This window comes from Eulemur rufifrons, chromosome 7 (assembly GCF_041146395.1).
Source record: "Eulemur rufifrons isolate Redbay chromosome 7, OSU_ERuf_1, whole genome shotgun sequence".
Classification (NCBI taxonomy): domain Eukaryota; kingdom Metazoa; phylum Chordata; class Mammalia; order Primates; family Lemuridae; genus Eulemur; species Eulemur rufifrons.
Window position 1 is genome coordinate 175,961,449 of NC_090989.1, and position 72,089 is coordinate 176,033,537.

Here is a 72,089-nt window from a genome sequence, read left to right on the forward strand (position 1 = left end):
TGAGATCTCAAATCAATGAACTCAGCTTCCACGTTAAGAAACTGCAGAACAAAAGCAAATTGGAGTCAAATTAAGCAGAAGAAAGGAAATAATCAACATCAGAGCAGAAACCAATGAAACAGAACGCAGGAAAATGATAGAGAACATCAATGAAACTGAAATATGGTTCTTTGAGATTAAAAAAATTGATAAGCTTCTAGCTAAACTGTTCAGGGAAAAACTGAAAAGACACAAATTACCAATAAGAGAAATGAGATAAGTGACATCAATACAGATTCTATAGCCATGTAGAAAATGACAAGGGGATGTTATTATAAATTTATACCAATGAATTGATAATATAGATGAGATGGGGAAATTTCTTGAAAAACACAACCTATGAAAGTTTACTGAAGAAGAAACAGCTAACTTGAATAGCCATGTACCTATAAAAGAAATGGAATAGATAGTTAAAAACTTTCCCCTAAAGAAAACTCCAGGCTCAAATTGTACCACACATTTAAGGAAAAAATAATAACAATTTTACATGAACTCTTAAAAAAACATTGAAAAGGAGAGAATACTTTCCAAGTGATTCTGTTAGATCAATCTCATCCTGAAACAAAAACAAGACAAAGCAAGTACAAGAAAAAAAAAATCGGAGATCAATAACCCTCATGAATAAAGATGCAAAAATTCAAAACAAAATTTTAGCAAGGAGAATATAAGAAAATACAAAAAGGATAATACTTCATGACCAAGTGGGATTTATCTCAGGAATGCAAGGTTGGCTTACTGTGTTGTTAGGTAGGGGTAAGGAGGGAGAGGAGCAGATGGACTAGGAGATGCTTTGTCTACAATGGGAGGAACAAATTGACCAGAGGGGGCTTCCAAGAAGAAATAGGTGACATAGAGGGGTCCCCAAAAACTGACCAGATGTTTGGTCTACGATAGGGGTCCCCAACCACTGACCAACCAGAAAGAGGTAAAAAATCCACAAAGTAGAGATATGTACAAGGCCACAAAAGAGGGTCTCTGGAACATGTTGTATAAGTCAGGTGACAGTATCCTCATGTGACCTATCCTCCTTAACATAGTAAAAATCACACCCACCAGTGCCATGATGTTTACAAATACCATGACAACCCCTGGAAATTGCCTTACAAGGTTAAAATGAGGAGGATTTCCAGTTCTGGGAATTTTCCATCCTTTTCCAAGAAAAACCATGAATATTCCAGCCCCCGTTTAACATAAGATTAACGAATCAGCATAAAAAGGAAAATCTTGTTAAACTCAGGGTCTCCTCCATTCACAGGGATTGACCCATTCCTTCTCTGGAATGTGCTATGCTCTAATAAACTTTGGCACTTTGCTTGCTTGCATCTGCTTGATCTGCTGATTTGCTCCATCAACTCAGTACCGGTAACCATTCTTCAGTACTGGGAACTAACAACCAGGAAATACAGACCTGACATCTGGTCCCCACACCTGACAATGTGAAAGTCAATCAGTATAATTCACCATTTAACAAAATACAAAAGTAAATCCATGTGATTTCCTCAATAAATGAAGAGAAAGCATTTGTCAAAAATCCAACATTCATTTATGATTTTAAAAAAAAAAACTCTCAGCAAAGTAGGAATAGAAGGAAACTTCCTCATCTACATGCATCTATAAAAAACTAACAGTTAACATCATACTTAATGGTAAAAGACTGAATGCCTTCCTTTTAATATGAGAAAAAAGATCAGTGAAGTCTGTTCTTACCACTTCTATTTAACATGGTACTGGAGGTTCTACCCATTGCAATAAGGCAAGACAAAGAAATAAAAAAGCATACAAATTGGAGAAGAAGTAAAACTGTCTTTATTCACAGACAACATGGTCATCTATGTAGAAAACTTGATGGAATTTAATCAAAAAAGCTGCTAGAATAAGGGAGTTTAGGAAAATTTCAAAATACAAAGTCAATATGCAAAAATCAAGTATATTTTTATATAGTAGTAATGAACAATTGGAAATTGAAAATTTTTAAAGTATCGTTTATAATAGTATCAAAATAAGAAATGTTTATAAATAAAACTGACAAAAGATGTATAAAAACTGTACATTGATATAAAAGATTGCTGAGAGAAATGAAAGACCTATGGAGAGATATATCTTGTTCATGTATAGGAAGATGCAGTAAAGATGTCAATTCTGCTCAAATTGATCTATATACAACTGCAATTCAAATCCAAGCAAGCTTTTTTGTAGAATTTGATTCTAAAACATTTTGTAGAACATGATTCTAAAACATATACGTAAATGCTAATGACTCAGAACAGCCAAAACAATTCAAAAAAGAAAAACAAGTTTAGAGGAATAATGCTCCCTGATTTTAAGGCTTATTAGAAAATCATAATAATCAATGCAGTGTGGCATCAAGACAGACAAATAGATAAATTCAATAGAATTGACATCCAAAAATACATCCACACTTACATGGACAATTGGTTTTTGACAAATGTGCAAAGACAATTGAGTAAACAATAAGTTTTTCAACAAAGGATCTGGAAAAATTGGATATCCATATTCAAAAAATACATGAATCTCAATTCATACCTCACATCATTTATAAGAATGAACTAAATATGGAAGTAAAACCTAAAACAATAAAACTTCTAGAAGAAAACAGGAAAGAACCTTTGTGACCATGGTTTAGGCAAGAATTTCTTAGATATGACAATGAAAGCATGATTTATAAAATAATCCAAATGGATAAAATTAAAATATTCTGCACTTCAAAAGACACTATTAAAAGAACAAAAAGACAAGCCACAAAACAGGATTTAAAAATCTTGTATCCAAAAAACAACTATTTCCATGATATATAAAGAACTGTCAAAGAGTCAATAATAAAAAAAAAATGACCGAATAAAAATATGGCCAAAAATTTGAATGAATTCATCAACAAAGAAGATACACGGATGGCAAAAAAGCACATGGAAAAAATGCTCAACATCACTGGTCATTATTTCCAACCTAATAGAATTCTATTCCCAGCCAAACTATCAATCAAATTTGAAGGTAAAATAAGGGCATTTTCAGATACATAAAATCTTAAAATGTTTTCTCCCAAAACAACTTTCTCAAGAAGCTACTGATGTATGCACACTACCTGAAAATGAAATGAAATAATTAAATAAGAAAAAGAAAAATGAGGGTGCCAGGAAATGGGAGCTCTGACAGAGGGAGTGAAGAGTGTGCTTTGCAAGGAAGCCTCAGGGCAAGGGCTGTGCAGGGAGCTGTCCAGACCAGACTGAAGTAGGAGAATGAAGGAGGTTTCCGTGGCAGCAGGGGGTTTTCTGAGAAATGTAGCTGTTCAACCAAAATGTCTGTGACATGGTAATCAGACCTCTGCAAGATCACATGGAAGTCTAAGGAGAAATGAGCCCAAGTCATATCTTTTATGTGACTTGTTTTAACCTAAATATCTCTCTGCCTTATCTCTAAGGTAAGACTGCATTTTAAAATTTTTACAGATGTTCTCTTCAACAGCTGCCATAATTCTGGCCAATAATAGAGTCTCTACTTCATCTAAATCAAAACCCAATGCAAATCTTGGTGGTAGGGGGATAGGAAGAATTTACACGTGTGGGGAAGGTATATATATAAGATTTGAGTATTTAAAAGAGCCAAACTTCCTTCTTTTATTACACAAAAGTCATTGCATAATCGGCAAACTAGAAAATCAAGAAATAGTAAATACATCCTTAAAGACATGTCTCCTTTCTATAGCTTAGAATATCTTATAAGGATGTACCCCCCAAATCTCTACCCTAGAAAGTATATTCTCTGTAATTCTCTAGAATAGAATGTAACAGTAGTCAATTACTTGATTTTTGATCAAATAAGAAAGAAAGGAGACAAAGGGGAGGATTACGGCAATAGCAGCTTTGCTATACAATATCCATACCATCATTCCATGCACATGAAGACAATGGTTAAGGAACTGGTTTGATCCTGTAATCTTCTGCACTCGACGGTAGCAACACTTGTCCTCGTGGCCCCATTGAATCTTGGAAAGGTAAAATTTAGGTTTTCAACATGACTTAACCACTAGAGGGAGTTTAAACAGCCATTGAATATAACAGAAAAGAAAGGGGGCACATAAAAGAGGGCTTTTTTTCTCACTTGGAGCCATGGCTATAACTTGTCAACAAAATTATCATAGAAACATCAACAATGGCATTTTATATTTTTTTTAATTTTTTTTTTTCTTTTTTTTGAGACAGTCTCACTCTGTTGCCCTGGCTAGAGTGCTGTGGCGTCAGCCTAGCTCACAGCAATCTCAAACTCCTGGGTTTAAGCGATCCTCCTGCCTCAGCCTCCCGAGTAGCTGGGCCTACAGGCATGCGCCACCATGCCCGGCTAATTTTTTCTATACATTTTTAGTTGTTCAGCTAATCTTTTCCTATTTTTCAGTAGAGACAGGGTCTCACTCTTGCTCAGGCTGGTCTTGAACTCCTGAGCTCAAATGATCCACCTGCCTCGACCTCCCAGAGTGCTAGGATTATAGGCGTGAGCCACCGTGCCCAGCCTAACAATGGCATTTTAAATGGTGATAACATGTTAGTGTAGATTCTCTGTTTGTTTCTTTTTAATACTGGAAGTGTTCATTTTAGGGTGATTAAAATACTGCCTGTGGCATAATGGTGTACTAGCAGATCCAACCCAAATTTAATATTTATATCATACTAATTAGCTTTCACCTCAATTATGTATTAGTTGACACAGCCCTCTGTATGTATTTATCAAGAATTCAGGTTTTCAATCCAGACAGACTGGATTTTACCTAGCACTGCCACTTTGTGTTGTGTAACAGTAGACTACATAATTAACTGCTTTAAGACTCGAGGCTCCTCATCTGTACAATGGAGATACAGGGTTTTGTAGGAGTAAATTAGATAATGCATTCAAAACACTTCAGTGAGGCCAGTCATGATGGCTCACGCCTGTAATCCCAGCACTTTGGGAAGCTGAGGCGGGAGGATTGCTTGAGGTCAGGAGTTTGGAGCTGCAGTGAGCTATGATCTCATCTCTGCACTCCAGCCTGGATGAGACCCCATATGTAATTAATTAATTAATTAAAGTCGAACAATACCTCAGTGTATTGCTACATCTAAATATATGATAGCTTCTAGTGGAAACACTGAAATATAAAACTATTGACTATAAAAAAAAAAAAATTAAAATTCAAAAACATCTCAGTGCATTTCTGAATATAAAATATGGTAACTATTGACTGCATAAGAATTTCTTAATCCCTCTTCCCAAGTTCACCTCAGCATCAAAGCCCTAAAGAATGCACATGCTAAAGACCACCACAGGTGCAACCCTTGTGCGCATGGCCCTAGGGCAAGGTGTGACTTACTTTTGTGGCCAGCCCCAGGGCAGGGCACAAGAAGCCACACCTTAGGGATCTACATTCACTCCGAAATCGATAACCATGAGTCCAGGTCACCTTCCAGGCCCCTAGCCACCTTTTAATAAGGCCACAGAGGTGACCTCACTTTCATACGAATTTTTTTTAACAATTCTGAATTTCCTAGGACATCTACAGAGTTGTGCAACTATCAGCACTACCTAATTTTAGAACATTTTAATCACTGCACCCCCCAAAAAACCATACCCATTAGCAGTCACTCTCTAATCCCTCTCCCATCCCCCAGCAACTACTGTATATACTTACTGTCATTACAGATTTGCCTATTCTGGGCATTTCATACAAATTTATTTGTATAATATGTGGTATTTTGTGTTTGGCTTCTTTGATTTAGGATAGTGTTTTCAAGGTTCATCCATGTTGGAGCATCACGTATCAGTGCTCATTTATCAGACTGAATAATATTCCATTGTATGGATATGACATTTTACTTATCCATTCATTCATTAATGAACCTTTTTGTTGTTTTCTCCTTTTGGTTACTATGAATAATGCTGCTATGAACGTTTACATACAGGTTTTGGTGTGGACATGTTCTCGTTTCTCTTGGGTATGTATCTAGAAGTGGAACTTTTGTGTCATAGGGTAAACTCTATGCTTAACTTTTTGAGGAGCTTCCAAACTATTTTCCAAAGCAGCTGTGTCATTTTACATTCTCATCAGCATCCTATGAGGGTTCTAATTCCTCCATATCATCACCAACGCTTGTTACTGTCTATCTTTTTGATAATAGCCACCCTAGTAGATGTGAAATGCTATCTCAGAAGGGTTTGATTTGCATTGTCCTACTGACTAACGATGTAAAGCATCTTTCCATGTGCTTATTTGCCATGTGCATATCTTTTTGGAGAATGCCCATTTAAACCCTTTGCCCATCTAAAAAATTAGGTTGTCTTTTTAATATTGGTTTGTAAGAGTTCTTTATGTATTCTGGATACAGGTCCCTCATCAGAAGTACAATCTGAAAACATTTCCTCCCATTCTGTAGGGGGTCTTTTCATTTTCTTGATGCTGTTTATTAAAGTACAAACTTTTAAAATTTTAATGAAATCTAATTTATGTATTTCTTGTTTTGTCACCTGTGCTTTTGGCCTCATATCTAAGAAACCATTGCCTAATCTACAGTCATGAAGATTTACTCTTATGTTTTCTTCTAAGAGTTGTTAAAGTTTTAGCCCTTACTTTTAGGTCTGTGGTCCATTTTGAATTATTTTTATTTTTATATATGGTGTGAGGAAGGGGTCCAACTTTATTCTCTTGCATGTGGAGAAAAACACAGGTTAAAGATATGTTAAATAGTTTTCACTAAACCATATCTTGCTTAAATGGAGTGTGACAACACGCCATGCATACCCACATAAAGTTATTCAGTCATTCATTCAACAAATATGGGCAGCAAGAATAACGTTTTGAGATATGAAGTGATGATTTTACTTCCTCTATTTTTCCTTTTCCTTCCCAACATTCAAACAGGTAGCAGATTCTGGGCTTCCTTGCTTAGGAGAGGTTTATAGCCAAGTGGCTTCCTGGCTTTTGTTTTCCCAAACACCCAAATGGGACCACAGACTGTCAGGGCAATTGACTAGTTATATTGTCCTGAAGAACAAGGAAAAACTGGGTTTTCACCCTCTTCCAGACTAGATCAGGAGCCCTAGCAGATGAAAGGAGAAGGAGAAGGGGAGAAGAGGGTACTGAGAGAGAGGGACCTGTACACGGTTTCCCAGACATACTGCTGAGAGGAATGGCTGTGGATGCATCTAATATCACACACATCCTCAGCCCAGATTCTCACACACCAAGTCTGGCACAAGGCAATAAAGAGTCACCAAACCACAATGGCTTATAACAGGAACAATATGGCAACAACTGAGCAAACATCCAGTGGGATTTCTGTCCCCACCCCACGCATGCCCTATCCTCAATGACCATGCACTGTGCAACCTGGGCACTTGCCTGGAATCACAGTACATACTGAAGAAGCAAGGAGCCACGAGACAACCCAAGCAGCACTAAGGTTACATTTTCTTACCACCAGCAGGTTTCTAGAAAACAATTGTATTTCTTGCACCCTTGATTTTATGGACTGACATTCATACCTGCCACACAAATACTGAGAACCTACTAGGAACAGGCATCCTGCTAGGCTAAGTTGGGGGTGGGGGAAAACAGAAAAATCAATCAACTCATGGTTAGCCAAGGCATTTATAGTCTGGTAAGAGCAAATATGCATAATTGTAGTTACCATTTGCTACATGCCACCTGTGTGCATACCTCGTGCTACTCTTTGTAAATGGCTCTCATTTAATCGAGACAATCCCCTCCCCTTCTCGATACCCTCTTCCTTACAATGGGCTTTTGAAGTTCAGAGTAGGCAAGAGACTTCAACTGTTCGGATTTAGATATGAGCCAGAGTACACCTAGCTCCAAAGCCCATTTTCATTGTCAAAGTTATGACTCCCACACATGGAGTGATCAATGTGAGTGTTGTCCTTTGATAATACAATATCCCTTGGGCTTAGACTTTGGCTCATTCTTTCCAAGAGTTGGGATGGAGTTAAATGAAACCAACCTTCTCTAATTTGGTGCTTAATGTACCTATTGGTAGATGACTTGCCAGAAGCCTGAAGATGAACAGGAGACATTGGCCAAACAGGTTCCCATGATTTTGGGACCTATGGCCTTGTCTGTATCTGTCAAGGTGTGCCAACCAGTTCCTCTAAATTGTCAGAATTTCCAGTACCATTCAAACTGTCTCTATGTGCATCAAATACATGACATAACTGACGGAGGGGTGGGGGGTGGGAGCAGGCAGGAAATGCCAACTCTTCTATCTATATGCAAAAGAAAGAATTTGGTTATAAGTAAAATGGAAAAATTTTTATAGGGAAAAATCTCATAGAGCTGTTTTACTTTGAGATGCAGTCATGCAATTTAGTACCTAAAAAGTATTTAAAATTCTTGCCCGAAGCTTCTTAGAAAGAGTAAAAGGAAAATAAGTTGATTCTGGCCAATGAAATGTTAATGTTTTTTCCTTAAGTATTAATCTACTGAACAAATGTTGAGAATGAAAGAAGTATGCATATAAATGCTGTGAAACAGCCAAGATTTATATATTTTCTACTGCTGCTTCTGATATTTGAGCCTCGGCAAATGACTTAACCAAATTTCAAGTCCCAAAGAGAATCATATTGAAGCATAGGTAGAAATAGAAAACACATAGATATTTAAATTACAAGAGACGATATCCCTTATTCCTTGTCCTTTTCTGAAGAATAAATCTCTCCCCATTTGGGGTATATAGCCATTTAACATCCATTTTCTCATATACAAACTTAATTTCAGAGCCCAGGACTCTCAGAAATCATTTGGCCCAATGTCCCATTTTGTAAATGGGAACATTTGAGATTTCAAGAGGTTAAAGTGACTTGCCGAATGTCATGTGCTCATTAGGACAAATAATATTAAGATTTCCATTAAGTGGGAAGGTACTGACCTAGGAGTGGGAGAACCTGGATTCTACCTCCTACTTACCCGTTAATGAGCCCTTCTGCTTGTGGTTGGATTGTTTTTAAAAATCCTTCCCTCTCTGAAGGGGCTAAAATTCTGTGCATGTGAGCATCAGCAGTTTGTCAGCTTAATGTTTTTATAAACTCAATAGCTTTCTTTGCAGTTATGATGAAGAGGCAGTGTTTGTGGTAGTTACGAGTATGGGCTCTAAAGTCAGACTTCCATCTCTTAGGGTCACTTGTGGTGAAAGCAAGAACAAATTAACCACTCTGTGCCACATCTGCAAGGTGGGGATTATAACAATACATACTACATGTGGCCATTACAATGATTACATTAAATAACACACACTGAGTGTTTAGCACAGCGCTTGGCACATAGCAAGTGCTCAGTAAACAAAGGCTGCCATCGGTATTGCCATAAAGCAACCAGAGTTGGAGTCTTCAAGTAGGTTACAAGGCATTCCCCGCTCTGGGCAGATGCAGCCCAAGTGCTAAGGCCCACATCAAGACAGGATTAAATTCTTCTCTATGGCTATGGGTCTGACTTTAAACAAAGAAATAAAGAAACCATTTCCTACCCACCCTTGCTGACAGTGATAGCTAATGATATGTTGAAGTCTTCGTCATAATATAGGGCTTCTAGAAAGCTCTTCAAGGAGGGGCCTACTTAGATGGGATGGCAAGAATATTTTTGCTGTTTCCCTCTTTTCTTTCTTTCTGCCTGGAATGCAAAAGCAATGGCTGGGGTGTCAGCAGCTTACTGTGATCATGAGGGAAGGGGTAAAAGACTTTCAGATACTCATCCTTCAGCCACTATATCAATGGCCTCCAGACTTCTTGTTTCATAAGGAAAATAAACTCATGCACATTATTTCTAAAATGCAGTTCCTAACCCATACACCCTTCAAAGTCAATTGCACTTTTCTATCAACATACATTTGTAGATCTTCTTGGTCAGCCACTTGCCCCTGGCCACTTAGGGGTCCTCAGTTAGGTGCTTATTAGCAGTCACTTAGATTTTTTTTGCCTCAAGGGCCTTGCTACTCAAAGTGTGGTCAGTGGACCACAGGTAGGCATTAATATCACCTAGGAGCTTGTTAGAAATGCAGAATCTCCAGCCCCATTCCAGACCTACTGAATCAGAATCTGTGTTTTACCAGGATTCCCAGTACTTTCTGTACATATTAAAGTTTGAGGTTCTGGACTAGAATTCCAGGATCTGCTCTGCCATCCCTCTTAAACACTGCTGTCAGAATAATCTTACTGAAGCACAGCTAATCATATCACTCTCCTTCTCAAAAACATTCAAGGGCTCCTGACTGCCTGCAGACTGAAGTTTAGACTTCTTCGCCTGACAATCAAGGCCTTCTATGATCTTGTGTTGTCCTGGATATGCCCATCAAGGTGTCAGCCTTGCAAGTAATAGGTAGGCAATAAATAATTTTTTGCACATCCACACACAAAATGAGTTTACCTGAGAAACAACACATTCCTCCATTCTAGCTTTATCACAGTAGGCATTGGGAATACACTGATACCAAAAAACAGGCATAGTCTCTTGCCTTCGGAGATCTTAGAGACTAGTTAGAACAGTATTTTAAAAGAAATAAAAATATATGATGACAAAGTATAAGTGCTAAGAAGGAAATGAGCAGAGGGCAGGGATACAGGGTAAGACAGGTCTTACTCTGGAAGGATGCTCTAAGCATAGGGAACCTGCTGTGGAGTTGGTCCAGGCAGAGGGAAGAGCACGTGCAAGGAAAGCCCGCGGGTGTGTTTGAGGATCAGAACAGGAGCTGCTTTTTCAGGCTCGCCCAGAAAATAAATATCCTGGGAGGAAGGTGGCACCTTCCAAGTACACCTTCCAAGTCACTTAAGAGGAAATGCTGAATTTCTTTCCCTGATACATGTCTTCCCTGGGATCACGGTTGAGTTAGAGAGCAGGGTGTGCCACAGAGCCGCTGTGAGTCCAGCCCTGGAAATCAGACCAAGCAAAATTCGAACCCAGCTCCACCACTTCCCGGCTCTCAACTCCCTTGATCTCCAAGCCTGTGCTTCCTCGGGTCTAAAGTAGGGTTGGGAATAGCATCAACTTTGACCTTATTGTTGAGGGAGAGGATGCTTGTAAAGCTCCCCAGCACACTGCCAACACATCAGTGCTCACCTGAGTATTAGCGGTTTTATGATTACGATGATGATGATTACTACCGTTAATTATTATTGGCTTTCGGGCAGAAGGCTCATCCCTGATATTCCTGCCCCCTTGAGGCCTCCCGACCCTGCCATCCCAGGCAACCACCCCCGCGCACAGCCACCGTGACCCCAGCGCGGGCGCCGCCGCCGGACCCCCGTTACCTGGGGCCAAACGCGACTTGTCGCCACCTTGCGTCCTGGGCCCAGCCTCCCTCCCGGTCGCCTCCCGACCCCGCAGCTGGCGCGGCTGCGCCCCCAGCCCAGCCGGCCCGGGCGGTGCGGGATGCCTCGGCGGGGCTGGCGGCGGCGGCGGCCGCGCTGCGCGCTCCGGAGGAGGGGAGGGGGCTCAGCGGCAGCGGCGGCGGCGGCGGCGGCGGCAGCGGCGGCGGCGACGGGCCCGGCGGGGGGCAGAGCCAAGAGGCGCGGCGGCGGCAGCGGAGGAGGAGGAGGAGAAGGAGGAGGATGTGGGGGGCTGCGGGCGGCGGCGCGGCCCTGTCCGCAGTGAAGCCCGCGGCGCCCAGGGCGCAGGGAGTGGCCGTCGCCTCCTGCGCGCACCATTCCTGAGATGGCGGCGGCGGTGGCGCGGCGGCGGCTCGGGGAGCCGAAAAGGAGCCGGCTGGGCGCGGGCTGAGTCCCGCCACCCCGAAACTCGCCCAGGGCCCGCGCGGCGGCGGAGCGCGGGCCGGCGGCCTGCGGGAGCGGCGAGGCCGGGGGCGGCCCCGGGGCGGAGCGCACGGCCTGGGGAGGCCGCGATGGCGAACGCGAGCGAGCCGGGCGGCGGCAGCAGCGGCGAGGCTGCCGCCCTGGGCCTCAAGCTGGCCACGCTCAGCCTGCTGCTGTGCGTGAGCCTGGCGGGCAACGTGCTGTTCGCGCTGCTCATCGTGCGGGAGCGCAGCCTGCACCGCGCCCCGTACTACCTGCTGCTTGACCTGTGCCTGGCCGACGGGCTGCGCGCGCTCGCCTGCCTGCCGGCCGTCATGCTGGCCGCGCGGCGTGCCGCGGCTGCCGCGGGGGCGCCGCCGGGCGCGCTCGGCTGCAAGCTGCTCGCCTTCCTGGCCGCGCTCTTCTGCTTCCACGCCGCCTTCCTGCTGCTCGGCGTGGGCGTCACCCGCTACCTGGCCATCGCGCACCACCGCTTCTATGCCGAGCGCCTGGCCGGCTGGCCGTGCGCCGCCATGCTGGTGTGCGCCGCCTGGGCGCTGGCGCTGGCCGCGGCCTTCCCGCCCGTGCTGGACGGCGGCGGCGGCGACGACGAGGACGCCCCGTGTGCCCTGGAGCAGCGGCCCGACGGCGCCCCGGGAGCGCTCGGCTTCCTGCTGCTGCTGGCCGTGGTGGTGGGCACCACGCACCTTGTCTACCTCCGCCTGCTCTTCTTCATCCACGACCGCCGCAAGATGCGGCCCGCGCGCCTCGTGCCCGCCGTCAGCCACGACTGGACCTTCCACGGCCCGGGCGCCACCGGCCAGGCGGCCGCCAACTGGACGGCGGGCTTCGGCCGCGGGCCCACGCCGCCGGCGCTCGTGGGCATCCGGCCCGCAGGGCCGGGCCGCGGTGCGCGCCGCCTCCTCGTGCTCGAAGAATTCAAGACGGAGAAGAGGCTGTGCAAGATGTTCTATGCCGTCACGCTGCTCTTCCTGCTCCTCTGGGGGCCCTATGTCGTGGCCAGTTACCTGCGGGTCTTGGTGCGGCCCGGCGCCGTCCCCCAGGCCTACCTGACGGCCTCTGTGTGGCTGACCTTTGCGCAGGCCGGCATCAACCCCGTCGTGTGCTTCCTCTTCAACAGGGAGCTGAGGGACTGCTTCAGGGCCCAGTTCCCCTGCTGCCAGACCCCTCGGACCACCCAGGCGACCCATCCCTGCGACTTGAAAGGCATTGGCTTATGAGGGAGTCCCCCGCCTCACACCGCCCCCCCCCCACCGCCAACCCAGCCTTTCCCTTTGGCTTGGACAGTGACGTCGTTTCTTTCCCTTCTGTCCCCTTTTTAGTTTTCTAAGCTGCCTTCAAAATGACTCTCAACGTGGACAAACACTGGGATTGTACAGACTCCTTTGTGGGTAGGGGTGGGGAGGAGCAGGATCGTGCAGCCCACTCCTGCTCCGTACGTTCGTCCTCCTAAATATACTTTCTTCTTCCTGACAATAAGCCCTGCAGTCTTTTTGTACTGGTACTGACGTCTTTTATTCCATGTGTGATTACTTTTTTCTTTTTCTATAAAGGTTAAACTAATTTTCTTCATGCAGCGTTTCCTAAAGACCATGGCCAGTTTTCTACAGAAGCTATTTTTGACAACCTCAAGTGGCATTACATTTTGCAGTGAAGTAGAGGAACCTAGGGGGACCTCACAAGTTAGATTTCTTGAGGATCTTCTGTTGGAAGCAGGAGAAAGGGGGTTGGGGGTGGGAGTTGTCTTAAATTCCCTCTGAATTGCCAGCTGCAAGGTCAGCTGTGCGGCGCTGGTTCTTTGGAAGTGTTGAGAACTTTGTGCAGTATTGATATTGAACTTAAGGAGCAGAAATGGAAATCAGTAGCAAGGCAGTCATTTTTTAAGCAGGAACAAGTAAGAGTGTGTTCCTGGTTTATAGTACTAAAAAAATACACAGTGACAACTGCTCTCTGTATTATACCAGTCTTGAATGGAAACATTTCTGTAAAGTTGTAACTTTTAAAAAAGTGTTTTGGTTAGTAATGGTGTGGAGAAAAATACAGTATTGCATGTGTTTGTATGTACTGATTGTGGTTTGAGGATTGGGAGGGCTCTGAGAAGCAGAGTACTAAGTCAAAATTGTTTAGGTATTTTTTGCCAATTAAAAAATTAAAATAATTTTATGGAAACGGCTTGTGCTTTGAGAAGCCCAGTTTTATTCTGTCTTATGAAACTAATTTCCACTTTGAAAATTGTTCTGTTGTTCATGGTATAAATGAATGGAATATAATAATACCTTATTTCTAGGAGACAAAGCATTTCCTTAAAATGTTTGCTAGGATAAGCTGTGCTGTTCTACTGATGGTTGTTTTAAATTAATTATGAGAACTATAATTTAAATAATATTTCTTTGTTAGACATTGTAATCTTAAACTGAAAGACTAAATTCTGCAAGTACTATATAATATTTTTTGCTTATAATGCTACATTTTTATTAATGTACCTTCCGTTTTGAGGATTTATATCTGTATTTCTCTTTGCATTATACAAATATACCAGTATTTTCATTCTGGACGGGTATGCTGTTGTTTGAGGCTGTGACTGATACTAATGTATGTCTGAGTACGCTACTCACGTTCTTTTCACCTTTTAGTGCATGTTATTTAGTTTCAGGTTTCCTAGTTTGACCATCAGTGTACCCAAGACATTTGGAAGTTTTTTTGTTTTTTTTTTTTAGCTTAAAATGCAAGACAAAAATCTTCAAATCTTCTCTTTAAAGGGAAGCAGTAGACATATATACCACTTTAAAATTGTTTTTTATTTGTATGACAGAATTTTAGTTACTATACATTAAATGACATAAAAAACTTTTTAAAACATAAAACATGAGTATAAGGAAAGTAACTATTTTGATAAAAATTAGTAAAAAGTGGGTTCAGTAGCTATACTGAATTTATTCTCGTTAAGTGTAATATAAACTAGTAAATGTTCAGTCCAAAAGGGATAAGTAATAATTAGAGGGTGTGGCCAATTTACCTCTGGTAAGTGGGAAGCGTTATTTTATTTTGTTTATGAAAGTTAGTCTGTGAAGTCAGTCTCATGTTTGGAAAGAATGAATAACAATAACTCCATTGCTTCCCATGTCATAAGTCCGAGTAGACCTCAATATTCTACTGGCTACTCATCAGAAACCTCAGCCAACCCAAAGACACAGAAGCCCAGGAAGTAAATCTCTCCTCATCTAACCCTCCAAGGGATCCAAGTTCAAAAAATAGAGGTCAGCAAGGCTGTGTGCTATGCAGAATATTTCACACCTGGCATGGCACAGGAACCCAGCCCATCATGGCCAACTCCTGAGCCACTCCAGCCTAAAGCAGCAGCTTGGCTGCAACAGAGATGACCTGTTGGCCCTACATAGCCTTGAATTCAGGGGATATTTTTTCACAGGAGAATCGATAAGCCAGAGGTTCTTCAATTCCAACATTTATACAAATTACCTTAAGTGCTTGTGTGGTCCAAAGAGTCTTACTAGGATGTATTGAATGAGACCTGGGAAAAAGCATTTTTAACAAGCTCCTCAGATGACAGGAGACATACCTCCAGGCCTTTCTTTGGGCATGAATTTAATTTAGATGCAATATGTACAAACTTGGTTACCTGAGTTTCTTGTATTTATGTTTTTAAATTCTGATTAGGTGGGAGAAGGCAAAATTTCTAGTGAGAGTTCAGGTGAGAGTGGTGAGAAATAACAGCCAACCGCAAAGGAAAAAGAATGAACCAAGAGAGAGAGACAAGCTGTCTAGGAGAAAGTAGTGTGTAGGAGCAAAAAGCCTCTCCAAGTGCAACAGATCAATGAATCTATTAACATGTACTTTGTTAATTAATCAAAAATCATCAAGAAAAGGTTAGTTGTGTCCAGATTGCTCATTGTACCAGGACAGGTACTGTGTATTTGGGAAAGAGTCCATTAAAATAGCTCATTTTGTTTATTTGGGAAATTAATTTAGCACAACTAAATGAATTGTATATTTGAAGCACTAGAAAATGGATTTCTGGCACATACATCTTTGCATGTTATGCCATCAAATTATTGGATCAAACCAAGCATTTTTAGGCCTTTTGATATGTCAAAAAGCTTTGCAGAGAGATTATACATATATTACTTATATATATGTAAAATATATATAAATTTACACCTGACATATTCATTATTTTAAAATGTATTTCAAGTGAAGTGAGGAAGCATATAACAAATCAATAACTATGATAAATCATCTGTTTCCACCGTTCAACCCTCCCAAATCTGGTCAGTTTTGCTGTACTGGTTTCTACTTTTCCTTTTTTCTTGTCCATTTCCTTTTCCTTTCTATTTTTCCTTCCTTCTTTTCTTCCTCCCTCCCTTTCTTTCTCCCTCCCTCTCCTTCCTTTCTTCCTTCCTCCCTTTCTTTTTCCATTCCTCCCCCATTTCCCTCCCTCCTTTTCTTCTTCTTCTCTCTCTCTCTCTCTCTTTAAAGAAATAAAACATGACACAATTATTTCTGCCAAGTCTCTGATCTCACCATCAGCCCTCTCCATTCTCAAATGCCCTGCACCCTAAGAGGCGACAAAGTCCCAGGTCCTAGGACTGACTCACGTTTAATTTTGCAGGGGGGTCATTGGATTGGCAAGGTTGGGTCCACCCTGTTTTCCCAAGGCCTACGGGTTGGAGGGGAAACCTCTGTGTCTGCCACAGAAGGCCTTTCACTGTCTGGCCTCTCCAACACCCTGCTCATCCACCCTTTGTATTCTCATCTTTCCCTTCTCTGATTACTTTTATACAGCTCTCCACTTTTCCTGGATAGCCCAATCCCCTATTTCTGCCTGGGAATTCCTCACCAACCCCTCTAGAGCAGGGAAAATAGTCACAATAATTAACTACTGGTATGGCGTGGGCGTAACTTACCTGTACAGCCACATGCTAGAGTTCTGGCTGAACATCAGGTCTTTGCTGGACCCAGGTCCAAGACTTTTGGAAGCTCTTCTTGGTCCAGTCATACCTCCTCTGGGCTCCCAGAGTACATTGTTTACCTTGATGAAGTCTGCACTCTGGCACCTGGCATGCACTGTTGACTTCCTGGCTTCCTCTGCGGTCTCATCTCCCACTCTCTTCTCAGGCCCTGTACTTCAGTCACTCCAAGTCGCTGGCAGTGCCCCAAACAGACCATACTGTGTCATATTCTCACGGCTTTGCATGTGTTATTCCTTATGTCCAACGTCCTTGCTCCCACTTTCCTACACTTCCCAAAGTACCTGCACCTGCTAAGCTTCCAGACATAAAGAGGGAACTAGACATAGAGGGTAAATTCCTAGCCTCTACAGACAGGGGGAGATTGTCCCAGTGCAGACCCTGCAAGGTTTTCAAGGCTCCAAACTTAATCATTAGATCCAAGTGCCATGGCTGGCTAAGTAGCAGACTTATTGTCCTACCAGCATTTTAAGTTGTCTGTGCACACTGAGGTGGCTGGGCTTATAAATGCAGCAGAGCCAAAATATTGTTCTCTATTCACTCGACAGATGTGTCACTCTGTGTGGGCTGCCAAGACTACTGAACTTCAGGACCCTCTCCCCCAGGGAAAAGGGAGGCAATGGGAAGCCATCGCCACCCACCCACATCCTACTCCCATATCAATATCCTTTGCACAGCTTCTTAGCTGCTTGAGGAGTAAATATAATAGAAGTAAAAGCACACTTGATCTGACTTCAAGGGGTTCTCTATGTTCTTCCTCCCACGTGGAAAAGACTTTTGAAGTCTAACTCCGCCTACGAAGGGAACTCTCTTTCCCTCCATCTTCATTCCTTTTGGGATATTATTGGGTAAGGATGTGATGCTTGGAGCCACAACAGCCATTTTGCAACCACGAGGAGAGACACTGTCAACACAGTAAAGATAGCAGGACAGAAAGATAAAAAAGTAAAGGCACCTGTTTTACCATTCTTACACCACTTAACCAGGGAAGCAACCTCATACCTTTAGACTTCTTTTTTGAAATAAAAACTACTGTTGTTTCAGTCATTAATATTCAGGAAGCCTGTTACTTGAAGCAACAGGTAACTGCAACAATATCTAAAATCACTCCATTCCCTCCACCCCTTGAATAGGTATGCTTGATATTGGGCCTGTCTCCACAAATTTGTAAAAATCAGACTTATTTAATTCCTTTTTCCCAACTATCATATTGTTCTGCCTGTTGCTAACTGTGAAATTAACCTGACTCCAGAAAAATAATGAGATAGATCTGACATAATTTCTTAGGTTGAAATAAGTCCAGACAATTAAAAAAATACCTCTTACTAGGCCAGTTCTGTTTAATTGCACTTTATAATATCTTTCTGATCAGTGTACATTTAAACTTTTTAGATATCATAAACCTAATTAGAGGAATCTAGAAAACCACTTGAAGTATCCATCCAATGAGTAGATATTGAAAACTAATGAGAAGACGGTTTCGGTGTTGGGCAGTGCAGACAGACACAGGGATAAGGAAGGCACCGTTCCCTTGCTAACGGGTTAGCAAGCTAGTTGGGGAAACTTGGCAAATGCACCCAAAACCATAAAGCAAAGCAGAACATCATAGATGCCAAAAGACGGATCTATGTAAAGAGCTCGGGGATACTGAGGAGGCCAGACATCATAATAGATTGTCTAGGAAGGGTCCTGGGCATTAGATCTCTGATTACCCAGTTGAGGAAAGAAGGAAACACAAGAAGACTGGAACAAAAATTGTCCAGGTTCCATCTTCCCCCTCCTGCCAGGTTCTTATATTTCTTTCTAACTCCTTCTGCACTCTCCTCACTCTGGAATCCATCTTTCAAATACATTTCTCTAAGTGAAATAAAACCACATAATTGTCTCTTCAAAGTTTTCAGTTCCAATTCTATCCAAGTGCTCAAGAGCCGGTAAGAATGTGGTCATTTTAATGGAGGAAGTTTTTTACACAAAATCTTGCTGAGATTTTGTGTGGATAGCACACATCTTGTGGGGAGAGCCAGCAAAGATGCTGTTGATTAGTGATGTCAGAACTAGACAGAAATCACAACAGGTAGCCCTCGAAAGGACCACCCCACCCATGCAAAGCGGGGGCGGGAGTGGAATAGCAGGTTTACACTACAGAAAAGGGTATTTTGTGCTTTTGTTTAAGAGAAAAGGGGGTGGGTGGTGGGAAGGCTTAACTCGTATCCAGCGAACCCTGTATGCTAGTCTTGGGCATTTAAGATAAATAAACAGCTTACTATTTGTATCCGAAAGCCTGAAGTTTTGAAGTAAATTCAAATTACACAGAGAAATCATACAAAAAACGTTTTAAGTTGCAATGTCAAGGCATAAATGCAACATTCCTATTCACAGTAACATTAAGGAGACAGGTAATTTAAAGCTACTATTATACTACTTTGCTTCCAGGAGGAATAATTTAGTCATTTATAAATTAAGCTTTGAGTGGCCAGCCTATTCTAGGTGGAGAATATGTTAACTGTTGGAAAAGTGTGCATTTAAACATCTCCCTGATACATTTATATTATCTGAATTATGCCAGTCTGTGTAGCTTTCTAGGATGGAAATCTCATTTTCATCCACGAAATGATACCTGAGAAGTACCCATTGTTTTTTGGTTGGAACCGGAAGAGGACAATAAATGGTTTCATTTTCTTGAGAATACATATGTGCTGTAATTTCAGAGGGCTCTGAAAAATTATTTATGTTTCAATGCCAATCTAATCCATGCCTTATTAAAAAGTTCTACAGGAATTGCTAAACTTAAAATGCACCAGGAAATGAAAGTTTTCTTCATTGTCTTTTTCATTTTTCCCCTTTTATTCCCTATAAATTCCCCATACATTTTCTATATGTTAATCAATGTGCCGGGCAGAAAAGACAGAGAAGAGATAGGACAGAACTCATGCAGGTATTCATTCTGCAAAGTGATGTAAAGAGTAACAGTACAGCATGTGATTCTTTTAACCCACAGTCACGATCAGTTTAATTTGCATATCTGTCTTGAGGAATTATGGGATACCCAGAGCTATTTCTAGAATTTGATTTGCATAATTGTGCTAATCCTTTATGAGTATGGTGACATGTGGTCTGACAAAGGATTTTTTAAAAATTCATAAGTTACCTTATAAGTTTTATAAAGATATTAATATTAAATAGCTTTCTATATATTTAATAATTGGTCTCTATTGAAAGGAACACAATTATACAAAGACATGATTAGTCTTTTGCTAATGGTATATTGCTTTTCTTCTGCTAGATAGCTTTGCTCACTGAGAATTTGTCATTTAAAGTTTGTTCCTTTTTCTTTTCTTTCTTTCTTTTTTTTTTGCGAGCACCTTTTGACAACATTAAAATTCATTTAAATATTGTAAGAAAATTTTCAGTTGTAATGGGCCTCAGTGACTTTCTCTGTCTCTAAAATTTCTTAATCCATAGGTAGGTGACATCTTTTAGAGTTTGGAACATTGGCTGCAAGAAGATGGATTTACATATTTTCTTAGGGTTTGGAATACGAATGCTCTTGCGACCAAAATATGTAAGTAAGTTCAACCATTTCTGATTTGAAGATTCTTCCTCCACTTGGTTAGCAGGCTCTATTTACGATATCATATCACGACTGTAATAAAGAGGAAAACCCCTTTTTGACGCTGGAACACTGACAGCTCTTAAGCCCCATTTCTCTCTCTCTTTCTCTCTCTCTCTTTTCTGCCCTACGCTTGGGCTACCCAACCCTAGCATGAACCTTACAATACAAACTAAAATCAACCTCACTTACTTGCCACCCGAGCCAACGTGTGCTTGCCCTGCTTTCACCAGAAAATTCCATTATGTGAATAATAAATCTGGTCACATCCTCCTGTCATCAGTCCCAACATCCAAGCCAATTTTGGCAGGGTGGGTGTGCAGCTGACCCCGCCTTCTGCAGGGCAACCGCTAAACAAGAATGCAAAAAAAAATTTTTTGAAGATAAAAAAATGAAGTATAAATTATAACAAAATGATGCATTTTGAAAAGAATGATTCCACTTATTGGTTAGGGTAGAGTTGGGGGTGCTTTAACAAGAGATGAAATAAGAGTGGCTTAATTGTTTCTCCCTGGCTTCAGGAGGTCGTCCACTAACCCAGGCTGATGGGTCAGCTCTATCATCTTCTCCAAATGCCTTCAGTCTCTGGGTCCAAAGGAGACAATAAATTGTTGCATCTCCCCATCAGAGAACCAATGAAGGGCAATTTTAAGTGGGGCAGATCACTTCTCTTCACATTCCACCCCTAAGAATTTAAGTCACATGGCCACACCTGGGCAGCTGGTAAATGCAGTCTCTGGATGTCTAGGTGCGTGGCCATGTGCCCAGCTAAAACTACTGAGAGAGAGAGAGAGAGAGAGAGAGAGAGAAAATGGGAGAAGTAATGAATAAATATGAAAATGAATGAACTGTGGAAGACAACTAGTGTCTACCAGTTTTATCTTCCATTCAGGGATTTTCCCCTTCCTAACCAAATCCAAACGACATTAATATTATTTTGTTACAATTGCCTGGAAAAGAAAAAAAAAGAAAGACAAAAACTATTAATAGAACATATTAACATTTGCTGTCCAAAGGACTAATAATTTCAGACAAAATTCAATTCCCTGTAAACCAATCACAGCACCATAGTTAGCAATATTCTTCCGTAAGTCTCTCATACTTTGAGCAGCAAAATATTATCTTTTAAAATTTTATACAAGAGTAAATATTCATTCATATGATCTGGGCCTGAAATATTTTGCTCCTCCATTTCACACTCCAACTTGAAATTTCAAAAATATATCTCCAGAGTAAATATTGAGGAGCACAGGCTAATCAGTGAAAGGACTTGGGCCACATCTGGGGACTTAAGCACAGAGCCACCATTAAAAGAGAAAGGACTGACCCTCCATGAAAAGAGAAAGGACTAACGTTTTCCATAACACACAAGAATGTGATTGTCTTTCCTGTATAGAATAGTGACTAGTGAGCCCTGTTGAGAAGGGACCAAATTGGTTTGCTTTCAGATAATATAGAAGGGGTGGAGGCAGGTGGGGGAGGTTGACATTAAGATGATAAATATTGATATGATACTGGATGATGGATATATGAGACTTCCTTACAGTTTTCTTTTTTTACTTTTATGTTTAAAAATTTCCACAATAAGAAGTTTTTCTGATTTGTTTGTTTTTAAGAATGAATCAAATATGCCCATGCCAGCTTCAGTCTTGTCTATGGAGAAACTCAACTTGTGAAACTTCTCAACAGTTATTCAACTGTTTAACCTAATAAAGCACAATTTTCCCCGATTTTGCTTGTAAAGCTTTTGAGTTTCTGCAAGAAAAAACATTTTTCATAAACTACATCACATTTTAATCAAGATAATGAAAATTTGGATTTAAACAATGTGGAAATTTGCTTACAAGTGCACTCCAAAGATGTGAAATCATTCATCTATGGTTGAATTTGTTTTATTATATCTGAGCCTTAAGCTTTATTTTAAAGTGACTAAAAATTTCTCCTTGAAACACAGTAAACTACAGAGTTAAGAGATAACTGACATTTCTTTGATTGAATATATAAACTGTATCAAATGTTTACCCCTCCACCACTTTGGATGCAAATATATTTTGTTTGTTTTTTAGGATATTGATTTTGCAAAGTCCCATTTGGAGGTTTAGTTTTTTGAATATCATCGTTTCAACTTTTGGTACTGAAATAAAAATTTTTCATGAAATAACGTTCCACAACACAAAAAAGCTTTAGACTAAACAATTTATCCTCACCTGCAACCCCCAAAGGATGTTTGACAATGTCTAAAGATATTTCTGGTGGTCACAACCGGAGAGTGTTACTGGTACCTAGGGAGTAACAGCCAGGGATGCTGTTAAATATCCTACAATGCACAGGAGAGGCCTCCACAACAAAAAATTATATGGCCCAGAAAGTCACTAGTGTCAGGTTGAGAAACCCTGGACTGATGTGGGAGAGTGCCTGCAGCTATGTCCTATGGTTGTCACTCTGTGGGGCAGGCTGTCGTTTTGCCTGGCTGGCACAACTGCGTGCATGTGTGGGTGTTCCAGGCTTCACGGTGAGGGAATCCCCATGTGGGCACAAGGATACATCCTCGATATGCACATGACATAGATCACCTTGTGCATTTTATTGCCAGCAATCACGTTATCATGTTGCCCACACTACAATTTTCCACTTTCTTGCTTTTAATCTTTTGTTACCTATGTATACATTTTATTGAAATGTTTATTAGTCTTATTTATTCAGCTACAATGTTGTGCCAACTTGGACTTTCTAAAGCATTTTGATGATTTATGGATCCAGTAAAAAAAAGAATGAAACCCTGAGACGTATTGGGAAAGGGCTGGGAGAAGGGAGTGCTTGCTGGGGAGTTCAGAAGCTGGGTTACCTGGGTGCACTAGAGGATGTGAGAGCTCCTGAAACCAAGGGAGATGTGGGGCCAGCCAGGCTGGACCGGGCCTGCTTCCCTACCTAATTCTAGGAAACTTTGCATGAATTCTTCAAATGGGCTATGTAACAGCCACTGAAATTCTCCAGTGGGACCCTTCTGTGAGTTTCCCTCTGGAATGAAAGGAAATGGACTCATTTATGCTGAGGACGATGGGAATTTTTTAGGGTGGCAAGACAAGACAAAGACGCTTAGCTACTCTCCTCACTTCTAATTCCACTAGAAAGGTGCTCATCAAATAGTGTCACAGTGTAGCAGTAACTTTTCCATAGAAGTATAGTCCTTGATTCGGTCTCAGTGGCTCTCAACCACAGGGCACCTTACAATTAGACAGGGAGCTTTAAAAAAGATCCCAACACCTGGGCCTCATCCCAGACAAATCAAATCAGCATCTCTGAGGGTGGTGGGTGATAGAAAAAATGGGAATGGTACTTCAAGAACAGCGTATTAATTGCACCTCTAATTATGGGAAATGTGTACTCTGAAACATATATATATATATATAATATATATAAAATATATATCTTTATTACCCCCCACAAAAACTTTATTACTTATGTATATAGGTGGGGGTAATGAAGTTTATTTAAAGATGTTGTTAAAGATGTTCATCTTTAGAATACATTAAAAAATTCTGGAGATTGTTATACCACATGGTGGCTATAGTTAATATTATACACTTGAAAATCACTAAGAGAGTTTTAAGTGTTCTCAATACAAAAAGTTATAAGTATGTGAGGTAATAGGTATGCCAATCAGCTCAACTTAGCCATTCCACAATGTATACATATTTCAAAACATCATGTTGTACGCTATAAATATATACAATTTTTATTTTGGCAGTTAAAATTTTTGAATGTACTGAAAGAAATACAGTTTCCTTTAATGCAAAAGGAAGTATTGAGCATTAACAAATTAGTGGGGGACATCAGAGAATGCAAGGAAAGTTAATTCTGAGGATAATAGCTGAAGTACATGGCAATGTGAAGACAAAGATCCTAAAAGGTTTCCAGTGAATTTTACAGTGACTGTCACTGAATACCAAAAATGTCCTGTTTTTAAAATTAAAATGGCCCCCAACTTTAATTTTCTAAAAAATGAAGCTAGAAAAGAGTGGGGTGAGATTTCTGATATTAAAAGCAATGAAGAGGAAAATTGATGTATGTGTTTGATCTACCACCGGGCTGTGTAAGGCTCTAACAAAAGAACCACATTGAGATTCTGGGAAGGATGAAGATCCTCAGTGAGAGAGGAGGGTCTGTAAGGAAGTAGTTTTGGCATAAACTTTTGTATGGTAAAAAAAAAAAAAAAAAAAAAAAAAAGTTTTTGATAAAAGGATAAACAAAGTCAGAAATGACAGTTTTCATGGAAGTCAATGTTTGCAAGGAAATCCAAAGGTCCACTTGAGTTTGGTCTTGAGGTTTGGTCAAAATAAGATCTATTTCCACCTTAGAATGGATGGAATTCATTCACAATGTTGTCACCAGCAGTAAGCTGTTGACTTAGCTTTTCTTGTGTAAATTCTCACCTTGCTTTTACCTTGCAGAAATTCTAGTCTATGAAGTCCCAACATCTGTGTGAGACCATCCTGGAAGCTGGAAGAAACGGCATCATAGCCTTCACAGGACAAGACCTGGTATGCTTTGCATAAAATTGTGTTAAAGAATCTCCAAGGAGCATGATTACAAGTTTTTTTAAAACAATTACGTGAAAGGTGTTAATTTTCGTAACAAGTTAAAAATAATTACAAAATAGAACTATACACTAAAAATAATAACCAAAGGGAAAGGTAGCAAATGACTAAGTTCTACTTGTTTGGGTGGTAGTGAGTCAGTGGGCACAGTTCTTAATTTTCTACACAAACTTCACATTCCCTTTCTTGACTGTGTACAGGTAGTCCACCCCTTTAGGTATAGCCATACGTACACGTTTAGGCATAGCAATTTTTAAAAAACTGGATTGGCACATGTAAAAGCAAAATTGCCTAAGAATTGGTTATGTTTTCTAACTTAGGTCAAAATGGATGATTGACCTAATTAAGTTTTCACCACTTATGAAAAAGGATGTCTCAAATATTATACAAAAACAAATTTAGCAAAATTGCCGAAGTGCCTGTTTCTTTACCCATAATTCCACTGGTTGAAGTCTAATTTTTTTTCAACAAACTCACTGAGGAATGTTTCAACTAAACTGAACCGAAAATAACTTCTCTGACCAAGTATGGTAATTAGTACAGCAAAATCCCATACATATATGGGACAGGTTAGCCCCAGGGAAAAGTTATATACAATGTGCAATTGTAAGCCCTGTGAGTAAATAAGTACAAAAAGAACGACTTTTTTTTTTTTTTTTTTTTAATGGTTGGTGGGTTGGCATGGGTAAGTTTAGTCAGTTAGACACATTTCATAAGTTGTTTATTTGTGATGTTGAATCCATTTACAATACTCGGTGGGTTTTCCAGGGCCAGTCTACACTGGCATCACTATCACTGCAGGGCTAGGACCCGACAGGCCAGCAGCCTGCCTGACCATCCGCGAGACACACTCCATCGCTGCTTGCTGAATCAATACAGTGAATCTCCACAAGTCCATCCCTCATTACAACCAGATTTACATGTCATCATTTTCCTTCGTGCTCCAAAACCTCACACTGTTTATTTTTTGCACAACCTTAAAATCCATACAAAACACAACTTTCCTGTATGTAAAATGAAAACGCATATATTGTTAGGGCTGTTTTACCAACGTTGGAGTCTTTACCCATGTTAGGATGTGGCCTATATAGAAATCTGCTTGTAATAAAAACTGACAACGATAGTGACAAAAATAAGGATATAATATTAAAATAAATCAAATGATATACAGTACTGTCATTATTCTGATACAGAATTTTTACACAGCAATATTGATACAGGTACAAATGGCAGGATGTCAGACAATCCATTATAATCGACCTTTCGGTTACAAATAAAGTTTAAATTACAATTTAATACCAATTTAAAAATGGTAACTAGTGGTATGCCAGAGTAAAATCAACACTTCCCCTTCAAGTGACACTTCCTAGAACATCTCTAACTCAGAGATTTTTTTTTAAATAAACTTTATAAAAAGAAAAAGGAATAAATGTAATATTGTATTGGAAAAGAAGTCTTTTATTTAGGAAAAAAAACCCCAAATCTAGAAATCTGGACTAAATTAATTTGGTTTTCCATTTCTTGTGTCCTCACACCAAAGAGCAGAGCTGAGGTCCACTAGATAGACAGGTTTAGAGAAGTTCCAGAAGCACTCCCAGCCTCCACTCCAGGAGAGGGGGGTGGCGCGTCTAGTTCAACTGCATGCTCTTTCCACTGTTTAAGTATCAGGCTAAAAGCTTGATTCTCGACAGTGATTTTGCCAGGCACAGGACACAGACCCTCTACTGTAACATGCTAGAGAGGTGAGAAGGGAAATGGAGAAGAATAAAGTGAGAGCCTTAACATTCTTCGAGGAGTAAGAGGGAAGAGACCAAAGGGTGTGTGTGTGTACACGTCGTGGGGCACAGATGGGGAGGTGAGAAAAAAAAATGTTTCTGTAACAAAATACTAAATTCTTATGTTCCTCATTTTTGTGAAAATGGGTAAGTTATTGACATTAAAAAAGCCAAACCAAACCAAAACACAAACAGGGAAATGAGAACCAATTCCATAATGGCTTATACTTTATATTTCTATCCAAAATTAAAATTCCCTTTCAGTAAAAAAAAAAACAAACAAAAAAACCCCCCAAAAACCCATCATCTAAAAATCAAAGATAAAAATGTTACTTAGAAAGTTGAGGAAGCGAGAGCATTTTTTTCTGGCATATTATCTGTTTGGCACAATCACAAGTAAGACTTTACAGACATCATGTGGTTATTCACATTTAAAGTTTCTACTCTAAAGTGATTACTTTCGGGCTAAACAAATAAATCGGTTAAATGAAGTCCGTAAACAGGCCAAGCCTGGCAGACATGGACAAGTGTGATGCATTCTCCGCCCAAAAAATGGAACCTAAACAAAAAAGAAGACTGAGTCAGAGCAGGAAATGTTTCAAAACAGAACTAAATTATTCCTGAGATACATCTTTGAATAACAATAACTAATGTTTATTGAGAGTTAACTACCTGTTAGGAAATATGCTCAGCACTTTTTATATATCATCCTTTCCCAACCTTACAATCACGTTGGAAAGATGGCAAACACTTAAATTATACCCATTTTACAGATGAGGGAATGAGGTACGAAGAGTAGCAAATTGTCCAAGATCATGTATCTAAAACTTGAAGCTTGGTTCACAGTTGGACCAAAGAGGCCAAGTTTTTAGTCATCAAGCTATGCTACCTTTCACTTTTTCTCATTTTATTTCTTTTTATAGTGTTCTGCTATTGGAGCTGCTTAAGAACATGATATCATAGGCATGACCACATCTATGTAATGAGCAAATATAAACTCACAATCAATAAGCAATGTATACAATTCATACATGTACACACAGATGCCCAGAGTCAAAAGGCTGGGAAAAAATTTAAAAAAGAACAGAGGAAAATCAGAGAAGGAGGCAAGCTCAATTTGCATAAGTGGCCTAGGCAGACCCAGCAGTGAAAGGTCTGCTTCATTCCTAGAGTCACACTAAGAGCCCAGCCCATGTCACCAGTGAGGCTGGGTTGAGGAGGGTTGACCAACAGCTGGCGTGGGGGTTCTCTGTGCCAGTGGCCAGTGGAGTACACTCAAAACATGGATGTTTCTCAGCAGGAAAGAGAGCAAAAATTACTTTCTATCCCCTAGGAATGGTACCTTCTTGAGAATCTGCCTGTCTTGCAAGTTACGTGGAGAAAGTCTAACCCCAGGCCTGCAGACGTGCTATAGCCAGTGAAATGGGACGGCAAATGACTGTTTCAGGCTGATGTGTGAGGGGCAAGCTGTTACAGACTCATGCCTCAGGGATTCTTACATGGTTTAAACATGGCAGAGAATGTGTTCTTCCTGCTTCCAAACTCAAATGCTTTATTCGACATCATTCCAGTGCATTTGTTATTCTACTCTGCCAAAAGAGGCTGCCCCACACCAATGATCTATCCTTATGAGAAAATCTGAGGTTCATCTTCCAGATGCCTTCAAATAGATTTCTATATGTATATATTTTTACAAAGCCCCTCTGTAGACAGTGGCAGAACCATTCTAACATTATTTTGGGGTTGAACTGGACCCAACTCTATGGTAGTCCAACAATGTAAAGGCTAATTACTCCAGGTGTATCTTTCGGTGGTATCATGCTCACATTCTTCTTACCTCCTCCTTTTTCCTTTTTCTTCTCTTCCTCTCTCTTCTTTCCTGCCTTCCCTTTCCAAAATGGTTCTGGAAAGGCCAGGGAGATGACTGAGATCAATAAATACGAAGGGAAGAAAGAGAAGCAACAGGAGGGCAGGGTGTGTGTGTGGTGAACAGGCAGCGCAAGATACAACCAAGCCACCCCAGTTCCTCTGTCTCTTTGATACGTCGTTACCTCCCAGATTCTAACGACAGTGTCTACAAACAGGCATGTTGGCCATCGGCTTCACGTAGACTTGTGCTCAGAATGGTTCTGTCACTGTGTGAGTCAGAGGGAACACTGAGGGCTGGCTCCTTTGCTGCCACCAAGAATACATCAGAGGAGGTGGGTGTAGCTGGTTGGGCTCAGACACTTAGAAGCGGATAGTGTCAGAAGTGACAATCAGTGACCTTTATAATCCATGCTGACCCTGAGACTTGGAGAGGTTCCTTTTCACCATGCCTAACACTACTGCATGGACCAGTGGTTCTCACCTAGGGTGACTCTGCCCCCAGGGAGCATCTGGCAGTATCTGGAGACATTTTCTGTTTGTCAAACTGGGGTGGGAGGTGTTTACAGGCCTCTAGTGGGTCAAGGCCAGGGATGCTGCTAAACACCCTACAATGCAGAGGACAGCCCCTTACAAAAAAGAATTACCTAGCCCAAAATGTCAATAGTGCCAAGGTTGAGACAAACTATCGAAGGCACCAATATCCAAGGAAAATGAGCCCGACAAACATGTCAAACTATTATAAATGGAAGCCACCAAGTATGTTTCTTCTATTCACTCATTCGACAGATATTTATTGAGTGCCACCTACACATCAGGCCCTACTTTAGGTGCCGAGGACACAGCGATGAACAAAACAGGAAAGGCCCTTCATCATCATGGAGCTCACGTTTTCATGATGAAAGACAGGTAACCAGTAAGATAGTGTCAGCTATGCGTAAGTGCCCTCACGGTGCCCGAGGTTGTGTGCTTTCTGCATCATGACACTGGGATCACTCTTTGGCCTGTCACATGGGGCTGTCGGCACCTTGAAAGCAGCAGAAAAGAAAAAGAACCCAGACTGCTGCCATGGGTCAGGCTCAGAAGGCATCATGTATGAATGTCACCCCAAACCTGTGTGCCAGATTTTCCACCCTGTTTTGAGCCAAGCTAAGTGGCTTCCTCTTGAGGAGAAGTAACGCATCCCACTGAGGTCACCCAGCTAGAAGGAAAAAGTGCTGGTAGTCAAACCTGGCCCTGTTTTCTTCTGGATTTTGTTCTCTTCTCAAATACCACCATGCCCAGACTCCAGGCTCTTTCAAGAGGGGACTGCATCCATTTTATTTATGAGCATGTAGCACATAGCCTGGTACACAGGAGACGCTCAAGAAAATATTTGCTAAATGCCTATCACCCACCCCTGCCCCTCGCCCTGCATGGACTACCAACTCCCTGAGGGCCAGTGGATGACCAGACGACCATCTCAGGTCCTGAGGCTTCCCCTCGCCCTGCACATGCCTGGCACTGAGGAGGCCCAGTGTGATTCATGTCACCAAACTCAGAGATGGAATGAATACAGATGGATTTGCCGTGAAGCCCAAGGGGCTTCACTTGCTCCTCACTTACTCAGGCCACTCTGGGATCTAGGAGGGGCCCCGGCAATGTGTTCACAAGGTCATAAGCTTTTGTGAAACTTCTCAAAGTTCTCCTTGTGTTCCTTTTCTTATCAAGGGCACCAGGACTATATAAACATCAATGTGGATCTGCCTCGACCACCTTAAGATAGTGGTTAGACTGCACTGCAGGGCCCTTACTGCCTGGATGCCCTTTTCTCATTCAAACCCAGTTCATTTTTTCATGATCCAGTCTGTGTTTCTCCTTCCTTCCCTGCAGACTCTAACCACACCAGCCTATGGCAATGTTCCCCCCGCCCCCCGCCCCCCGCCACGCCTGTGAGCGCCCAATGACAAAAACCGAGATTTCTGATATGACACGCTCAGGAGACGCTTGCCGATTCCTTGCCTAGCCCGCTGACTCCTGGGATCTACGTACACTGTGCGATGAAGCTGATAGGTGTCACCCGGTCACAAATGCATGACGAAGTGCTTAGGGAGGACGCAGATTGGAACCATTCAGTCCAAACTTGATGGTTTACTTAACAAGCAACCAAATACTCAATCCAAAGTTTCTAATAGCCTAGAATTCCAAACAGCAAATTCTAGAAGTTACCAAGGCAGAACATCCAGCACTTTTGAAAAAACATAATTCTTATCATATTTGCAGCACTTTTAAAGAGAAAATAGCACTTATAGAAAGGGCCATGTGAGGGACACTTGTAGTGAGGGAAATGTGCTGTACCCTGACTGTATTGATGTCAGTTATCTTGCCTGTGATATTGTAATATAGTTTTGCAAGATGTTACCATTGGGAGAAACTGGGTAAGGGGCATACAGAACCGAAGTTGAGAAAACTTGCATTAGACTAAAGCATATTTATGTTTTGTGAGTCTCTTTGCTGATTCGAACCTGTACTCACAGCTATGATGCTATCCCAAGAAATCAAAGTAGATAATGGATCCTGACATTGTGACAGGAAAGATGAGGAAATTAGTATATTTTGCTTTCTTCTACCCATCTTTCACTAATCTTTTTAGTTACATGAGTTATTTTTTAGTTAGTATTTTAAGAAATATTTTAAATTTAAAAATTAACTTCAACTTTTAAAAATTTTATACCAAAATTTTAATAATTTCATATTCTGAAATTATAATTATGTTTAAAATGTTTTATCACCAATAATCGTCAATATTTTTTTTTAAATGAACAAAACCCAGTTTTTTTTGTTTTTGTTTTTTTTTTAAAGACAATGTCTTGCTCTGTTGCCTAGGCTGGAGTGCAGTGGCGCAATCATAGCTTACTGTATCCTTGAACTCTTGGGCTCAAATGATCTTCTTGCCTCAACCTCCCTAGTAGCTGGAACTATAGGTGCATACCACCCTGCCTGGCTAATATTTTTTATTTTTTGTAGAAATGGGGTCTTACTGTATTGCCTAGGCTGGTCTCAAACTCCTAGGTCCAAGCAATCTTCCTGCCTTGGCTTTCCAAATTGCTAGGATTACAGGCATGAGCCACCATGCTTGGCTATGACCCAGGTTTTATTTGAATTTTTTTTTTTTCTTCAGAAAAGGAAAATGTATTGGTCAAGTTTTAAAGGTAAAAAAAAGAAAAGAAAATTAGAACTAAAACTGTTTACATAAAAAGTGTAACAAAACTTAAAAACAAGATTTTTTTGAGGAAACACAGTTGTTTAAATTGAAAATATTTAGGGCTGGGTGTAGTGGCTCATGTCTGTAATCCTAGCACTTTGGGAGGCCAAGGCAGGAGAATTGCTTGAGGCCAGCAGTTTGAGGGCAATCTGGCCAAGACAGCAAGACCCTATCTCTACAAAAAATAGAAAAATTAGTTGGGCATGGTAGCATGTGCCTATAGTTCCAGATACTCAGGAGGCTGAGGCAAGAAGGAGCGCTTGAGTCCAGGTGTTCAAGGTTGCTGTGAGCTACGATGATGCCACTGTACTCTAGTCTGGGCAACAAAAGGAGACCATGTCTCCAAAAAAAAAAAAAAAAAGAAAGAAAAGAAAAGAAAAAAATAATTCATAAAATAATAAGCAATAAAAATTAAAGTATTAATCCCATAATTATAAGTTTCCAAAGCCAAACATTAATCAAAATAAGATGCAAATGGCTAATCTTCTACATAAACTTTAAAAAGTATAGGTATCAGTAGAAATTAAAATATACGTTTTTTTTTTTTTTTTTTTTGTTAAGCAGAAAGCTTTTCCTGGAGACATAATTCAGCCAGTGATTCTTAATTGTTAAAATTAATTATTAAAAATGAATATCTGCTACAACTATTATTTGCTTAAAAATGTATTTAGAAAATATGAATCCTATTCTTCCTAGCTGAACTTATATATTTTATTCTATTTTAAAGTTATCAAATATAAAGTTAAAAACCATACAACTGTAAAACAATAGTGTACCAGTGACTATAAACTCTACAAGTTAATTGATGTATCTGAAATAAAACACGAAACTAAACTCAGTAGCTATCAATTCCTACCTATAGTTCTCACTTTTATTCATCAAAAACTGTTCACTTTACCCAAATAAACAGATATTGGTGGCCAATAATGACTAAGCCAAAACAAAATGGAAAAAGAATTTTCTGTATAACGTCTACATTTTTACCGTCTACCAATGAGCCATTAAACTTCAAAGTAGAACTGAATACTGCACGTAATGTTCACAAGAATATATTTGTGAAAGACTTTTTTCTTGAGTTGTTTTGAAGAGAACATAGTTGACAGATATTCTAGAAGAAACTAGATTCTTTCCAGGATAGGTTAATTTCATCTAAAACAAGTAACAACTCTCGGACCTACTGTTAAAACAGGTTACCAAATAACCTTTGAAAATGTATTTTATGACAGAAAAATAACCAATATGAAAAGTTGTAAAATCAAGTTCCAGAAATATATTTCAAGGGGGCATCCGAATGGAGGAAAGTCAAAATTTGACATAAAACCTTATAAAAAAAATAAGTACTTCCATTATTTTATCACTTAATTTTACTCTGAAAACCATAATCTATTATTGAAAGATTCCACGATTAGACCCATGATAAAAATAAAGTCATAGAGATGTATCTAGGTTTATGAGAGAAGATTGATTTTGTTTACTTTCAGAATTGATGTTGCATTAAACCTGAACTTGAAGTTATCTAGGAACTGGGGAAACTAAATTTGGTTCCCTTTTTTAAATATCTCAGACTTGGAAAACTCATCAAAACTATCGTATGACACAAATTCCCAGTCTGAACTGTTAGTACTCTCATTCAGTGAACATTTTCTCTCTGTTATCCACACAAACCAGTTTTGGTTAACTGAACTTAAAAAAGCATGTTCAGATTAAACACAATGACTGCTTTCGTGGAGGTAGAAGAGTGTAGTCCTTAAGACCACACAGACAATGGGGTGTCAGAAAGAAGTGAAGTTCAGTGGCTGCTGTCTTATGTATTGCTTCAACTAGCGCCTGTGTTGCTTCCACTAGTGACTGAACTTCTTGGAGACTTTATGTTGTATACGGAACATGACAAAATAAACCTATCTCACAAGTTTGTTGGGAGCATTAAATAAGAAATACATGTATAACATTTAAATATAGAGCACCTGGTACACATCATACCATTTAACAAGTGGCAAGTATTATTCTTATTAACACACGAATAGTTCCACAGAATGTATCGCTTTACCCTTTGCTGTTTTAGCAAACAGGCTACGTGATTCTGGTATTCAGGGCATGTGAAGTTATGCTAACACCGTATAAAAACAACATAATCCTTAAAGGAGAAGGTTAGGAGTAAACTTTTCAGAGACAATGACTTACATGTACAAAATATGACTCACAATTCAACAAGGGTGATGATAAAACTGAGATCAATGCCAAAGGTGGCTGGGCCAGTGTCACTTCCTCTGGGGAGTCTGGCATTGAGACACGTGACTAATAACAGTTTAAAACCTTTTTCTGTCTTAAAATGTCCAAGAATAAATGGTGCATATCATGTTTTAAAATGGTACTTCAAGGCCGGGCGTGGTGGCTCACGCCTGTAATCCTAGCACTCTGGGAAGCCGAGGCGGGGGGGGGGGGGGGGGGGGGGGGGGGGGGGCGGGGCGGCGGGGATTGCTCAAGGTCAGGAGTTTGAGACCAGCCTGAGCAAGAGCGAGACCCCGCCTCTACTAAAAATAGAAAGAAATTATCTGGCCAACTAAAATATATATATAGAAAAAAATAGCCGGGCATGGTGGCACATGCCTGTATAGTCCCAGCTACTCGGGAGGCTGAGGTGGTAGGATGGCTTAAGCCCAGGAGTTTGAGGTTGCTGTGAGCTAGGCTGACGCCACGGCACTCACTCTAGCCTGGGCAACAAAGCGAGACACTGTCTCAAAAAAAAAAAAAAAAAAAATGGTACTTCAAGACCAGGCATGGTGGTTCACTCCAATAATCCTAGTATTTTAGGAGGCCAAGGTGGGAGAATTGCTTGAGGCCAGGAGTTCAAGGCCAGCCTGGGCAACATAGCAAGACCCTGTTTCTATAAAAAATAATAATTAAAAAAAATTATCTGGGCATGGTGGCATATGCCTGTAGTCCCAGCTACTCAGGAGGCTGAGGCAGGAGGATCACTTGAGCCCAGGAGTTTGAGGTTGTGGTGAGCTATGATAATACCACTGCACTCTAGCCTGAGCAACAAAGTGAGACCCTGTGTTAAAAAAAAAAAAAAAAAGGCACAGTCTTGTGTGGTAAAACCATGAAGAGGAATGGTTTAAACGTAACAGGAAGCATTTCACAAGGCAACCACAGGAAAGTCAAAAGCAAATTCAGTCTTTAGATGGACCCAAACAACTGCAACCCGTATTACAGCTCACAGCTAAACCTAAGCCAACGGGCCACAATTTACTTTCATTCTGTTCGCTCCAAGAAGGTCAAAAATGTTATCTGGGACTTCAGAGTACAGGAAAGACGTTTGGCTCTATTACAGTTTTAAACTCTAAATGACATGTGAAAAAATAAGGTAGAAAATAGAATTCAGATTGCTTTGAAAATATTTGACCTGTTTTAAAATGAGAGTATACAATGTGTAGAGAGAACACTATGGACTGAATTCTGCCTCCCAGAAGCTACCTGGCCTAGACCTAGGATTTGTCTCAATGCCTCCGGACTACACTTTACTCATGGGTGAAATGAGGAGGTGGGACTAGAGGAAGGCACTGCAACCTAGCATTCCTGGGGGAATTTGTTGAGACCCTTCTGTGTTTCAAAAGTTTTCCATCTGAATGAGGCATTGGTGGCAAGGACTCTCCAGCTCCACACACTTCTTTGCTCCCTTCTGTCTCCCACCTACCCACTTCCTGATGTAACAGGAGCCTGCCTGACCCCTGCAGACAGGTGAGTATGCAACCCTTGGGGACACAACCTCTGAAGCCCCACCCAACCCTGCAACCCTGTGACAGCACTTGTTGATATTTAGCTGCCAGATAATAAAGCAATCTCCAAAATTGTGAACAATGTATCCTGTAGGTATAGAGTCAAAATACAGAACTTTTAAAGTAAGATACAGGTGTAACTGTGTTATTGACGATTTTCTGAAAAGACAAAAGCTAAAGCTAATGTACTTCTGCTTCATCAGTAGATCTAACATTAAAAATCTTTTCAAGGACTTCTATAATTTCTGCAAAGAAGCATACTAGAACATAATATATATTTTTGTCCTAAATAATTTTTAAACAAATTCATGTTAGAAGAAATTATTTTGATAATATGTTTCTAATGCCATGAGAGCAATGATATGAAAATTATCACTTGAATAAGGATAGTAGAGGATACAATTCTTTGAAATGGAAGGGGAGAGAAGACAGGGGGTGGTTTTTCCATTGTCAGCTTCCCTAACTTCCAATTTCAAGCACATTACCCCAGCCTTCATGTCATACAGGCCTTGCTTGGAGTTAAGTTATTGCAACATGAGAGAACCACCATGAATGCAGACACATATACTAACTTTACGAGTCAGTGGATGGCAGCTGTCTCCCAGTTTGCCCATAGGTGTGCAAATCCTTATGCTCTTGACCCAGATACTAACAGCACAGCACATGCCTCCACCACACTGGGGGTCCTTGTCGCAGGCCTGAAATGTAACAAACAAACAGATAAATATAGATAGTGGGAAAGACTCAGGCTAAGGAAATCTAAAATTAGCAGTGAAAATGCTCTTCAAGTATCCAAACACTATGATTTTAATAATCACATATATAAAAAAGAACTATAATATTCACTTGTTTGCACAGATCTATAATAATATCTGATCAGAACAGATTTTTCCAGTTTTTCAAAATTGAATGAAATAGTAGCCATTGGATTATGAAAATCTCAAACATAAGATTTAAAAATAACAAAATCAGCTCTCTTTTTCTAGTGTTTTGTGGCTGAATTGGCTTTGAACTTGAAGAATAAGTATATTAGTCTTATGCTACACATAGCTATTAGGAACTACATAAATCGACTCACAAGATTTTATGACTATTAACTGCAGAATACATTGGGCACAATTTAAAAAAGAGATTTAAATGATCCCTAAATCTGGCACGAAACACTCCAGACTCATAAAGGCACTGATGTAAATTTTAAAAGTGCTCATTTTCCCTTTCTAATATTTGCATTTTGGTTCATGAGACTTGATGTTTCTCACACCACTGATTTGATTTTCACCATTTCCTCTTTTAAAAAACAAAATCTCATAGGTTAAGAATGGACAGACCAAGACTTTTGCCTTTGGTTTGTTACTCTTTTTTCAAGTAAATAACCTGCAAAGAGGATATTTTTGGCTTAGGATATAGATATGTGTACATTACCAAATCAGGTGCACTATCCTATAAAATACATTGGATTAAGAAATGTAAGTGACAGATGCAATTATCAACAGTAATTACTCAAGGCACCTGCTTCCAAATATAAAATTTATAAACACAATAATTAAAGAATCAACTATGGAGGAATTTCCATACTCTACTAAATACAAATAAATAATGAAGTCTAAATTTATTTGTATGAAAATAGATCTAAAGAACTATCATTCTTTCCTAGAACCAACAAAGAGAAGAATGCTTTGTTTTAACAGTATGTAGTAATCTGTTTTGCTATCGATAAGGTAAAAACATCCTGCATTATATATATAAGAAACTAAAAAGTCTGTCTTTTAGGCACAAATTTAAATGTAAACTTACTGGAAAAAAAACTAAAACAGTCTTTCAAAGTTCTCAGTTTTGGGAACAGCTGTAACTTTCAAAACAAATACATGGCACATTTTTATCATTATTTTTCATTAAAAGTGACCAACTATCTTGCTTTAGAGTTTATTTACTTCCTCCATTAGAATTTTTTTCTTAGCCTATTTAAAATAAGTATCTGGGTAAAAACTACAATTGTCCTCTTGGGGTGTTTGGATTTTACAGGACAACATCCAAACATTTCCATTTTCCAATTTCTACCTGTATGCCAGAAATCATGTATGTGGCACGGCCATTATATTCCACAAATGAGATGTCTAGTTGGTGATCTTTTCCAATACGGTTTTAACAAATCTATATGGACATATAAATCAATTTCAAAATACCTACATACATTACCAAAACAACTATATATTTAAGGAGGATGTTTTAACTAGTATTTTACGTCAACAGAGGCTCAACACCCTGAATTCTGAGGCCCCACTAGCTCTTTTTATAAGACAATCAAATATCCAGCGAAAATCTTTTAAAATTCAATCACGTGGATGTTTAGCATCCTATCCAGTGGTCCCCAACCTTTTTGGCACTAGGGACGATTTTCATGGAACATAATTTTTCCACCAACGGAGTGGGGGAGGGGCCGCGGGGAGGAGGATGTTGAGCAATGGACAGCAGCTGTAAATAGAGATGAAGCTTCACTTTGCTCCCTCACCCTCTGCTCACCTCTTGCTGTGCAGCCCAGTTCCTAACAGGCCACAGAGGGTACCAGTGGTGGGGTGGGGTGGAGGGTGGGGGGTTGGGGACTACAGCTATATACAATATATCTAGATAAGTTACTGAGTTTTTCATTTGAATCCAGAATGGTTCCTGTCATGGAGACATAACTGCATTTCATTACCATGTTGCTTTAGAGAAAAAATTTTTATTCTCTTTTTGTAACACCAAGTTAAAACAACAAAAACAGCACACATAACTATATAAATAAGCTCAGTCTAAACCTCTCTAACAGATAAACATCTAATGTGATAAAATTTCATTTTGTAACAAAAAGCTTCAGTTCTTAGAAAATTTACAAAGAATTGTATAGGTTTATATATTTTTAATTAGACAACTGTTTCCTAATGGCCTTCATCCTTAACCCACTGCAGATCTATTCAAATAGTGTTGCCATGTGAATGGAACAAAAAGATACTTATATTGCAAAAGAACCTTTGGCTCAGAGGATTAGGAGAAATTTAAAATGAACCAGCAGGGGAAGAAGGGGGAAAAATGCAATTATGTTTCAATTCTCATGTATTAGAAAAACCTGTAAAAACTTTTTTCCCCAACCACTCGGACTAGCTACTGACAAAGCTATGCAAGCAATTTTTTAAAAAATTCTCTGTTCTAATAAAAACCACAAAGCTTATAATTCAGTATCTATTGGATATAACCAAACGCTGTCATAGCACAAGGACTTTCAAAATGCTGTAAACCTATTAACTAATATAGCGACAAAAGAGTGTTATTTTCTCAAGAGAATGACATTTCCCTTAAAGTTATTTCACTATGTATCATTATTTCAAATAGAGACATTTTATTTAAATCCTATAATGCACACTTAGATATTTGAAGTCATTTAACGCAGGTGTAAAATAATTCTGCACTTAAAGAAAAAGAGTAAAGCAGCCGAATAACCAGGAAATGGTAATGGTTTTGCATTGTTGATGTAAACTAGAGTTTTAAATTTTGTACTGTAAACTCATTCTTCATATCCACACAAAGAAAACCGTTGGGAGTAGGAGAGAAATGAACTAGTTCCTACTTACAAAAATGATGAGGACAGGACGCCTTCTCTAAGTTTAAGCAACATCTACATGGCAACCTACTCCATAATTATACTGGGGCACTGGATGTGCTTTATTCAGCAATTAGAAATTAAAAACTTGTACACGGAGAACCTCAGGACGCTGGGGGGGGGGGGGGGGGGAGTGGGGGGGCAGAAAGCCCCGGAACTCAGAAGGAAGCGCCCACAATTGCCTTTCAAAGCGCACACATGGCCCTGGTCCAAGTATTTCAAAGGGTTTCTGCGCAGGACGCACGGGGAGCAAACTCCCTGAATGCAAGATTAAGCCCTCCGGGGCTGGGGGGTGTTCGTCCTGCCCTGTGCAGTCAGGAAGGCCGTCCAATGTTAAGGTTCGAGGCTGGAGCGCCTCCAAAAGTACTTGAGAAGACTCTGAAAGAAACTTCTTTCAGCTTAACAGAAAAAAAAAAAAAAAAAAAGAAAAAAACCAGACCAAACACGAGCAGCGAGGTTGTGGAGTGATGAGGATGAAGTGAGAGAGAGAAGGTGATGAGGTGACACTCTTGTCACTTTTTCTTCCATGAAGCACCCAGTGTCCCCAGTGTCTGCTGCTTTTGGAGCAGGACACTTTGCCAAGGGTGCCAAATGGAGAGTGAGGCAGGTGTCCCCGCCCAGGGCGCCCTTCACCGCGCCCCTCTCCTCCCCTTCAGGGGGTCCCGGTCCTGAGCCCTCCCGGCCGCATCCCGGGCGCGCATCCCGGGCGGACAGGTGCGCCCGAGCCGCTTACCCCGGTGATCACGGCGGCGTCCCCCGCGCGGGGCGCGAGCAGCAGCGGTGGCAGCAGCAGCAGCAGCAGGAGCGGGGCGCAGCGCGGGCTCCTCATGGCGCCCGCGGGACTGGACGGCCGTTGGGGCCGGTCGGGGGCGCGGGGCCGGGCGCGCTCGGTGGAGCGCCGAGCAGCGGGCGGGCGGGCGGGCGTGCGCGGCGGCTCCCGCGAGCCTCCCGGCCGTTATAAAGGCGAGCCCCGCCGTGACTCACGCCGGCGCCCGCCCGGCAGCACGCGCGGGGGGCACGGCGCGGGCACACACCCCACGCCCCACGCGCACACGCGCCCGCCCCGGCCCGGCCGGCGCCCGAGACGAGCACGTGCCGGCGCGCGGCTCCCGGCGCCCCCGCCTCGGGCGCCACGCAGGCAGCGCCCCCCGCGGGGCGCCCCGCTCGGTGCCATTCTCTCCGCGGTCGCCCGCCGCTGCCTTTCGCACGCGCCTGCATCGCTTTTGTGGTGGCAGAGACACTCATTTGCTGTCCTGGTTTCCAGAGCTCTACGTGCTGAGCGCGGAAAACTTCCAGATCATTTGCTCTACAGATGTTTAGGGGGCGCCTGCTACGTGCCCGGAGCTGCGGACAAATAAGGGGTGGGGGTGGGGGGCACAATAGCCCCTGCATTGGTTCGTTTGTCCAGCAAGTGTATACGGAGCGCCGGCTGTATGCCAGGTGCTGCCACCGGGTCTGTCCTCATGGTCGAGTAACTTAAAGAGAAAAGACAGACGTCAAACATAAACTGGAAACGTGGAAGGCAGGGGAAAAGAACAAAGGCAGACAAAATCACCCCTAATCCCACATCCCCTGCGACATGGAGGGGTTTGTCCTCCCAGCTGTGGGAGTCCTGTGTGTTTCTTTCATTTCAGATGCCCTCTCTTTAAGCTCACATCTGTTCCTGCCCCTCTCCTCTCTGATTTTCCTCATATGTAGTTCCCCCCTCTTCAGCATCGCCCCAGCTTCAGGCAGAGCAGTCCAGGGTGAAGCCAGAGGGAAATGAGAACGCCTGTGTCGTGGGCCAGCCGCAGGCCCCTTGAGCTCTAGGTAGGCAGCTCTCTAACTTTTCAGCCCAGGAAAATGACCAGTCTGTCTTAGAGAAGCGATAGGGTGGTGGTGTGATTCGTTCATTCATGCAAACATGAATTGAGTGTCTATTGGGTTCCGGGCACTCCATGAAAGAACAAATGACAACTTTGCCCTCCATCTCTGACCCTAGCCTGGCTCCAAGCATCTTAGCCTGTTTCCTTTAATAGAAATGATTTCAAGAATACGTAGGTGCGACCACAGCAAACTTGCTTGCACTGACGTTTTAGGAAGCCCAGATTTCTTCCTGAATAGCCTCAACCTCTAGCTTCTCTGGTCCAGTAAGAGCCACAAGCTGTTGAAAAGCAGATGTATCTTCCAGCGTCTTTAATAAATGCAGTAAGGAGAGTGGAGACGAAGTTACTTTCAGACTGTGGGGCTCCCCCATGCCAAAGCATTTAGACAAAATATGGGGGAGAAAGGCAGCCAATTATATGAATGTTAAACAGCTGAATATTTGGAAACCCAAATCTTTGCCTGATTTTTTAAACCCTTTTCACAAGTGTTTTCATGTTTGAGAACTGTCCTGAAACAGAAAACACAAAAGGAATCAAACTTTTTTAACTGTTCAAAAATTGTTAAAATTGGGCTCACAGTAGAATAAGTGGAAACAGTAGCAAGTGACAGACTTGTGGAAAGTTTCCTTTTCCAGTCTCCATGCCAACACTAGCATGGGAATGCTGCCGGGTAAATGCAAAAACCAGTCAACATGGATTTTAACATTCCTATGACTTTTTTTTTAAATGCTCTATTTCATATTCACTACTATTGAATGCCAGCTTGGGTATTCCCTGCTTCTCCAAGCATAGAAAATGTGATATGTCTACATAGGAAAAATCAGATTTCATAAGTGACTGGCTTCGTACACAGCTGTTTGGAAAACAATCCTCATAAGGCTGTTTTGAAACAAGGTTGGAAGCACTTGAAAATAGGGTTGGTTTCATGTTGTTCCTTTTGGAATCTTTAATTGTTTTAATGCTTTAGACCAGAAAGGAAGACTCTTGCTATGCCGTCTTTGCATCTGGGGCCAAGTTAGAAAATTAAAGTCTGACTTCAATTGTTATAAAGGGAAAGATGAAAGAATGAGTTTGGATTAGTCCATAAAAATAAGTGAGGTAGGAAGGCCAACCTACCAACAATGAAATAGAAATGGAGTAGTTTGTTCTATTTTATTACTGTAACCTGTTGATATTGCCACATGATCGGTTCAGCCCAGGGGTAACTATACGAGATGAACTAAATCTTTTGTGTTTCAGAGTGCAGACTACCATATTCTAGCAGACTATCAAGGCTCAGCTTAATTGAAGGTGCAATACAGGAGAGTCCATAGGACCCCATGTTTGTGAGTCAGACTGACCTGGATTGGTGTGACCATTGGGCAAGTTACTCAACCTTTTTAAGCCTCTGTTTCCTGTCCTATAAAATGGGTGTAAAATACCAACCTCATGAGGTACCACCCCCATGGGATTTAAAGGGAATAATACCTGCAAAGTGCTTAGCACAGTACCTGGAACAGACTGGAAGCCCTGATAGGGTTAGCTCTTATTAAGTCTCGTTATTTGGTCTCCCCTGACAATTTCAGCCAATACCATTTGGTCTTTTCTGTCTTGTCCACCTGATTAGATTGTATACTCCTTGTGATTTGGATCCTTGTGTCTAATTTTCTATATATCCCTCTTGGCACATAGCACAGTGACAGGCATATAGCAAGCACTCAGTAAATAATTGATGATCAACATTTCCTGTGCAGGGTGGTGTAGTAGGTTAAATTGTGTCCCCCAGAAAGCTATTTTCAAGTCCTAACCCCTGGACACTGTGAATGTGACATTATTTTGAATCAGGGTCTTTGTAGACATAATCAACTTTAAGATGAGGTCATACTGAATTAGAGTGGGTTCTAAATTCAATGGCAAGTGTCTTTATAAAAGAAAGGAGAGGGGGGTTTGGATACAGACACACACACACGCACACACACACACACAGAGAAGAATGTCATGTGAAGATGGAGACAGAGATTGGAGTGATCTACAAGCCAAAGAACACCAAGGATTGCCAGCAACCATCAGAAGCTGAAGGAGGCAAGGAAGGATTCTTCGCTTGAGCCTTCAACACCAAGCATAACTTTGTTGACACCTTGATTTTGGACTTCTGGCTTCCAGAACCACGAGACAATAAATTTCCTTTGTTTTAAACAACTCAGTTTGGTAAATTCTTATGGAAGCCACAGAAAACTATTACAGGTGGGTAGAGCCAGAGGGTTGTACACCAGCTTCCAAATGTCTCTGCCTGGAATTGATGCCTATTGCTTTTGCTGACATTTTGGTGACCAGACAAGTCACATGACAGCCTATCTTCAAGAAGATGGACAATGCAAGTCTGCCATTCACTGTGGTTTAGGTTTGGACTCCTTAATGAACTTTGAATATTAGTAATTATTATTGTAAATGATAATGTGTTATTTCCTTGGCATTTTTTCTAGTTCAGTATTCGTTATACGAGAATTATACAAAGACTCTGAAAAAGAGTAACTGTATAAGCTGACATTTTCTTTTAGGTGGGTAATAAACCATCATTCATTCAATGGTATTAACTAAGCACTTAGAATATGCCAGATACTGTGTGCAGCACTGAGGGTACAATGATGAGCAAAACAGATGTGAACCCAGCCTCTTCTTCATGGGAAGAAGGACATGAGCCAAATAATCATGCAACTATAAGATCACAGGAGACAAATTTAGGGTACTATGAAAGAGCACATGAGGAAACTTGAAGGTTTCTTTAAAGTAATGGGTCTGAGATGCCACCAGAGGGCAGCCAATGTGGTCCAAGAAATGAACCTAAAGGGGAGTCTGGTACCAGAGCCAGAGGGGTGGCAGGGACCCACTGCAGGGCCCTACATGGGCCATGCTAAAGATCTTGGTTGTTATCATGGTCAGTCGGGGAAGTTCCAAGGAAAATGTAAGAATGGGCAAGCATGACATGAGCAGCTTTTACAAAGAAGACCCTCACTGCAGTGTGACTCCACATGTCCAAATTCAAACTCCTTCTGGCCCCCACCCCAAACCTCTTGTTGCAAGCAACTCCATCCTTCCGAGGATGACCTTGGAGTCATCCTTGACCCTCTCTTTCTCTTACACCTGATGCCCATCTGACTGGAAATCTTGCTGACTTTGCCTTCAAAATACATATAAAACATAACATTATAATATCAATAGTAATATTATAATGGATTATAATAAAATATAAGTACATAAAAATAAAATAAAATAGACTATTTTAAAATACATCTGACCACTTTGCCCTCTGTCCTGGCCATCCTTCTTCCTCTGAGCCTCTGTCATCTCCATCCTGGATTACAGTCACCACCATCACCTTGTGACTCGCCTACCAGGTTCACCCTGGCCCTCTATGTCCTATCATCAACCCAGCTACCACAGAATGGATTAGCAAAATGTGGTATATGTATACCATGGAATATTACTCAGCTATTAGAAATAATGGTGATATGGCATCTCTTTGGCTCTCCTGGAGAGAGTTGGAACCCATTCTATTAAGTGAATTATCCCAAGAATGGAAAAATAAGCACCATATGTACTCACCAGCAAACTGGTTTCCCTGAGTGCACATTTGGGAATAACACCAATTGGGTATCGGACAGAGGTGGGGGCTGGGGGGAGGGGATGGGTGTATACCTACTTGTTGAGTGCAATGCGTGCTGTCTGGGGAATGGACACGTTTGAAGTTCTGACTGGGGGGGATGGGGTGGGGAGAGGGGATGGGTGCACACCTACATGATGAGTGCGATGTGCACTGTCTAGGGAATGGACACACTTGAAGCTCAGACTCGGGGGGATGGGGGGCCATGGGCAATATATATAACCTGAACTTTTGTACCCCCATAATGAGCTGAAAAAAAAAAAAAAAAGAACCAGCTACAATGATGAGAAAAATACAGTTCTTGAATTTACCACACAAAAAAAATATATATATATAAGTCAGACTCTTTGCTAGAAACTCTGCAGTGGTTTCTCGATTTTCTCATGGAGCCCTTAAGCTCTTTGGCTTCATCTATTACTACAACTACCACTTGTCCTCCTGCAGGCTCTGCTGCAGCTACACCAGCCTTCTGGAGGTTTCTAGAACACACAGGGAATGCTCTCAGCCTGGGAACTTTGTCCTGGATCCTCACTTTGTCAGAATTGCTCTTTCCCAAGTAGACAGCCACGTGGCTGACTCCCTCATCTCCTTCCAGTGTTTACTCAAATCTCTCCTGTGCAAGGAGGTTTATCCCGACCACGCTAATTAAATTTGCAATGGCCCCAGCACTCCAGATGCCCTTTATTGTACTCCTTTTATATTTTGCTTTTTTCTATAGCACTTAAGACCTTCTAGCTTATTCTATTATATATTATTGTGTATTGTTTATTGGCTTGCTGCACCCACCCTGCACATACACAAAAATCTAAGCTCCACAAGATCGGGGATTTTCAAAAAATTTGTTCTGTTTACCGATTTATCTCCAGAAGAGAGCCTGGCACATAGTAAGCACTCAATAAATATTGGTTGAACAAATTGCAAAAACACATGGAGAAGAGATTGAAGGGTGGCTGAGAGCAGACCTGATGGAAGGCTACTGCAGTGGTCCAGGTGGCTTCTGTTACCCTGGTTGGCAGTAAAGAGGCAGAGAAGTGAACTGATCCACTTAAACAGAACTCATGGAGTTTGCCATTGGTTAGATAAAGGGTGGAGAAGGAAATGTCAAGATTCACTTTGTATCATTGATTGACGGTGGAGATGCTGGGGGTGCCAGCTATATCCCCGGTGTGGGGAAAGCCAGTCAGGCCGACCTGGGGTACCGAGAAGGCCCTGGGCTACGGACAAAACTCTGGCCAGTTTCCCCTTAAAATTCCTTAATTTGCCCATTTCCTATAATGTAGCCACAATGGTAAAAATTTAGATCGGGGGTGGCAAACTATGACCTTCTGCCTGTTCTTATAAATCAAGTTTGAGCAGGACACAGCCATGCTTGTTTATATAATGTCTATGGCTTCCTTAGTATTTGCAGGAGAGACCCTATGACCCACAAAGCTGAAAATATTTACTATGTGGCCCTTTACAGAAAGTTTGCTGACTCCTGCTTTAGTTAATAAATAGGAGCCTCGAGTTTCTTTACTGCTCCTAAGGGCAAATTTGTTACCACTTCCTTTTTCTGGGCCTGTTAGGAGCTGTCCTTTTGAGGCTTTCCCTGGTTTACCAGTGTAATTCATTTCCTTCCTGAGTTTTGGGAATTTGTCCCAAGTTCCAGCTTCCTGATGGATCCTTTGCATGTTCACCTCGTTATATGTGCTTTCATTTTAATTGCCTGTTACATAGTAGCTGCTCAATAAATATTTGTTGGTGGAATTTGAGGAGGAAGACAATAAGTATGTGTTTGGTCTGCCATCTTGAATTGGAGGCCTGGAACATTTTCTCAACCACATAGGGAAGAGAACTTTTATTGCTCTTTTATAGGAAGCTCTAGTTTTAAAAGTGATTCCTGCTTGTTTGAGGACTTACTTTTGTATGTGTCTTCTTCATATGACTTCTAATTATTATAGCATAATAGGTGGGCCCAGTAATTTCATGGCTGGGTCCCATTTGTCTTTGTATAAATAATTTTCATTTAGATGCATTCAAAAAAATAAAATAGATATTCTCCTTGTTTTTTCACCCTTCATCTTTTATCACTGTACTATTACATAGTGGCTTTTTTATTAACAAACCTGTAATATCAGTCTGAAATATCTTTTTAAAATAATAACCATACTTTAAATGTGACATATGAAAGATGAATTGCTTTTATAATTCTAAATAAGACATCTATTTTAATCTATTTCAATGCTGATGCTTTGTCTTTATATTTAAAAATAAATCACCAAGGTTCAATCTGAAAGCCAATTGTCTATGGAGGCACTAAAATTATTTGGTCTATTCAAGTGATAATGTACAATACAGTTTACCTATTTTTAAATAGTTGAAATATTAATTCCAGAGAAAGAGTTTTTAAAAAAATAATTGGTACAAAATGCATTGAAATAATATGACAGGTCAGGATGAACATTTGGTTCTAAAAGATTTAGGTTTTATTCATTATAGTGCTGACTGTATTTAATATTTATTTTTAGCATTGAACATGGGCTCTAAGTCTATGGCTTATGTATTTTGCACTTCATTAAAAGGAAGAGATTGTTATGCAAATCTGTAGCATATTTGGTAACTTTCCAGAGAGAAAAGTCTCATATAGCAAAGAAAAAAAATGTTCTTAAGATAAAAACCAGGGCTAGGTAATTACTTCTTTATTATCTTAGGTCAACATTTATTAGCTAATAACTCATACAAATAATTTCATTTAAAATTTTGTTTTTCTGCTCTAAATTTGAATTATATTTATTTTTTTACTGTAGGAAAGGACTTGGAAAAAATAATCAGACATCTGGGTATAGGAATTTATAGGCAAAATATATAGGCACAAACCAATTACAAAACCTTCATTTCTAAATGTAAAGGTAAAGTCTGTCTCTTTCTATGTTTTGCACATAGTAAGTACTCAATAAATCTCAATACATCTTATATACTACCCTCACTTATCCTATGTGGTAGCTACTGACACAATTCCTATTTTACAGATGAAAGAAAGTATGATTCGAAGAAATTAACTGTGTTATACAGAATCATAGTAACTTCTAGGGAGTGGAGCTGGGTTTCAACTCAGGTTGGTCAGATGCAAAATACCTAACTATTACAACTTCTTCTTAAATGTGTATGTTTTACTTAAGCATTGCCATAAAAAATTTAGGTAGCCTATAACCTGAAGGGAGAAACTATGATGTGAATTTTCTTCCCTCATCTTAAAACCAGTCTCTCTCTTTCTCTCACACTCTCTCCCTTCTCTCTCTCTCTCTCTCTCTCTCTCAACAACTCAGAGATCAAGACTTAAGAACAAAATGGCAGAGAATAGGTACAATCCTTGCATGTGTCTATTTGTTTGGGGGGATTTTTCCCTCCCAGGGGGATCTCCTGAGGAACAGGTACAGAAGAGCTGCTTTTCTTGTGGGGGAAGGAAATGGGCCGTCCATGTTCCTGCTCTGCAGATTCATTTGTCATAGTTCTAAGGGAACCTTGGTACCTTTGCTCTCGTAAGGTGAGTAGCCTATCAAAGTCATCCTGCTCGCTTTTTTAGGCAGAAGGGTCAGTAGAGCGAGCCTAACACTGGAGGCTGAGGACTCTAGCACAGCACCTGCCAGTGAGGGTTTCTTCTTAGAGAAATATTGAATTTATGATCAGATAGAGACCTCTTCGGAGCCACAATTTATATTAACCCATTAAAGGCCCTGAGAAGTCCTGCAAGAAGAAACAGCCCAACTTGGTACAACCCAATATTTCCAAAATATCTGGCAACAGAGCACTTTTTGCATGTGTCAGGGAGAAAATTGTGGGCAAATCTCAATCTCTTATCTTGATCACATCCAAGCCTTAACGAAAACCCCTCTAAATTTAGAATAAGTGTTTTGAATATGTAGCCAGTCTTAGATGAGCTCATCAATCAAATACAAGGAATACTGAGGTAATCTAATTTATCTAACTTGGTTTACTGATGAGGAAACTGAGAATCCAAAAGATTTAATCTCATAAGAACTAGGAGACAGAACTGGGAATAGATTATAGGTCTCCCTCCTCCTACTTCAAGTTTTTTTCTGACCATACAGGCACCTCTTTGAGTTATGGGTGTATATCTATAAAACAGTTATAAACACATTTTTGCAAAAACAGGAGGCTACTTTTAGGAAGATCCCTGCCCTGTACGTTAAGTCATTACAGTCCCTTGTTCTGCTGCTCTGAAAGTGTGAGACAGCCATCAAGTTGCGTGGTGTTAAAGCATGCCCGGTCTCTATCCACTGATGTCATTTGTTTTTCACAAAGTTTGACAGAGTTTGGGTTTGCTAAATGTATACGTAGGGATTGTCAACTTTTGGGCCACGAATTAGCAAAAAGGATAGTGTAGGTTTGAGTGGCAGGGGGCTGGAAAATTACTTTTGGTGAGATAAACTCTCACTTTGAGAATCCTAAATGGCAAATTGCTAACTCCTCTCCTTTGTTTACTTCCAAAATGTTTTCAGGCTGATAGATGCTATTCACTGTAATGAAAGTATTTCCAAGTCCTATCCAATGATCCATAGTAATTGTGCTTTTATGATCTTATTGCGGCATTCTCCCCTCCATTTTCTTATGTGTTTGTCTGTTTAATAGACCCCCCATCATAATAGCTGGAGATGGAGGAGGAAAGAGAGAGAGAGAGAAAGAGAAAGAGAGAGATGAGTTTATTGGGATGCTTCACATAGAACTATTTTCCTTGCTGGGTGGGTGGGGACTCCAGAACTCAGCCTAGACTATAGGGCTCACAGTCTTCCTGAAAGCTGATGAAAACCCCCAAATCCTATCTATCTCAGCATCGACGGATTTCAGTTATTCAGTTATTTTGAAATTAATTAATTGCCAGTCTGATTTGTAAGTTGACCGCCTGTACATCCAGTATGTGTAAACCAGTAGATCTGATTTTATTTTTTGATGGAACATCCAAGTTTTAATAAGAGTACTGTCCAAAATGACTCCCTTCCTGGTTTCCTTTCTTTTCTGGTTCTGGTGTGTGCAGGGAGGAGAGGAGGAGATGTGAAGGGGGAACACAGGCAATTCAATTCACCAGAGATACACGGGGTTGCCGCTACGTGCTTACAGGCACTGTGCCCTAAGTGCTGTGAGAACCACTGCACACTGCATGTTGCTGACAGACGGTTCTTTGCAGAGCAACAATTTCATCATTACCATGTTCAAAGTCTTTACCTGATTTCCTATACTGACAGCTCATCTCATTAAGTCTACAATCCCTCTGAAAAGTATTCATATTTCTCTGTGACTGTTGATTATTGAAGGTTTGCCCCTATTATAATGAGCCATGACACCAAGTAAGCTCTTGAGGTATAAAATATCTGACTACCCTGTAGTACACTTTAGATTTTGAATGCTATTATTTATCTTTCTAAAACATTAAGATCAACTAACTATTTGAGCAAATTGTGGGTTTAGCACTGTGTTGTCAGAATTTGGGGGTTATGGTCAACTGGTCCTTTTCGCCCCACCAGGAAATGGGCAAGTTTAACAAACACTGAATCAACCCAGAGATGTAGGATGCAAATGTAAACAGGCAGAAAGGCTTTTTGGTCTGGCCTTCAAAGTCTGGAGTGAGATTTGGAGGAGTCCATTCCCAGCTCTGCCATTTATAGCCTGTCTAGCCTTAGGAAAGATATCTAATTTCTCAGAGCTTCAGTCCTTTTATCAAGAAAATGGTGTTAATAATAACAATAATACCTGCAGTATAGGATTGTTATGAGAATTAAATGACAATATGCCTAACACAGAGTAGGAACCCAATAACACATTTGCTATGATCAAAAGAAAAGGGTATCGTGCCACCGTCAATGTTCTGGTTTTGACAGTGTGCTGTGGTTATGTAAGATGCTATTGTCGGTGGAAGTTGGGGGAAAGGTGCTTGGGAACCCTCTGTATTATTTTTGCAATGTCTTGTGAGTCTAAAATTATTTTAAAATGAAGAGTTAAAAGGGAAACACAGTGCAGCCCAAGAGAACTTTCCACAATGAGGAAAATATTTCATATCCATGCAGTCCTTAACAGTACAGTTAGCCACATGTGGCCATAGAGCACTGGAAATGTAGGTCGTGCAGCTGAGGAATGAAATTTTAAATTTAATTTAATCTTAATTAATTTAAATTTAAATAGCCACATGTGTCTAGTGACTACTATATTATACAGTACAAATATAAATTAGAATTTTGCTACACTATTGTGAAGACTCTTGAAACATAAGGCTGAAAAAGAGCCTGAATGTTAGAGAAAAGCTTAGTCCACAAACCAATACCATGGATAACCTGCTTGTATAGAAGATATGTTGGCCAGGAAAATACACCAACCAGTTCTAACAAAAATCATGATAGCAAACATTAAAATAAGCACTTCATAGATGCCAGAAGTTGGGCTAAGTGTTTAAATATGCATTATCTTATATAATCCTCCCAACATCCCCAAACAATTATTATTATAACAACATCAAACTTCTATCGAGCACTTGCCATGTGTCAGGCATGATGCAAAATCCTTACACATTTTGCCTCATTTAATCCTTACAACCTGGTGAGATAAGTGCTAATAATGCCCCATTTATAAGCTCTGTGATTTTATGCAAGTTTCTTAACCTCAGAAAATGGAAATATATAACCTATACATAAACGTATAAGACGTATATGTACAGTCGTCCCTTGGTATACACAGGGGATTAGTTCCAGGACCAACTGAGTATGCCTAAATCCACACATACTTAAGTCCCACAGTCAGCCCTGCAGAATGAGCATGTACGAAAAATGAGCCCTCCCTCTACTTGGGTTTCTCATCCCACACACACTGTATTTTTCGTATGAGTTTGGTTGAAAAAAAATCTGCAGATAAGTGAACCCACAGAGTTCAAGTCTATGTTGTCCAAAGGTCAATTGTACATTTGAAAAAATGACAATATTACAGTAAGTGCCTTGTGGCCAACACCCAGCACTGGCATTTTGTACACTGCCTTGGCTTCAGAAGCCCACGTGTGCCCCTCCCCAAAGGCATGTCCTTCCTTCACCCCAGAGCTAAGCACCTTTCTGAGTTTTTTTTTGTGTGTGTGTGTTAGCCATTTCCTAACTTGCTTTTCATCATTTTGCCAGCTAGGTACGGATCCCTGAAAAGACATGGATAATTTACTCCATTGCAAACACCTCTGAGCCCTTACTCTTCCCCAGTTTCTGCAGAACTTGAATTTGACTTTCTGACTTCCTCATGAGTCTTTCAACTGCAAATCATGAAACCTAGCTCAAAGTGGCTTAAGCAAAGGGAAAGAATTTATGTACTTTAGAAGCTGAAAGGACCATGGTAGGTGCAGGCACGTCTTCCATTGTGGTTTGTGATGGGTTGGTCTCCTTCCCTGTAAAGACCCCCAACCACCACAGTGAGGTGGTCCCAGAAGCTCTAGGCTGACACCCTCTCTGTTTCTCATTTACCAGAAGCAGGGCTCTAACTCCTCTCCTGTTACCCAATAAGCTCAGCAGAAATCCCAGGATTGTATCCCTGTGGACCATTCTGGGTTACGTGTTCATCTGTGAACCAGGCACTATGACCGCAGGGAGGGAATGTGCTGATTGGGTGGGCCTGTGATGTGGAGGTGTGTGCTGCTGCTATGGGGGTAGCCCCCCCATAGGGGGGTAGCCCCATTCAGACCACCTGGATGTAGGGTACCTGGGGGTGGTTCTCCTAAGGAAAATGAAGATTTAGTTAACAAAAGAAGAGGCGATGGATGCTATGCAGGCAAAGGCAAGAGATATGTGCCCCACTTCTGAGCCAAGCAGGGTTACTCTGTAAACACCTATCAGCGATTGATGAGCCTTTAAATCCTCCCAAGACTCAAGAAGCAACATAACTGCCCATGTGAGGGACTTCTCAACCTCACGGGAAAACAGATAATGTCTTAAACATGAACTATTCTCTTTAGCAAGGAAAACATTATCAAAGACTTAATCTTTGCGTTTTCATTTTTATATACCATCCTCTTTGACTCTAAAAATGTATTTTGTATGTTTAGATTGGATAGTTATGTCTATAACTTCCTACTTGATGACTACGTATATTCTCTATATACCAGAATGAGGTAAATGAAAAAGAAATTAGTGGGTGCTATTTCAGAGATGTATGGCACAGAGATCAGCAGAAAAAGCCCCAAACAAAAAGCAACCCATGATTACTCATAACAAAGATAACCACCAAACAATGAGACTTCATGGGGCTAAAATTATGAAATATTTATAGATCAGTGTATTTTGTTTGCTACTGCAAACCAGTTTTCATTTTTCACATTTCTTTCTATGCTTCTATTAGAAGCCATGGAAACAACTCCCTCCCTTTTTTTCTTCCCATGCAAATTGTTCACCTCAGCATTTACTGACCTTTTCTTGGCATATTCCCTTTGACTATGGCCATGTCAGTTGTAAAGGAATGCAAAGAACCTGGTAATGAATGCTTTCAGAAGATAACATTGCACTCACTATTAAACTGGAACTAACTGATGAGCACATGAGTGCGCAGAGGCAAGTAAAACTCAGTGGAAATCAACCAGGGTAGAAGAGGAGGGGGAAAAACCTACCTAATGGGTACTATGGACACTATTTAGGTGATGGGCACACCTATAGCTGGGACTCAAGCATTACAAAAACGATCCATGTAACCAAAATCATTTGTGCCCCCTTACTATTTTGAAATAAAAAAAAGATAATAGCACAATTACTTTGTAGAATTTTAAAATATATATTAATATATATCAATGATAATTTGCCTACCATAAAATAACTATATACTTCAATAGGACTTTTGGAAGGCAAAGCATAGCATGCCTCTTTCTGGAGACCTATTTTCCCCAAATTTGCATGTAAGTGACATTTTTGTAAACTAAATCATTCTTTAAGATTTAAGGTCCAGGGTAACTCAAAAATTTTACAATGAATCATGAAAGAATTTTAATTTTAAAGGAGTGAGAAACTTCCCAGCTATCTTATGCAAGCTTCTCCATTTATAGATGTGGAAACTCTATGGATGTCTAGTGGGAAATGGCTTACCTAAGATGCACTTGCAATTAGCTTGTTCTGTGATTTGTGTTAATAGTTGTTGTTTTTTTTGTAATTGCAGATTTTGTTTTCAATGTTTACTTACTAGAAGGTAGACCTACAGGACCAAAAGAAGATTATTTTTCTCAGTTTTCTTATAGTTCGAATATAATTTGTCAATAATTATAAAGTTTGTAGATAATTAAGATAATACTTGTTTTTTTTTCCTTGATCACTCAATACAATGTATTTTAAAAACATAACTAAAGCACAAATACAGGAGCAACAGAGCTTGCTGTCCATTTCATGTCAACTTTTAAAAAAATATATTTATTTAATAGACAAAGAAAAATTGTATATTTTTATCATGTACAACATGTTTTGAAATATGTGTACATTGTGAAATGGCTAAGTTGAACTAATTAACATATGCATTACCCCACATACCCTTTTTTTGTGATGAAAAAGCTTAAAATCTACTCTCTGCAATTTTCAAGAATACAGTACATTGTTATTAACTATAGTCACCAAGTTGCATAATAGATCTCTTGAACTTATTTCTCCTACTTAACTGAAATTTTGTATCCTTTGACCAACTTCTCCCCAACTCCTCCTCCTCAAAAACCTTGTAGGTTTCAAACATTTTTTTGAGATAAAACGTTGGAAGATTAAACCAGTGGTTTGCAACTGGAGGTGATGTTGCCCCCCCAGGGGACATTTGGCAATGTCTATAGAAGCCCTGGGTTAAATGAATCCAACTTTCTTGAGGTGAAGACGCCCACAAAGATAATAAACTACGTCTTTAATTACTCTGTTGAGTGCTCCTTTATTAAAGTGTCATAATAATCTGCATCTCTAAAAGAAGCTAGCTTCAGAAGCCTCCTCCCTACTTTTGCATTTGCCCTTGGCTTTTTCCTTCTTGTGAAATTGAAGGAGTGCTCTCTTCTCTCGAAGGCCAACCCTTCCTCCAACGCTTGGGAGCCAGTTAGGATTAAGTTCAGCTGCACTTAACAGAAAAATCTAACTTCCTCTGGGTTTTAACCAGGGGGGTTGTTTTCCTCACATAAAAGCAGTCTGGAGGCGGCTGTCAAGAGCTGGTGCACTGGCTCAAGGGTGCTGTCAGTGACAGGGGCTTTTTCCATCTTCTCACCCAGCCACCCTTGGAACTTTGGTCCTGATTCATGTTCCCTTATGGTGGCATGATGGCTGCTCAATCACCAGCACTGGCCTTAGGTCTAGTTGGGGATACAGGGGGAGGGCAAAGGGTGCTTACAGGGGAGAATGTCTACCTCCAGTGAGCAGCCTAACTAGATATTCATCTGCTAATATCTGAAATTGCACTTTGTTCATTTCCTGTGCAGCATTTATTGCATTTGATAATGGCATGTGTGATGGTTAATTTTATGGATCAACTCGACTGAGCTCAGGGATGCCCAGATAGCTGACAGCACATCATGTGTGTGTGTTTGTGTGTGTGTTTGTGTGTGTGTGTGTGTGTGTCTGGAAGAGATTAGCATTTGAATCAGTAGACTCAGTAAAGAAGATCACCCTCCCCAGTGTGGGTGAGCATCATACATTGGAAGAAGGGAGAGCTTGGCTGCTCTGATTGAGCTGGGACATTCATCTTCTCCTGCCCTTGGACATCAGCACTGCTGGTTCTCAGGCCTTTGGACTCGGACTGGCACTTAAACTATCAGCTCCTCTGGTTCTCAGGCCTTTGGGTTTAGGGTAGAACTACACCACCAGCCTTCCTGGGCCTCCAGCTTGCAGATGGAGGTCATGGGACTTCTCAGCCTCAGTAATCACATGAGCCAATCCCTCATGGTAAATCTCTTTCTGTATATGTCTCTCTATATCCTATTGGTTCTGTTTCTCTGGAGAACCCTGACTAACACAGCATATGTACCTACTTTCTTCCTTCTGGTGTCTCTCCACCTCCACTATTGCCATCTTTGTAAAGACCACATGGCAGCCTCTGCTGATGCTCCACTCAGATGCCTTCACACCACTCTCACCACTTCTGTGCTGTCTTCCCCTGGCTGCTGTGCACTTTTCCTCAAACAGTGGCACCTATGACTGAACGGCTCTCGGGCTCCTGCAGGGGCTTACTCTCCTTGCGCAGAGTGTCTTTATCTCCTTGGGGCAGCCTATAGTCAGTGACCTGCAAACACAGGCGTGTGGAAGCCCAGCTCCCTCATCGTGGGTCAGGACAACTGGTGAGATGCAGTTTACACTCTGGAGCTCCCTGGGGGATTGGGCAGCGTCTGGCACTTGGCCCGAGATCACCACCTTGTTCGGCTTCCTCCTCTTGCTCATTCTGTCCCCCCCAGTCCCCCACTTCCTAACTAGTGTCTCCTGGGAATGCCACCTGAATAAATCATTTTCACAAAAATGTTTGTCTCAGAGTCTGCTTCTGGGGACGAGACCATGTCTTTTTTCTTCACGCCAGTGTCTAGCACGGTGCCTGGCACATAGTGGGTGCTTGAAAACCTCTTCAAAATTGGTTAAAATATATAATATTAAACTCAGTTAAACAAACAGTTCTACTGGAAAGACACACTTGAGTCCAGTTAAGTTCATATGATTCAGTAATAATTAGTAACTAATTCCCATTTTAGGTTTGATTCTATCAAGTGGAACTCAAATTCAAAATAACCTGGCCAAAGTTGGATAATAAATCTTTACATATATTTGAAGTCATAGGTTACTGTATTATAAGAGAGACTAGGCATTTTCAAGGTGTATCATTTTTCAATTAGCTCAGGTTCCTTCTCAGAAGTCTGGAAGTCTCACCCTGCTACATGCTACAAAACCTTCTTTCTGGTAAGTAGGCTGGCCACACTGGTGTCCCAGAAGCAAAGCAACAGGTAACGTTAACTTAAGTTACTGCAAATGATAGCTGGAGGTCTGGGAAGAAGGGAGGATTGATTTGCATTGGGAGCTATATCTCCTGTGCAAATCTCTCCGGGGGCCTCGGTGCTCATGGAGTTTGCTCAACGCACCCCTGGCATGCGTGGACGGTCCCCTGGCTTGCTCACTGCCCTTCATCGTCCTGGCAGCGCTCAAGCAGTGACTCCACGGCAGGTCATGGTGCCTGACCCCTGGAGCAATGCCTACTCCAGGCCACAGAGACCCCCACACCCTCCTGAAAAGCAGAAGCTTGAAAGAAGGGAGCCCACGATTGGCTGAGTATGTGACTGAATTTCAGTTACTATCTCACCTCACATTCATGTTATTTCCTTAGAGCCAAGAGAACATCTTCCTGTCATAACCCACTGTTGGCTTTGCACTCAGACTCCCCGAGTTCAAGTCTCAGCTCTGCCACATTCAAGCTCTGTAACTATGGGCAACTCACTCATTCCCTCTCAGCCATGGTTTCCTGTCTGTCAAATGTAGTTTCCATGGGGACAAGGGCTCTTGGTCCTCTCTGGCCATTGCTATATTCCCAGCGACTAGACAGTGGCTGAAGTAAGGTAGGTACTTATTAAGTATTTGCCATTTAAATGAATGAGGGTATTTGTGAAGGTCGAAGGGAATAATGGATGTAAAGGACTTAACATAGTGTCTGGCACAAAGCAATTCCTTGATAAATATTACCTATAAATATATAAAATGTACATATGAATACATAATTTTGGTTTTTTTTATGTCTCATAGCATAGTTTCTAACCACAATGCAATGTGTTAGAATTCATCCTCTTGATTAATAGAGGCATTTCCATATTTTCTGACAGTGTAGTGCCGGTGGTGTACATTACTGGTTGCCCAATCAGCCTCCTCTCATGCCTGTTTTTCTTCCTAACAGAACTCAGATTCTAGTCAAGTATTCACCATCCCACACCTCCCACGACTTAAGGGGATGTGACCCAGGATTAGGCTTTAGGAATGAATCCTGAGAAGTCTGAGCCAATCAGCTTGTACCATTCCCGTCTCCCAGTGACTCATTGGTCCCCTAACTAAGGTTGGTCCAATCAGACTCAAGGAAAGATTAACATCTTACGCTGGAGGGAGGGGAGGTTTTTCCCCTTTTCACCAGGTAGTTGAGAACAAAGATGCATGTAGCTCCAGTTGCCACTGACAACCATCTTGCAGTCATGAGACACTCTGGAATTAGGCTTAAACCATCATGAGAAGGATGGAGCACAGAGGTGGAGAGAGCCACGTGTCTGATGCCATCTTTGAGCTACTGATGGTTTCATTCCTTCCAGTTATGTAAGATACTACATTTCTTTATTGTTTGCATCGTTTAGGATGGGCTTTTCCATCCCCTGCAGCCAGAAATATCCTACCTAGTGGACTGCAAAACTATTTAGGAAGCGATACTAAAAGTGCCCTCTTCAAATAACATTAAATAACAGTAATGACAGCTAATGCTTACTCATCACTGTGTGTCAGCCCATGTGCCAAGTCCTGCAGCTATATTACTTATCTACTCTCCTCAACAACGCTATGAGGTGAAGACTATCATTTACTTTATTTTTCAGATGAGGAAACCAGACATACGTCAAGGTTACACACAAACACTGCCCCCACCCCTGCCCCCCGCCAAAAAACAGGTCAGTGAAAAAGCTGAGATTTGAACATAGGCAGTTTGGTTTTGGAGCCGGACTTATTCCTAGCCATTAAACCTAACCATTAAACTATATTTTATGGTATTTACTTTTATGAAGATTCATAATGAGAAAAAAAACATAATGTAATATGCTTTTTTAAAAGCATATTAAAGCTTTCATAGAAAATAATTGAGCACTAGTGTAATTTTCTTGCTGGTATACGCTTTTTCCAAGAATTTGTTTCCTATTAAAAACATGTATTCATTTATCCAATCATTCATCAAATATTTCTTGGGCCCTATGTGTCAGGCATTGAACCAGATGCTAGAGGTACAATGGTGAATCACCTCCTGTCTAGTGGGAAAGACAGAAAGCAAACATGCCAAGAGATAAGCACTTTCACAGGAGAAAGCACAGCGTGCCACGGAGCACCTAAACATGGTGCCTGAACCAGGTCAGTGCAACAGCTGTATAAAGGAATGCTTCCAAACGAGCCCTAGGATTGCCCCAGGAGAGACATGAAAAACCACATCCAAAGGCCAGCAGGAGGAAAGCAAGAGTATGGCACATTTATGAAACTGCGGAGGGTGGTAGCTAGGAAAGTGCTTGACGCTAGTGAGGTAGACAAGAAGTTTTGTCCTTGTGTAAGCCCAGGTCCTCTATAAAGTACAGCCTGAAAAAGAATGAAAGTACTAACAATTTGGGAGGTGCAAATCCAGGGTTTAAAGGGTAAGTTAAAAAGGGAAGTAAGACAGGCTGGGCGCTCATGCCTCTAATCCTAGCACTTTGGGAGGCCAAGGTGGGAGGACCACTTGAGGTCAGGAGTTCAAGGCCATCTTGATCAAGAGCAAGACCCTGTCTCTACAAAATAAAATAAAATAAAATAAAAAACCAGAAACATTAATCATGGTGGCATGCATCTGTAGTCCCAGCTACTTGGGAGGCTGAGGCAGGAGGATCACTTGAGCCCAGGAATTTGTGGTTGCAGTTAGCTATTATATGATGATGCCACTGTACTCTAACCCAGGTGACAGAGTGAGACTCTCTCTCTAAAAAAGGAAGTAAGACAAATAAAGAATCAAAGCATTGTGAGCAAAGCACTGTAATTATCTCTGTGGTGGCCATTGTGTTACAAGGAGCCAAGAAAAAAAAAAAAAAAGTCACAGCAGTGAACTCAGCAGGTGAATCTGCTTAGAACATGGGACTCCTCTGAAAGGCGGTAAGAAGAAAGTCCGTCTTGCAGTAGTCCATGAAAGCAGGGTGAGGGGAAAGTCATCTGCCCAGATACATTCTACCTCCTGTTTCCCACTCTTCAAGGAGCATCCGTGGGGAGTTGGCTTCTCCACACTTCTGGGTTGCAGCATCTGGCACTTGGGGGCTGCCCAGGAAGTCAGATCTCATGTCCCAACACATGGCATTTCAGCCAATTCTGGAAGTAGAGGAATGACTCAGAACAGACGTTGGTGTGTGAGGCTGGAAGGCCACACAGGCTCACAGCTTCAACGTGGGCCCCAGCCAGCTTGGGATGCTCATCAAAGGCCGAGCTGGGCTTCTTCAGAACGGAGGAAGTTGAAAGACTCTGCGACAGTGCATAGGTTTCTGTCTAATGCAGTCTTTTTACTGAGAGCAGCTATAAAGAGCTTCAAGCCTAGGACAGCCCCCATCATGCTGAGAGCTTAAGAAGTTCATCCCGGCTGCAGTGAGGAGGGTGGATTGAAATGGGCAAATCCAAGAGTGTGTCTGTCACCCGGCAGCCTGGTCTGAGGGAGCAGGAGTGAAAACGAAGCCAAGTGGATGCATCTGAGCAACATTGGGAGAGTCAGTTCGATTATACTTCATAGCTAAGTACATGAGGGAGGGGGATGGCACCCCATTTTCTGGCTTAGGCAGCTGAGGGTTAGATGATGGTGCCGCTTCCTGAGCGGAGGGATGGATAGGCTGGGTGGGGTGGGGAGGAGCAGGATGGTGAGCTCAGTTCTGAACATACTGAATGTCAGAAGCCCGAGGCACATCCAAATATAAGTGTCCTAAGGCAGCTGGTGACACTAGTCTGGAGTCTGTGAGCAATATCTCAGCTGGAGACACAGATTTCTGAGTCAGTGGAGTATATGTGGGTAACAAGGCAGGCGTCGGGGTGGATCCATTACATGAAGGGGAACATATAAGAGAGAAGAAAAATGGTGGGGGGCCCAGCCCTCCCAGGCTCGTCCATGCCCAGGTGTGATGAGTGCACTCCCGGAGGAGAGAAGACGGGAACGTTTTTCGCAGGAGTGAGCGACAGTATGAGATGCTGCAGGGGAGTTAACTCAGGAAAAGAGTGAGAGACGCTCAATGAATTTAGAGACAGGGAGGCCTTTCGTTTCCTCATGAGGAGCAGCATCTGTGGGGTGGTTGAATTCGGGGTGGGTAGAAGCAAATGTAGCTAAATCACTGATCTTTTGTGTAGGCATTACTTACAACTCAAAGCAGTCAGCGTCATTAGGAATGATGCAAAAGTAAAGACAGTACAGAGCAAACGAGTGTTCCAGTAGGTTTTAGCCCTTATCCTGCTTTATGTTTCTGCACAGTATATTTGACAACTTGAAATGATGTTATTTGTGTCCTTGGTTGCTATCTGTCTCCCCTATAGAAAGAAGGATCATGAAAACTGCAACTTTGTCTTCTTGTTCATGCCTGGATTCTCAGTGCTTGGCACAAAGGAGCCATTCAAGAAATGAATGTCGAATAAATGATTGAAAGAATCTGATGAAAATACGTAAAGAAAAAAAGAAATAATAATTTGAGTTATATGCATATATGTCCAGACTATTTTCAAAAGTAATTATAGATGGGTGTTCAAATAAAAAAGAGCAAGTTGTGAAGATGACTATAGGACATGGCTTGTTGTCAGCCTCCCAGACTTGCTGGTAATTTAAGTGGGAACTGATCATGCTAAAAGACTGTGATGCATTTCAGAAAGCTTTTTCTAATCTACAACCCTCCTATAGACTTTTATGGAGAGATTTTGTTATCAATTAGATCCTAAAATGCAAAGTAACCAACTTAGGGGGAAAAATATAGAGAGATATAAGTGTGTGTGTGTTTGTATTTCTTTTTCATGATTTGAATCAACTAAGAGAGAGAAGTAGAGTTTTTACTCTAATTTTGAAGCTTCCACACTTAGAATCTTGCATTTTTATTAAAGGCAATATCATCACCCTCAACATCTATGCCAAAGACTTGTATGTATTGTATGAACAGAGGCATGCTTTCTACTAAATCATTTTTAGGAGAAGTGAACCTTGAAATGACAATCATGAGAAAAATGCTTTTCTTTGCCTAATTTGTTTTTATCCCCACTTTACAGCTTCTTTATGTCATTGTGTGTTAGTAGAAATCAATTAATCATGGCCAGGCATGGTAGCTCACATCTGTAATTCTAGCACTCTGGAAGGCTGAGGCAGGAGGATCACCTGAGGTTAGGAGTTCAAGGCCAGCCTGAGCGAGAGTGAGACCCTGACTCTATTAAAAACAGAAAAAAAAATTAGCCAGGCAACGAAAAATAGAAACAAAAAATTAGGCAGGCATGGTGGTGCACACCTGTAGTCCCAGCTACTCAGGAGGCTGAGGCAAGAGGATCACTTGAGCCCAGGAGTTTGAGGTTGCCGTGAGCTAGGCTGACGCCATGGCACTCTAGCCCCAAGTGAGACTCTGTCTCAAAAAAAAAAAAAAGAAAAGAAAAGAAAAGAAATCAATTAATCACATATTTTACCAAGACCCATTCTTTCAGTAACTCAGTGTGCTAGATGTGCGTTCAATTTAGGTGACTGTGAATCCTGATCTCCGAATCTTGTGGCTTCGGTGATAAGAATGCAACGTGCAACCGTGGAATAAAGAATGTCTTTCAATGTTAAGGAACATCATTCTTCATGATTGCAGTGGAAATTAAGAAGTAAAGAGTACCACTTAAAGTATTTGAACAGTAAAAGGAGGAAAGCAAAACTCATAGAATCAGAAACATTTGGGGGAAATTCATTTGTCCTTGAATAGGTTTCACAAATATAGGTGTGAAATGGTTAGATAGTAATAGCCCAAATTGCCCTAGCTAGTTAATTAGTCAGTTTGGGGTAAGCTGGGCTGCAGAAACAAATATATCCCCAAATCTCAATGGTTTTCAACCACAATAGTTTATTTTTAGTTCTCATTATATGCCCATCTCAAAAGTGGCTCTAGAATTTTACCTCAGTGTAGCAGAGTTGATTCCTGATAGACTGCCCCTCTTGCAGGTAAAAACTCTGAACAAAATATTCTGGAAAGTGAGCAAAATTTGGCAGATTTTGGAAGGGAGTCAAACATGGAAGAAGGATCATTAGAGTATGAGTGTCCCATTTTTATGACTTCAGTTTGAGATGAGGCTGCAGTTCCAGCACAGGTGGATTAAAACTTCACTAGAAAATTTGCTCTTTCTGGCCTGAAGCACCCAAGGTTCTGGTGCAACCATTGCTGCTGGAAAGGGAGGAGAGAATCCCAGCAAGAAGAAAGCCAGAGCAGAGGAACCTCAAATTCTGTACATGAATTCTGTGCAAGTCTCTGACTGCTGGACGATGCATGCACAGGGCAAACTCAAAGCAGCTTGTAGGTCAGGCTAAGAGAACTGAGCTGAGATTTGAGCTGCTGCCTCCATAGGCAAGACAGAATTTCCAATTTGAGTCTGTCCAAATCTATCCTACTAAAATGAAACCATCAACACTCTTCATAAGAATATAACAGAACCGAGAGTTTCCACAGCATAACCACAAAGGCAGGAAAAGGGAAACAGAAGAATAAAAGGCAGAGGGGGGATACAGAAAAAATACCAAATGATATAACTAATTCAAATTGTATTGATAATTACATTAAATATTTACATTGCTTCTATCATGGCAGAGGGAAAGGAGCAATGGGGGAAGAGTGTGATGGTCTTAAAGCTTCTGCTCAGTAGTGATAGCATCATTTTCATTGGCATTTCATTGGCTAAGGCAAATCAAATGTTCAGGTCTGATTTTAATGGGGCAGGGAAGTATAATTCACTCACAAGAAGGGGCAGAAAATATTTTTGAATAAATAATAAAACCTACCAGATGAAGGCAGGTTCACCACTGTGGAAGAGTAAGTATTTATAGTGTCAATGACTTCCATATAATGGGAAAATTCTTAGAGAGTATGAGCTCTCCTGGAAAAACCCAGCATTATCTATGTAACCACAGTTTGCTCAGTAGCAAACTTGCCTGCCTCATCCCTACCCACTTCTCAGAGATTCTGTCTCTTGCTAAGTGGACTGCACAGAACCACTTCTGTGGTCACAACTAGTTGAACCAGGGGGTGGATATCTGGCCCACATCAGATCATTCAGATTTTGAAATCCCATTGGGAAGCCAAGCAAAGCCAGGGCTGAGATGGAGGTGTCTAGCCTTATAAAGGTGGAGAGAGAAACCCCAACTGCAAAGAAAAACTCCTGTGTTCTTGAGCTAAGCCTGTCCTCTTTTGTTAATTTCCACAGTTTAAGCTAATTTGAAGGGATTCGCGTCACTCCAAGGGCACCATTCACACGGTAGTCTGTATAAACGACACTAGGGAGTCACTTACACTACAATGTGAATGTTGTCTCTGGAGTTGTGCAAAGCTGTGATGCTGGGTTTCTGCCCCCAGGACAGAAGTCTTCCCTTCTGCTATTTCAGATGGAGAGCTCATGGGAGACACAGGGGAGAGAGAGACAGACACATCATTCTTGGGGTAATAGCAATGGCTGTAGTAATTTTCTGAGCACACTGAAAGAGAACGAACTTCCAATCTGGTCTTGGATCTGAGTAACACCGAATTTGGAACAGGAATAGCTAGAATTATGGAAATCCAATGGACAGAGACAAAACAAATTGTGAACTTTGACTAATTACAGACAGCATTTTATTGCAACAGGCATAGAAATCCTTACTATATGAGTTGATTCTGCTGTAGCAACATACTATTTATAGTTATTTGATAATGCCTTTCTTTTTTCAAACACAAGAGTACCATCCAGTACATATTTTATGTGTACATGCACTTTTCATTGACTAATTTATCTTCATGTCTTATTCCTGGAGGGAAATTTCACATCAAATAGACTTACTTCTTTGATTTACCTTCCAAAATTGCGTAAGCACATCCCTTCTATTAATTTCATTTTGCAAACTTGTCTCCTTATATAGTGAAACATCTAAATATAAGTTTAGAGCCTCATATATTTTAAGAGTTTTGCCTTCCTTTGTCACATAATGTTAAAATATGCCACATAATCTTATCTCATACAATTCAAAACAGTATTATAAAATGTATAGACAAATGCTCTCCTGCTGTTTTAAACACCATTTAGCAAGTTTTATAGTTAAATGGTTTGCCAACATAACTATGACTTTCTTATTATGGTGAGTATACAAGTATTTTTACAAGCCAGAGAAAGATGTGTCTATAGCCAGGCACAGCGTGTACCTTTCAAAGGCCAAGTCCAAGCCCCTGGCTTGCTCTTAACCCCCCTGCAGTATTTGTTGGAAGCATCATAGTACAGTAAACTCTCAATTACCCAGACTCACACAGAGAGAGAAACAGCAAACAAAATTTCCCAATCATTTCCCAAGCATAGCTTTTCATATTTATACTTAGAAAGGGCATGTGAATAAAAAAATTTTTTTACAATCTTAAGTGCTCTCTATTCATTTACTATCACATAGATCTTTTATAATGTGTCTCTGGGGTCTAAATATGTCATCTCAGATACCAAAAGTTTCTTTAGATCATGTCATCATTGCCTAAATTCTTCTTAGGAACACAAGACATTGACAACACTTCTTAGCACATCCTTCTTCATAATGTGCTAGGCTGTTGTCTTAGATGATCAGCTGAAAATTATAGCACAATACAACAAAGTAAATCAGTTGATAAATTAACTTGAGCATTTTTTGCAAAGTTAAAAGCACCATATCAATCTAAAGTGTTGTTATTGCTGATAATTAAGGAGACAAATATCACCAGCTGAGGCTAAATTCAATCTGTTACCCACTGGCACAGATTTTAAAAATATCCCTTCAAAGCTCTTTTGAACTCTTAAGTTATTTCAGAAGCAGCCTTGCACATAAAAGGAAATTGCGAATGCTAACTAATTTGAATTTGCCTGATGGTTCTAGGACTGGCTTAAATGCCCTTGGTGAACCCTCAGATAAGCTTCATTCAGTAGTCACAGTTATTTACTGGAAGAAGCCTTATTGGATTTGCTAATTCCATAACACGCACGCTGATCAGGAGGAGAGGTCCTGAAAGTCCATTTTTAAACATCTGTTTTCCCCAACTAACTCAAAAGAGATTTATTCCCCTCAAAATTGCTCCCCTCTACCAGACAGCCTGTGGGGTAGGGGACTAGGTGGTCTCCACGTCTTTGCTGTCTGGTTAGCTTCTGTCTAATGTATTGCAAATAGCTTCGCTGAAGCAGTTCTGCAGTTCAGCCCAGGCAAGAATTATAATTAGAGGTGGGCAAAATACGTTTGGCATTTAGTACCTCTCAGTGGCTTGAGAGGGGTTTTAAGACAGCCCCATACATATTTCCATGTCACCTAGCATTGTGGGTACGCTGAAGACAGCTCGCATGCCACCCAGAAAGGTTAGCAGTCCTAAGACTTTCGTACTAAATTAAACGATGACAGCGTTTCCTGGGGTGTGGGGTTTGGGCACCTGGCTGAATCCTGCCTCTGCCGCAGACTAGCTGAATGACCTCAGGGGATTCAGTCGATGGCCTGTCTCAGGCTTGGTTTCCTATTTGTAAAATGGTGGTAACAGAGTTTTTATGAAGAGTAAATGAGATCATACTTGAAATGTTAAACACTATGAAGAATGGGCTCAATAAATGCTAGCTACCATTATCCCACAGCACAACAGACCAAGAGGATGTATATACGAATATATCCATGTATATGTATGTGTGTATACATGTGTATGAGACAGAGATGTAAGTCTGTATATATCAGTAAATAACTCTGATCTCATATATATGCACACATATATGCATATACACACACATATATATACAAAATGTATGTATATGTGTTGCCAAACACAAGTTTGGCTACCCGCTACCTGAGAACCAAACACGAGAGGAAGGGTGGTTTATTCAAGTGCTGGCAGCCTGAGGAGATGGCAGACTGTTGTCTCAAAGACAGTCTCCTGTCCTCTCCTCTGCTTACTGAGAATTATAAAAGGAAAGGGTGAAAGGAGTTGGTGGCAGAAAGCAAGCTCTGTGCAAGTCATCATGACTTGTTCAATGGTTCTCACCAAACATTAGGTCGTCTGGTCAATCTTGTCATCAGCAGTCTGTGGTTTGCCTATTCCAGACCCTTGATCTGTTTTTCCTCCAGCTCGTTTTCTAAGCTTGTGCCTGGCAGCTGTGTAAGCAAGTAGCAGGTCAATCCTAAACTTTTTAGACAGAACAAGCCAAAAACACAGTGGAAGCAAAATGGCTTCCCTTTAGCCAGCCTAGTGATACAGTCTGGATGGCCCCTGGGGTGCGCTTACATATGTATGTATGTGTATGTGCGTGCGTGCATGTGTGCATGTGTGTGTGTGTGTGTGTGCACGGGTGTGCGCGCAAGAGAGAGATTGGGATTTTAGAGAACTGGCTCACATGAATGCAGAGGCTGGGAAATCCCAAACCTGCAGGGTGAGCCAGCATGCGGTGACCTGGGGAGAGAGCTGATGTCGCAGGTCAAGTCTGAAGACAGTCTGCTGGCAGAATTCCCTCCTCCTTGGGGAAAGTCGGTCTGTTTTCTCTTAAGGCTTTCAACTCATTAGATGAGGCCCAATCACATTATTGAGGGTAATCTGCATTTCTCAGATTCTACTAATTTAAATGTTAATCTCATTTTAAAAATAGCTTCACGGAAACATCTAGAATAATGTTTGATCAAATATCTGGGTACGGTGGCCTAGTAAAGTTGACACATACAATTAGCCGTCACACACAGTCATGAGAATATAATTCTTCGTGGATGCCAGGCCGTGTGCCAGGCACTTTACAAATATGAATTCACCAATTTATTCACCACAACCCTTTGAGGTAGGTGCTGTTGTTAGGTCCATTGGAAAAGTGAGAAAACTTAAGCACGGAGAGGATGAGTCACTTGCTCAAGCTCACACAGCCAAGGATTTGTGTTCCTAACCACAGATCACTCATCCAACCTCCGGATTCCTTTGGACAATGCAATATTTTCTCTGAATCAATTAGCTGTTTTGTTTTTGGCTTTGTCTTGTATATGAAGCCTCAGTGTAAGATATACTTTTCATGTCTGAGACACTCCCCAGCAATTGGTGATGATGTGCTGAGAGAGTGAATTTAGATGTACATGGTGAATGAAGTCATATATACCTCATTTAAGTACGTATACAGGTTTTTAGGAGATAATGTGAGTTTCCAAGTTGGCTTTCTCATACCAAGGAAACAGCCCAGGCAGGGAGAAAATGGCCTGGCAGTTATCATAAAATATGTAATTAAGTATCAAAGTTCTATCAGGATAATATTTTTGATCAAGCACTACCAATATTTGTATACTTATTTATAAATTATATCATGCACAGTTGCTTTGTTTTTTTTTTTTTGATTTTTTTTTTCTTTTTTTTTTTTCAATTTAATTTTACAGAATCAAAGAGTCTAACAGTATATCTTGTTAGATACAGTATGTCCTCATAATGTATACATTATTTCTTGTACAATGATATGAAATAATATGGGAAATATTCATGATAAATTATTAAGTGAACAGTGCAAGTTAAAAACAATAGTTTCATATTTTTTCCCCACCCCCCCTTTCCCGAGTCAGCACCTTCAAGTGTTACCACTCCCCAAACGGTGCGCAATGCACTCATTGTGTAGGCATACCCCCATCCCCTTCCCCACCCCCCACCTCAGTCTGATGTCCAATTGGATGCACAGTTGCTTTGATGCATAACTATATTATAACATATACACAAAGAACGAAGCTTAAAAAGGATGAGCGAAGAAATAATTTGAATCAAAATTCTACCTTCTCCTTTCTCCTCACGCTTCAGTGGTTCTTCTTGTGCCCTCCCCACCTTGGTTTTCATTGACTTAGAATCTTAGGTGATTGGAAGTTTTCCCCCCTGTACAACTTATTGAGGAATGAATCGGCTTGCCCCATTGACATCATATATTCAAGGAGATAATGAAGCTCTGCGGAAGTACTGACGCTAGAGGCCAATGCGTGGGTGCAAATCGTAGCTTCACTATGTACTAGCTGTGACCTATTTAATGAGGTTGTTGTGTGGATTAAATGAATTAAAAACAATAAACAAGTAACATTCTTACAACACCTGGCATGTAGTAAGCACTATATAAATGTTACTGGGTACATCACAAGGGCCCAATAAACATTAATTGTTATTAATTGTAAAAACCAATGCAACAACGTATGCTAGGGTCATCTGGCCTCCATCCTTACTGCTTTGTTCATCCCCAATGCTATATAATAAAAATGTTCAGAATGATGACTTTGAAGTATCGCCCCAGGATTTCATTCATTTGGGCACCAGTTATAATTTTTGCTACATCTGAGTACCATCTGTATTATTATTTACTCAATATTTGTCTTTTAATCAAGATCTACTTCATTATTTTTGATGATAGTAATATTCATGAAATCATGGATTTGATGTGCTAGCAACATTTATTCTCTTAAAAATATATGACAATAAACACAGAACCATTAATCCATTTCCCACACCAAGGGAAATGCTGCCTTATACAGTCCTTAAGTCATGAAAGTTTCGATTATATGTGTTCTACTTTAATGAGATAGAAGAATATGCTAACACATGTTACATATTTAACCAGGTTTCTTTCAGAACATCCTAGTTCCCAGGAAGTTTAGCAAATTGGGATTCTAGTCTTTTTATTTTTGATACTTGATTGTTATTTTCTTTTGAATGAAAAGGATTTTCAGTTTCTTTTATTTTTTTTTCACTAGACTATTACATAATGATTAGATTTTCTTTAAATAAATAAGGCCCATAAAAAGTTTGATCATCAGCCGGGCGCGGTGGCTCATGCCTGTAATCCTAGCACTCCAGGAGGCTGAGGTGGGAGGATTGTTTGAGCTCAGGAGTTCGAGACCAGCCTGAGCAAGAGGGAGACTCCCGTCTCTACTAAAAATAGAAAGAAATTATATGGACAGCTAAAAATATATAGAAAAAAATTAGCCGGGCATGGTGGCGCATGTCTGTACCCAGCTACTCGGGAGGCTGAGGCGGAAAGATTGCTTGAGCCCAGAAGTTTGAGAGTTTTGTGAGTTAGGCTGACGCCACGGCATTCTAGCCCAGACAACAGAGTGAGACCCTGTCTCAAAAAAATATATAATAAAAGAAAAAAAAAAAGAAAAAAGTTTGATCATTGTTATCATAGGGTAACTAACTGTACCAAGTTAAATTATATCAAATTAACCAGCTTCCGCAAGCATGCATATGAGGGACAGATTAAAGCAAGAACTAAACTAAAAAAGAGAAATTCTGCAATATTCAAACTCAACTTATTTCTATCAAAAGTGTGGAATTTCTGCCTTGAAGCAGATTATAAATAATGTTCCAAGCAAATACGAGTTAAAGAGAATCAGACCTTTTGATCTCCCCATTGTTTGCTTTCATTTTTGACCCTGGCCATAGACCTGTTGGTTACTGACTCTTCTCATCTAAATCAGAATCCCAAGCAGATTTCTTTTAAACACCTTGAACCGATGTGCACTGGCATCTTAAAACCTATTAGGTAATCAGATGCTTTTGGTTTAAAATGGGAAAGATATCTCCTTGAAGATAATATGAATGCTTGGACAAATTTAAGTTATTTCTCTAATCTATCCTTAAGGGATCTATTTTAGCACTCCATTCCATCATCTTTACTGCAGATCCTGAAGTCATTATTACTATAACTATTAGGAAAAAAGATTGTTTGAGCCAGATCCGTGCCTTTAGTTAGTCTTGCTCTAAGCCTAGGTGACAAGATAGATAGTGATCTCGTCTTAGAAAAGGTTGAATTAAATGGAGCATTCTTTGAATAAGATATATTCACATAGGTCAGGGTTTCTCAGTCTCAAAACTATTGATATTTTGAGCTGGATAATCCTTTGTTGTGGGGGCTGTGCTGTGCATTGTAGGATGTTTAGCAGCATCCCTGGCCTCCACCCACTAGATGCAAATAGAACTGCCCCTCCCTCTCAACAGTGACAACAGGAAAACAAAACATCTCCAGACATTACCAACATCGCCCTCACCCCCATCAAGGACCACTGACACAGGTCAAGAAGAAAGCTTTGCCATTGTGTTTCTGAATGACATTGCTGTGTTTGGGTGGAAAAGGTTGATTTCTTTATGTGAGATTTTTTTTTGTGTGTGGCTGTATTACAAAATCCAAACTATAAATAACAGAAGCAAGTGAGAAAAGATGGAATATTTATTACCCAAAGCCATATAAATTCAATAATAAATAATGGCTCCCTCTAAAAATACGAGAAGTCTTTTTCAAAGTCATTAGTTCTAATCATAAATGAATTTAGCAGCATTTCTTTAAATTTTGCCCCTTTGTAATGAACTCTGATACATTCATGGAACTGGATGTTAAATAAAGAGATAGAAAGGTCTAATTTGCTGGTTCATTAAGCTAGCTTATTTCAAGACATTGTGCATATTGCTTTGAATTTCATATTTCTGAGCAGTGGAGACAATAGTAGTATCCATCTCTAATGTAGTGTGGCAGACAATTAGGAGCGCAAATGGATTAAATCTCATTTCATCAGAGATACACACAGTGATTATTATTTTATTGCCAGATACTGTCAGCGTTACATTTCTTCAACAGCTACTGTGATACCTGATTCGCATGCTTAAATTTGCATTAAACACTGTGCTAACAACAATAATAAACTGTTTTCTTACATGACATTGTTCTGTTCTTTCCTATGCGTGTTCACACAACACACAAGTGTTAAGGGTGCAAGGGAAAGACAGCTGTAGTGTTGAGGAAAGAGCAAGGTTTTGGGGTCAAAGACATGCACTCCAGTCCTAACCCTGCCCCTTTCAACAGAGGTGACTTGGGGAGGGCCACTTCACTTAAAATAGAACTAGAAGAAAAGAGGAGTTTCTTTTATTCTTTTAAATATCCTTTGTCAGATTTTTAAAATTGAAAAAGCATTACTTTTTGAAACAAATGGAATTATACAATGAAAAAGCCATTTATTCACCCCGCCTCCCCTAACCATCTCTGTAGTCCATCTCTCTTCAAATATTGATGATTTAGTACATGTATATCTTTTACCAACCTCCTATGAACACCTACATGTCATTTTATCCAACATACGGTGTATTTTCTCTTCTTTTTAAATAAAAAATTGGATTATACTACATGTACTTTTCTCCAACTTGCTTTTCTGAGCTTAGCTCTAAGCCATTATTTAAAATAGCTGCATAGCATTTCGTAGTATGGATATATAACATTTGCTCTACCATTTCCCTCCAAATTTAGCCCATGTTGTTTCCAGTCCTTTGGCACTGCAAACTGTGATGTAATCAATGTCACCAGCCATACAGCACTG

At 40.8% G+C, this 72,089-nt stretch overlaps 2 protein-coding genes across 3 annotated transcripts; one reads left to right on the plus strand and one right to left on the minus strand.

The window, feature by feature from the left end:
* The first annotated feature begins 11,725 nt into the window (after window positions 1-11,725).
* On the plus strand, window positions 11,726-14,386 carry GPR27 (G protein-coupled receptor 27). Its single transcript, XM_069473810.1, has one exon. It carries the CDS (start codon window positions 11,922-11,924, stop codon window positions 13,050-13,052), a length of 1,131 nt encoding a protein of 376 aa, XP_069329911.1. The 5' UTR covers window positions 11,726-11,921; the 3' UTR covers window positions 13,053-14,386.
* A 12,868-nt stretch (window positions 14,387-27,254) lies between these two features.
* On the minus strand, window positions 27,255-40,149 carry PROK2 (prokineticin 2). 2 transcript variants are annotated; one of them, XM_069473811.1, is made up of 4 exons: window positions 40,054-40,149; window positions 36,259-36,384; window positions 28,638-28,703; window positions 27,255-27,359 (listed from the first exon to the last, which is right to left on the minus strand). In XM_069473811.1, the coding sequence occupies exons 1-4, from the start codon at window positions 40,147-40,149 to the stop codon at window positions 27,255-27,257; spliced, it is 393 nt and encodes a 130-aa protein (XP_069329912.1). The 2 variants fall into 2 exon arrangements, with proteins under 2 accessions (XP_069329912.1, XP_069329913.1); XM_069473812.1 differs by lacking the exon at window positions 28,638-28,703.
* Window positions 40,150-72,089: the final 31,940 nt, after the last annotated feature.

Coding starts and splice junctions, on each gene's coding strand:
- GPR27 (XM_069473810.1), top strand. CDS start 11,922: ATGGCGAACGCGAGCGAGCCGGGCGGCGGCAGCAGCGGCGAGGCTGCC.
- PROK2 (XM_069473811.1), bottom strand. CDS start 40,149: ATGAGGAGCCCGCGCTGCGCCCCGCTCCTGCTGCTGCTGCTGCTGCCA. Junction 36,385..40,053: donor ACGCCGCCGTGATCACCGGG/GTAAGCGGCTCG, acceptor GTTACATTTCAG/GCCTGCGACAAGGACCCCCA. Junction 28,704..36,258: donor GCCATCCACTGACTCGTAAA/GTTAGTATATGT, acceptor TGGCCTTTCCAG/AACCATTTTGGAAAGGGAAG.